Below are 71,565 nucleotides of genomic sequence, written 5' to 3' on the forward strand. Positions count from 1 at the left end.
GAGAGCACGTTTTAGATCTAATCCAAAAGTTCAAGTGCTAGATCTAAGACGAGTAAATCCTAGGGCATGGCAACAAACTCAACAACAAACCATCGGACCTATACTCCCCTCAAATATTTCCTTCATGCCATCCAAGAACTAGCCATAGGATCAACAATATGAATCCAATCCCCAATGCTCCTAACCCTAGAACATGAACAACAACCAAATAGAAGAAGGGAGGAGCTTTACCGGGATTCATGGCTCTTGGAGGAGGAAGGAGAGATGAAGCAACCCTTCCACACCAACGGGGAGAAGGAGCTCCACGAAGTGAGATCCAATCAGGGAGTTTTCGGGCTAGGGGAGGGAGGAGCCGCGAGGAAGAAGAAACAGATGAGAAAATCGGGCTCCCCCTCCCTTTATATAGCCCAAGGGGTACGGGCCAGCGGTAGTACCGCTGTGGAACTAGCGGTAGTACCGCTAGCTGGCGGTAGTACCGCCAGATGCAGCGGTAGTACCGCTGGGGTCCTGGCGGTAGTACCGCTCCCCCTTGAAACCCTAGAAATTTTCTAGCCGGTCGTGTTAGATTTTGAATCCTGGCGGTAGTACCGCCATACCTGGCGGTAGTACCGCTGGGGTCCTGGCGGTAGTACCGCTACCCTGGCGGTAGTACCGCTGTACATGTTTCAACACGGCTAAGGAAAAAGGGGTGAACTTGGGCACATGACAAGTGAGTAAAAAGAGATGGCATCCAAGAAAATGTACTAACTTGTCATTGTATATCCTCTCTTTTATACGCAAGAGAGGATGGAGGGGCGGTGGCCGAGGCCACCTATGTTTGAGACAATGGTATGACACCGCGTAGTATTATCCTTGGGTTCATGACCAATGCTCGTCTTTGAAGCACAAGTGCCATTTGACAATGGCTAAAGTGAAAGACTAGATTGATTTATGCATAATGGGGGGAGGGAGAGTTCATTGAGAGAACAACACTCCCCCTATGTTCATGCCTACATCTAGACCAAGATGGAATGTAAAGTGAGGTGCAATATGCCTAGTTTCAATCCACATTACTTGAATCAATGATATTTAGCTCATGCCTTAACTCCCGGAACCTTGCTTCATCTAGAGGCTTAGTGAAAATATCTACAAGTTGCTCTTCAGTGTGGATGAAGTGAACCTCAATATCACCTAGCTTGATATGTTCACGAATGAAGTGATGACGAATATCAATATGTTTGGTTTTGCTATGTTGCACTGGGTTGAGGGAAATCTTGATGGCGCTTTGATTGTCACATAGAAGAGGCACTTTGTCACAAGTGACACCATAATCCTTTAAAGTTTGCCTCATCCATAGCAATTGTGCACAACAACTTGCAGCTGCCACATACTCAGTTTCGGTGGATGATAAGGAGACGCAGTTCTGCTTCTTTGAAGACCAACTTACCAAAGAGCGACCAAGGAATTGGCATCCTCCAGACGTTGACTTCCTCTCCACACAATCTCCAGCCCAATCTGAGTCAGAATAGCCAACTAGATTGAAGTTTGCTCCTTTGGGATACCAGAGGCCAAAGTTTGGGGTATGAGTCAAATATCGAAAGATTCGTTTGACAGCCATGTAATGACCTTCTTTTGGTGCGGATTGAAACCGTGCACATATCCCTACACTCAACATAATATCCGGTCTAGATGCACAGAGGTAAAGGAGGGATCCAATCATGGAGCGGTATACCTTTTGATCCACTGCTTTACCATTGGGATCACTGTCAAGCTTGCATCTGGTTGGCATGGGGAACTTGACCGGTTTGACATCTTCGAGCTCGAACCGTTTGAGCATGTCTTGAGTGTACTTGGCTTGTTTGATGAATGTCCCTTCTAGACCTTGTTTAATCTCGAACCCGAGGAAAAACTTCAACTCTCCCATCATGGACATCTCAAACTTCTCAGTCATTAGTGCAACAAATTCTTCATTGAGTGAAATGTTAGGAGAGCCAAAGATAATATCATCAACATATAGTTGGCATATGAACAAATCCCCTTTAACCCTCTTAGTAAAAAGAGTGGGATCAATCTTCCCAATTTCAAACCCACGATCTTGTAACAACTCAGTAAGGTACTCATACCACGCGCGCGGGGCTTGTTTAAGGCCATAGAGTGCCTTATTGAGTTTGTACACATGATTGGGGAGCTTGGGATGTTCGAATCCCGGGGCTTGTTTGACATATACCAACTCATTCAAAGGACCATTAAGAAATGCACTTTTCACATCCATTTGCTGTAATTTGAAGTTATGATGAGAAGCAAATGCAAGTAACATGCGAATAGATTCTAGACGAGCAACAGGGGCAAAGGTTTCACCGTAGTCGATACCCTCGACTTGGGAGTAGCCTTGAGCCACCAATCTTGCCTTGTTTCGAATCACAATTCCATTTGCATCTTGCTTGTTCTTGAATATCCATTTGGTCCCGATGACATTATGTTCCTTCGTTGGCCGAGGCACTAAATCCCAGACTTGGTTGCGCTCGAAGTTGTTAAGTTCTTCGTGCATGGCCATAAGCCAATCCTCATCATCGAGCGCTTCCTGTACCTGTTGAGGTTCACAATACGAGACAAACGCGTGATGCTCACAATAATTCCAAAGCTGTTGACGGGTAGATACTCCCCTTTTTAAACTGCCAAGAACATTCTTCATAAGATGTGACTTGGCTTTCAGCTTGTTCGCATTCTTGGCTGCTCGACGCTCCAAGAGTTCTTCATTAGATAACGGAGGAGCATCGACTTGTTTCTTTTGTTTTCCCTTGCGTCTTGAGCCAGTTGTTGGAGCTCCAGACGGGAATTGTGAGACAGTCTCCTGATCATCTTGTCCTTCGACTTGAGCAGGTTCACTAGTTTGATCTTGTATTAGTGGTTGCTCTTGATCTTGATCTTGTGCTGGTTCCGGGTCTTGGAGTAGAGCTTGAATATCATGGGGCATATCACCATTGTTAGGCAATTGATCTTGACCGTGAGCTTGATCAGCTTGTTGAGAGTCTTCTCTTTGTTCATCGGAAGCGTGTGGGGCTTGTGGGGGTGATGGCTCCACTTGAGTAGAGCATTGTCCTTCTCCTTCGGCCACAAGGGGTTCCTCAATGGGGAGTATTTGACCAATCCCCATTCTTCTTATGGCTTCGGGAGGAATTTCATCACCTATATCACAAAGACCACTTCGCTCCACTTGGGAGCCATTATTTTCGTCAAACTCTACGTTACACGTCTCCTCAATTAGTCCGGTGGACTTGTTGAGGACACGGTAAGCATGAGAGTTTGTAGCATAACCAACAAAGATACCCTCATGTGCTCTAGAATCAAATTTAGCAAACCGAGCTCCCTTTTTGAGAATGAAACACTTACAACCGAATACCCGGAAGTACTTGAGATTGGGTTTGTTTCCAGTTAGAATCTCATACGGAGTCTTGTTCAAGCCTTTGCGGATGTAGAGCCGATTGGACGCATGACATGCTGTGTTGATGGCCTCTGCCCAGAAGTTGTATGGAGATTTGAATTCTGCCATCATTGTTCTTGCAGCGTCTATCAAGGTCCGATTCTTCCTTTCTGCCACGTCGTTTTGCTGAGGGGTATATGGTGCAGAATATTGGTGCTTTATTCCCTCATCACCTAGAAACTCATCGAGGGTGTAGTTCTTGAACTCGGTGCCGTTGTCACTCCTAATCATCAAGATCTTTGCTTCATGTTGACGTTGCGCTTCATTAGCAAAGTTGATGACCGTTTGTTGAGTTTCACTCTTCCTTTTGAAGAAATATACCCAGGTATATCTTGAGTAGTCGTCAACAATCACTAAGCAATATTTTCTGCCTCCAAGACTATCAAATGTTGGAGGACCAAACAGATCCATATGGAGAAGTTCCAATGGCCTCTTAGTGTAGATAAGAGTCGTTGGACGATGAGCAGTTTCATGAATCTTTCCTTCAATGCAAGCACTGCAAACACGATCTTTAGCAAAGCTCACATTTGTTAGTCCACGAACATGGTCCCCTGTCAGAAGACTTTGCAAAGATCTCATATTGACATGAGCTAAACGGCGATGCCAAAGCCAGCCCACGTCGACTTTAGCCATTAAACATGTCGCAGTCTTAGTAGGTCGCTTTGAGAAGTTCACCACATAGAGACCATTTTCGACATGTCCAACATAGGCTACTTTAAGAGTCTTGCTCCTTAGGAGGACCACAATGTCAATATTAAAGAATGTGGAAAAACCCATGATTGCAAGTTGACGAACCGAAAGTAAATTGTAGGCAAGTGACTCAACAAGCATGACCTTCTCAATAGATAAATCTTGAGAGACGACCACCTTACCAAATCCCAATACCTTTGACGAGGATGCATTGGCGAATTGGACATGGGTGGGCATAGATGGAGAAGGATGCACATCCACCACTAAGTCCTTGCTTCCGGTCATATGATTTGTTGCTCCACTATCGAGCAACCATGACACCCCACTGGAAGCAAACTCTTGCAATAGATCAAGGCTTGGTTTTAGGTACCCATGTTTTAATGGGTCCTTTCATGTTAGAGACAAGGGTCTTAGGAACCCAGATAGCCCATTCAATATCTTCATCGTAGGAACCAACAAATCTGGCATAAACATGCCCATCACTAGCACAACATAACACATAAGAGGAATTGAGTTTGCCGGCTGTGTTAGTAGGAGCGGTTTTGCCCTTCTTGGGGTTCCCATAGTCCACCTTGTTCCTGTTCACCTTCTGAGTCCCCTCACCCTCTTTGACAAAGATGTCCATGAGGGTGAGAGATCGTTTGTCCTTGTTCTTCCTTTTACCTTTTGACTTGGAGGTAATTCCAAGTCCTTCCTTTCCTACAACACCCTTTTGAGTGCTCAAGAGATCGTTGAGACTCTTCTCACCTTGTCTGCATGCCACAAGGCCCTTCTCAAGTTTCTCCTTTAACTTGGCATTTTCCTCCACAAGATGAACATGCTCACAACAGGGGTTAGTTGCACAAGTATTATCAATTAACACAAAGGGAGGACAAGTAGAGATCTCCTTGGTAAGCTTTGCTTGGAGTTGATCATGAGACTCTTTCAGAGAGAAATGAACACGTTTCAAGGCTTTGTGGGCCTTGTCAAGTACGTCAAACTCTTCTTTGAGTCTGTCACGGCCAACCTCAAGAGCATACTTTTCAGATTTCAGCATGCGAGTAAGAACAACATCATGATCTAGTTTCTTTTGCATTTTAGCGCAGTCATCGTTATATGACTCCTCAAGAGCCAAACGAAGAGTGCGCTCTTCTTCTAGAGCACTAGATAATTCGGCAATTTCATCGGCATAGTCATGGCTATGTCCCTGAAGCTCGGAGATGGTATCCTCATGAGACTCAATGAGGTCAGTGGCCTCACCCAGTTGTTCCAAGAGAGCAACAAAGTGCTTCTTGGGTTCTCCCTTAATAGTGCATAGAAACTTATCAAGATCATGCTCATTAAGTTCTCCAACATCACTATCTTCTACACAATTTAACAATGAAGGAGCAGAAGCAATGTTGGTCTTAATGATGGGAGTTACCTGATTGGTACCTTTTGCCATGAGGCACTTGGTGATGTGGTTCTCGTTGGGGGCGTTGAAGAGAGACACCTTCTGGGAAGAGGTAGTGGCAATAGCAACAGTTGCCGTTGCCACTGTATCATCATCATCACCATCATCATCAAAAGGATACTCCTCCAGGGCCACCATCCCTTTTGGGTGAGGTTTCTTCACAAAGTTGTTCTTGATTGGAAATGATGTGGTTTTGTCTTTGCGAATGAGCTTGCCTCCGTTGTCTTCCCTTTTCTCATAGGGACATTCTGCCACGAAGTGACTCACGTTGCCACAGTTATAACATGTCCTTACTCGTTGTTTGGGTTTGAATCCACTTGAGTTGTTCTTGGTGAAGGTGGGTCTTGAGTTCCTTTTATTTCCCCAGAATTGCCTTGATGTAAGAGCCATGTGCTCATGATAAGCATACTTTGTGTCTTCAGGGCAACTCTCTTCTTCCTCATCTTCTTCTTCTTCTTCAAGCACTGCTCTTGCTTTCAATGCAAGGTTGGGTGAAGTGGTTTTTGATAGGACACGAGCAAGTGCATTGTCGGCTATCTCGTTCATGATTGACATTGCAATGAACTCATCCAACACTTCACTGGAAGACAAGGAGTGGAAGTCTGGCCGCTGACGAATGACAGATGGCATGGCTTTATTGAAAGGCATGATGGCTTTGAGAAACTTGCGCTTGACCCATGTATCATCCACATCCTTACTCCCATGATCCTTTAGTGCCACAGCAATAGCAGTCACCCTCCGATAGAGATCACGAGGGTCCTCGTCTTCCTTCATCACAAACTCATCGGCCTTATCAAGTATCACTTCATAGTTGGATATTTGAATACTTGAGCTTCCCTTGTACAACACCATAATATGCTCCCAACAATCCTTGGCCAATGTGAAGGGACGTAAGCGGGGAAGATCTTCAGGTGGCACAGCAGACTGGAGAATAAACAACGCAGAGTGATTATATTGATTGTCTGCATCTTCTCTTGGAGTGAGGTTGCTTGGGTCATGGGGATAATATCCTTGCTCGATAATTTTCCACAAATTTGTTGAGCTGTGATTCAAATGGGACTTAATAGAAAATACCCAGTTAGCAAAGTCACCTTTCACAAGTTTAGGAGGAGGACCAACAGGATTAAGACGAGGTGCGAGAACGGGTCCTCCATAGGCCATGGGAGGTGGAACTGAGGCATATGTTCCAGTCCCATCCTTTTCGTGAGGTGAAGCCGGTCGCATACCTTTAGCCGCTTCCTTAGAGGAGTTGGCCTCCGAATCGGAAATGGTGGGTTTAACCACTAAAGCCGGTTCGGGTGAACTTTTTAGACCCTCAATTAATTCCTTAAGCATGTTTTTGACTTCGCTCGTCAAGGACGTCTTGAGGGCTGCCATAGTCGTATTCGAGTCGTCCCTTGTGACCGAAGTCAAGTCCATGTCCTCGGGTTGCCCATGGTTAACTTCCTCTCCGCCTTCCATACTCTTCGGGTGGTTAAACCCTTAATAAAGAGACGTGGCTCTGATACCAATTGAAAGGATCGATATGGTTGGCTAGAGGGGGGGGGGGTGAATAGACAACGACCACTTTTTAATTAATCTTAGCAAGTTAAGGTAAACACTATGCGGGTTCACAAATAATATGACAATGAGGTGAACCCTATAGATTCTAACAACGAGAGCTATTAAGACAACTAAGATATAGTCACAAGCAAGAGCAAATACAAAGTAAAGGATAGAGATAACCACAAGTGGAACCGATGGAGACGAGGATGTGTTACCGAAGTTCCTTCCCTTTGACAGGAAGTACGTCTCTGTTGGAGCGGTGTGGAGGCACAATGCTCCCCAAAAAGCCACTAAGGCCACCGTATTCTCCTCACGCCCTCGCACGATGCAAGGTACCGTGATTCCACTATAGGTGCCCTTGAAGGCGGCGACCGAACCTTTACAAACAAGGTTGGGGCAACTCCACACAAAGCTTGGAGGCTCCCAACTAAACCACGAAGCTTCACCACAATGGAATATGGCTTCGAGGTGACCTCAACCGTCTAGGATGCTCAAACACCCAAAAGTAACAAGATCCGCAAGGGATTGGTGGGGGAATCAACTTTTCTCTTGGTGGAAGTGTGGATCTAGACCTTCTCAACCAATCCCTAAAGAATCAACAAGTTTGATTGGCTAGGGAGAGAGATCGGGCACTTTTGAGCTTGTGGAGCAACAATGGAGCTTAGAGAGGTAAGAGATAGGGTTCCTCAGCTAGAAGAACCCTTTATATAGTGGGGGGAATTCAGACCGTTTTCCCACTCTCTGCCCGAGTTCCAGCGGTACTACCGCTGATCAGGAGCGGTACTACCGCTGGATGCAGCGGTACTACCACTGGGCCTCCAGTGGTACTACCGCTGACACCAGCGGTACTACCGCTGGCCCCTTGGTAGTGCACAAGCACTACTACCGCCGGGAAAGTCTTCGCAAAAGGGTCCATCCACGAACTACCACTAGGTAGGTGGAACAAAGCACCTGGAGCGGTACTACCGCCAGCTAGCGGTACTACCGCTGGCTGCAGCGGTACTACCGCCAGCAGTCCAGCGGTACTACCGCTGGGGACCATTTTGCAGAGATACTCAAAACGAATAGGCGAGGGCCGCTCCAAAGATAAGGAAAGGGAGAATGTGAAGTGTGCGTGTGTAAAGATAGATTCCACCCAAACCTTTCCACTACGAATCCCCTCTTAATGGTACGGCTTTCCTATGACTCAAATAAAGAGAATCGTAGAGAGCGTCGTGCTTCCGTTCCAGGAGAGAGGAGACGAGTCGTCTTGTGCCGTTGACGTGTGTTATCTGAAACTTTGACACACACGGTTAGTCCTGTACGGTACTGTCATCAATCACCAAAATTACTTAGGCATAAACTATGCCCCAACAGCCACGTTCAGGCCCTAGGCACAAAGCTGGAAATTTTTATCAAGTTTTTCTTTACCTTAACATCAAGCCCTCAGTTGGGTGTACCTCATACTCTATAGCAAGCAAATGATTCTGACTTCATGAAATGCCATGGATAGACCAACAGAATAATTATAAGAACCTCATGAGATTTTTCCTTTTGGAAAACCACTTCAATGAGCTTCATATTTTTTCGAAAAAATGCAAGAGATTTTGCGTTTCATTGTACTGAAAATAGAGAGAGTTGTTACAATCCTCCTAGGAGGCTATTACAGGTTCCGAAACATAAAATTCAATGAACATCCCATGTTTGGGGGATGGTGGCTCTAAGCCCTATAGCACGAGCGTGTGCCTAGTGAGAGGCTTCGTCTTTAATCTTTGTGAGCATGGTGTCCACCGATGGTTGTCCTCTCTGAAGGGGCGGGGGCTACCTGTGCCGGACTTGGGGGGGTCACACGATGTTGGAGTAGGACCACACGGACGCCTCTCCGTCGAAGTCGAGCCAGCAGTGTGAGCACATGGAGCCTAGGTCGAGGTCACCGGAGCTAGTTTGGATAGCTCTTGTCGTCCTGAATCCAGCAAGCTTGAGTTTGCTCAATCCGGAGCTCATATGCGAAAGTTATGGCGGTTATGGATTTTCTTGTTCTCTTTGTGACTGACCGGTTGTACGGCTGCCATGAGCGGTTGTACCGCTCAACCCTTGGGCAGTTTACCGGCCCAACACCGGTCACGACTGTGTTTAGCTGCGGTTGTACCGCTATATTAAATATAGTCGGTACTACCGGTGTTCCAAGCGGTTGTGGCCCGGTTGTACCGCTATATTAAATATAGTCGGTACTACCGGTGTTCCAATCGGTTGTACCGCTTGGGACTTAGCCACGCCTAGCGGCCAAGTTTCTGTTTTGGTGCGGTTCTTGGGCGGTGGTTGTGTGGTTGTACCGCTATATTACATAAACGTGTTGTATCGCCCACATCACCGGTTGTACCGCCCGTGTGTATTTCTGCACAAAACGAGCAGAATTGTGGGGACCTATTTAAGGGGGTCTTCTTTCCCAACAGTTCCTCATCTCTTGAGCTCGTTTTTGCCCCCCATTGGTGACCTTCTTAGAGATTGCTAACTCTCAATCCCTCCAATGATTCTTGCTCCTTTTTGAGAGAAAAGAGAGAGGAGATGTAGATCCACATTTCCAAAGTACACTACTTATGCTATGTTGGAAATATGCCCTAGAGGCAATAATAAATTAGTTATTATTATATTTCTTAGTTCATGATAATCGTTTATTATCCATGCTATAATTGTATTGATTGGAAACACAATACTTGTGTGGATACATAGAAAAAACACTGTCCCTAGTAAGCCTCTAGTTGACTGGCTCGTTGATCAAAGATGGCCAAGGTTTCCTGGCCATAGGCAAGTGTTGTTACTTGATAACGGGATCACATCATTAGGAGAATCATGTGATGGACTAGACCCAAACTAATAGACGTAGCATGTTGATCGTGTCATTTTGTTGCTACTGTTTTCTGCGTGTCAAGTATTTGTTCCTATGACCATGAGATCATATAACTCACTGACACCGGAGGAATGCTTTGTGTGTATCAAACGTCGCAACGTAACTGGGTGACTATAAAGATGCTCTACAGGTATCTCTGAAGGTGTTAGTTGAGTTAGTATGGATCGAGACTGGGATTTGTCACTCCGTGTGACGGAGAGGTATCTCGGGGCCCACTCGGTAATACAACATCACACACAAGCCTTGCAAGCAATGTGACTTAGTGTAAGTTGCGGGATCTTGTATTACGGAATGAGTAAAGAGACTTGCCGGTAAACGAGATTGAAATAGGTATGCGGATACTGACGATCGAATCTCGGGCAAGTAACATACCGAAGGACAAAGGGAATGACATACGGGATTAGATGAATCCTTGGCACTGAGGTTCAAACGATAAGATCTTCGTAGAATATGTAGGATCCAATATGGGCATCCAGGTCCCGCTATTGGATATTGACCGAGGAGTCTCTCGGGTCATGTCTACATAGTTGTCGAACCCGCAGGGTCTGCACACTTAAGGTTCGACGTTGTTTTATGCGTATTTGAGTTATATGGTTGGTTACCGAATGTTGTTCGGAGTCCCGGATGAGATCACGGACGTCACGAGGGTTTCCGGAATGGTCCGGAAACGAAGATTGATATATAGGATGACCTCATTTGATTACCGGAAGGTTTTCGGAGTTACCGGGAATGTACCGGGAATGACGAATGGGTTCCGGGAGTTCACCGGGGGGGGCAACCCACCCCGGGGAAGTCCATAGGCCTTGGGGGTGGCACACCAGCCCTTAGTGGGCTGGTTGGACAGCCCAAGAAGGCCCTATGCGCCATAGGAAGAAAAAAAAGGAGGAGGTGGGAAAGGGAAGAAGGACTCCACCTTCCAAACCAAGTAGGACTCGGTTTGGGAGGGGGAGACCTTCCCCCTTGGTTCGGCCGACCCCCTTGGGGCTCCTTGAGCCCCAAGGCAAGGCTCCCCCTCTCCCACCTATATATACGGAGGTTTTAGGGCTGATTTGAGACGACTTTTCCACGGCAGCCCGACCACATACCTCCATGGTTTTTCCTCTAGATCGCGTTTCTGCGGAGCTCGGGCGAAGCCCTGCTGAGACAAGATCATCATCAACCTCCGGAGCGCCGTCACGCTGCCGGAGAACTCTTCTACCTCTCCGTCTCTCTTGCTGGATCAAGAAGGCCGAGATCATCGTCGAGCTGTACGTGTGCTGAACGCGGAGGTGCCGTCCGTTCGGCACTAGATCGTGGGACTGATCGCGGGACTGTTCGCGGGGCGGATCGAGGGACGTGAGGACGTTCCACTACATCAACCGCGTTCACTAACGCTTCTGTTGTACGGTCTACAAGGGTACGTAGATCACACATCCCCTCTCGTAGATGGACATCACCATGATAGGTCTTCGTGCGCGTAGGAAATTTTTTGTTTCCCATGCGACGTTCCCCAACAGTGGCATCATGGGCTAGGTTCATGCGTAGATGTCTTCTCGAGTAGAACACAAAAGTTTTTGTGGGCGGTGATGTGCGTTTTGCTACCCTCCTTAGTCTTTTCTTGATTCCGCGGTATTGTTGGATTGAAGCGGCTTGGACCGACATTACTCGTACGCTTACGAGAGACTGGTTTCATCGCTACGAGTAACCCCGTTGCTCAAAGATGACTGGCAAGTGTCAGTTTCTCCAACTTTAGTTGAATCGGATTTGACCGAGGAGGTCCTTGGATGAGGTTAAATAGCAACTCATATATCTCCGCTGTGGTGTTTGCGTAAGTAAGATGCGATCCTACTAGATACCCATGGTCACCACGTAAAACATGCAACAACAAAATTAGAGGACGTCTAACTTGTTTTTGCAGGGTATGCTTGTGATGTGATATGGCCAACGATGTGATGTGATATATTGGATGTATGAGATGATCATGTTGTAATAGATAATATCGACTTGCACGTCGATGGTACGGCAACCGGCAGGAGCCATAGGGTTGTCTTTAAACTAACGTTTGTGCTTGCAGATGCGTTTACTATATTGCTAGGACGTAGCTTTAGTAGTAATAGCATGAGTAGCACGACAACCCCGATGGCGACACGTTGATGGAGATCATGGTGTGACGCCGGTGACAAGAAGATCGTGTCGGTGCTTTGGTGATGGAGATCAAGAAGCGCATGATGATGGCCATATCATGTCACTTATGAATTGCATGTGATGTTAATCCTTTTTGCACCTTATCTTGCTTAGAACGACGGTACATTATGAGGTGATCTCTCACTAAAATTTCAAGACAAAATTGTGTTCTCCCCGACTGTGCACCGTTGCGACAGTTCTTCGTTTCGAGACACCACGTGATGATCGGGTGTGATAGACTCAACGTTCACATACAACGGGTGCAAAACAGTTGCACACGCAGAACACTCGGGTTAAGCTTGACGAGCCTAGCATGTGCAGACATGGCCTCGGAACACATGAGACCGAAAGGTCGAGCATGAATCGTATAGTTGATATGATTAGCATAGAGATGCTTACCACTGAAACTATTCTCGACTCACGTGATGATCGGACTTGAGATAGTGGATTTGGATCATGTACCACTCAAATGACTAGAGAGATGTACTTTTTGAGTGGGAGTTCTTAAGTAATATGATTAATTGAACTAATTGTCATGAACATAGTCTAATGGTCTTTGTGAATTACGATGTAGCTTGCGCTATAGCTCTACTATTATTATATGTTCCTAGAGAAAATTTAGTTGAAAGTTGATAGTAGCAAACTTTGAAGAGGATTGTCCTCGTTGTTGTGCAGAAGGCTTATGTCCTTAATGCACCACTCGGTGTGCTGCACCTCGAGCGTCGTCTGTGGATGCTGTGAACATCCGACATACACGTTTCTGATGACTACACGATAGTTCAGTGCAAAATACTTAGAAGCAAGGCGCCGAAGACGTTTTGAAACGTCACGGAACATAAGTGATGTTCTAAAGAGATGAAATTGTGATTTCATGCTCGTAGAAAAAAAAGGAGGAGGTGGGAAAGGGAAGAAGGACTCCACCTTCCAAACCAAGTAGGACTCGGTATGGTAGGGGGAGACCTTCCCCCTTGGTTCGGCCGACCCCCTTGGGGCTCCTTGAGCCCCAAGGCAAGGCTCCCCCTCTCCCACCTATATATACGGAGGTTTTAGGGCTGATTTGAGACGACTTTTCCACGGCAGCCCGACCACATACCTCCACGGTTTTTCCTCTAGATCGCGTTTCTGCGGAGCTCGGGGCGGAGCCCTACTGAGACAAGATCATCACCAACCTCTGGAGCGCCGTCACGCTGCCGGAGTACTCTTCTACCTCTCCGTCTCTCTTGCTGGATCAAGAAGGCCGAGATCATCGTCGAGCTGTACGTGTGCTGAACGCGGAGGTGCCGTCCGTTCGGCACTAGATCGTGGGACTGATCGCGGGACTGTTCGCGGGGCGGATCGAGGGACGTGAGGACGTTCCACTACATCAACCGCGTTCACTAACGCTTCTGCTGTACGGTCTACAAGGGTACGTAGATCACACATCCCCTCTCGTAGATGGACATCACCATGATAGGTCTTCATGCGCGTAGGAAATTTTTTGTTTCCCATGCGACGTTCCCCAACATGCTAAGCAAGATAAACAACTAAGTGATAACAAGATATATAACATGAAACAATATGGCTATCACAAAGTAAAGTGCATAAGTAAAGGGCTCAGGTAAGTGATAACCGGGGCACGCGGAGACGATGATGTATCCCGAAGTTCACACCCTTGCGGATGCTAATCTTCGTTTGGAGCAGTATGGAGGCACAATGCTCCCCAAGAAGCCATTAGGGCCACCGTAATCTCCTCACGCCTCCGCACAATGCACGATGACATGATTCCACTAAGGGACCCTTGAGGGTGATCACCGAACCATACAAACAAGGTTGGGGCAATCTCCACAACTTAATTGGAGGCTCCCAACAACACCAAGAAGCTTCACCACAATGGATTATAGCTCCGAGGTGATCTCAAATGCTCGTGGCAATCTCCACAACCTAATTGGAGACGCCGACGCTTGCCCGGAGCTTTACACCACAATGATTGAGCTCCGAGGCACCATCATCCATCTAGGGCGCCAAAGCACCCAAGAGGGACAAGCTCTAGGGAACCAAGCACCAAAGAGTAATAAGCTTCTCAACTTTTCACTTCCATGTATCACCATGGAGAACTCAAACCGATGCAACTAATGCAATGGCAAGAACACACGAAGTGGTCGAATCCCTCACACTCAAATCCCTTGATAACAACAAAAGTTATGGAGGAATGTGAGAGAAAGAACAAGGAGCTCACAAAGAAATTCAAGATCTAGATCCAAGGGGATCCCCTCAGATATAAGAGAAAGTGATTGGTGGAAATGTGAATCTAGATCTCCTCTCTCTTTTCCCTCAAGAACTAGCAAGTATCATTGGAGGGATTGAGAGTTAGCAAGCTTGAAGAAGGTCAACAATGAGGGAAGAACACGAGCTCAAGAGTTGGGGACCAATGGGAAAGAAGACCCCCTTTCATAGGTCCCTACGAATCTGCATGTTTTGTGCACAAAAACATAGGAGCGATACAACCGCTATAAGTACCAGTACAACCGCCAGGACCGAACACGGGTGGTGGCTAAGTCCCGAGCGGTACAACCGCTCTGGACACTGGTACAACCACTCAAAATGAGTTGACCAGAACAACCGGGCCACCACCTCCCAAGTACCGCACCAAAACAGAGACTAGTCTGGTGGTGGGGCGGTACCGGGCCGGTACAACCGCCTGAAGCCGCCTCATAGGGGTTAGCCAGATTTTGGCGGTACAACCGTTGGCAACAACCTAAGAGCAGCAACCCGATGGTATCACTACTGGGGCGGTAGGTGCACCGTGCACCGGACGTACCGACCAAGCGGTACAACCACCCGGACAAGTGGTACAACCGCTCGCAAGAAAACAGGTAAGACCAAAAGTGCCATAACTTTTGCAAATGAGCACTGAATTGAGAAAACTCAATCTTGTTGGATTCAGGATGATAATAGCTATCCAACATCGACCTCTAGAACTCACAAAGAGAAACACCAAATAAGAACCAAGAAAGATGATGCAAGGATGCAAATGGTTTTAGCTCTCAGCGAATGATACGATCAAGCTATCCTATAACCCAGTCTCCCAACTACCACCATGAGACCGATAAAATAGAAAACCTATCAAGGGCAAACATATACCTTGCACATAGTCCACTTGAGCTAGATGATGACGATCTTGACTTCCTCAAGATGGACCACCTTTCTTGATTGCGTTGGCTCGATGAAGACTAGTTGGTTGCTCCCCATACTCATTATGGGCGATCCACTCTTCGACACATCTTCACAAGTCCATTGTCACCACAATGGACGCAAATATTCAAGCATGATCTCTTCATGATGCTCCACTTGAACTTGCACACCGCAATCTTACATGGGTTGAATGAGATCTCCCTCTTAACGCAAGCCCATGAAAACACACCTAACCCCATATAGAACTCTCGCGAAGATCATGGGTTAGTACACAAAGTGTAATGGACAATGCTTACCATACCATGAGATCACTTGATCCCTCTCGGTACATCTTGTATGCTTTTTGTGTTGATCAACTTGATTCACTATTTGATTTAGTCTTAATCAACCTTGTGTCTTTGTGACTAATATTTGGATAAAACCTTGAGTACCACCTTGGTCATCATATAAACTCCTTGAAACCAATAAATGAACTTCAATAAGTGCCTATAGACAATTCCTTCAAATATAACTCAAGACAACCATTAGTCCATAGGGATTGTCATCAATTACCAAAACCACGTATGGAGAAATATGCTCTAACAGAATCAACTAGTTCAAATTCGTGTTATGCAATGTAGTTTGAACTAATTGTGCTATCTATGGTTATATGTTTGTTATTTGATATAGTTCGAATCAAATTGGGCTATCAATGATCAAATACGTGCCATTTTTTTATGGAGTTAAATTGAGTTTGGCTAGTATCTGCTTTTTTAGAAGATCAAATACAAGAAGTTAAGGTATAAGAGGCCATATAAAGGCCTAAATTTTAAGGGATCGACTAGAGAAGCTCTAAAAAGTGACGACTATATGGCGCTTTAAGTGTCAATGGGGCATCCGGCAAATTTTTCCTGATAGAAAGGACACGTTGATCTAATAAGCTCAAAATCAATGACCGAGCACCATTTTGGAACCAGAGGTCATATGGTAAGTCTCGCGGAGACCAAGGATATCTTGGGAACAAACCAACTTCAGTCATCTCACTCAAAGTTGGATCAGGATTGATGTCGAAACCACGCAAAGAAGAAAGCGCGACACTTTGGTTCATCTAAACGATGAAATTTTTCTTTATATATAAAGTTGTCCCTGTCTTTCGATAAGATGGTGGATTCGTTTTGACGATCCGACTACGAACATGTGAGGGTGTCGCGCCTTAGCTATTGCTAAACCAACTCCGAAAGGTTATTGATCACGTCGGAGCACGATCAACCTGACCATGAAGGTCTGTTTCCTGCACGCAAACGAAGAACAAGCAAGAAACTAAGATTGCAATCAAGATATTGCGAATATAAGAGGAAAGCTTTATTGATGAATATAAGAGGAAATCCATCATATCCCGGTAGGGAGATCTGCTTATAATACTCTTACACCAGTCTTGTTTACGAACCTTCAAACTCAAGGGTATCTAAACTCGGAACATGTTTTGTGTTTCAGCAGTGGTGATTGTAAACTTGAAAGACACCGTGAATGAAGACTATGACGAATGTTTTCAAACTCAATGCTTCAAGATCATTTCAAAACATCTTAAATACTATATCAATCAATAGAACAAAGATGCTCTGCTTATTTTTGACCGCGTATCCTGATTTTGCACAAGGTGAGGAGAGCAATTTTCGACAGCGTATCTTGATTTTGCACAAGGTGAGGAGAGCAATTGCTCTGCCTTGCAAGCTCACAAGCAAAACTGCAATTGCACAATGAACAAACACATGGAAAAATCTTGTAAACGATGGCTTCCAATCCTCATCTACTAGGCTATGTGTGCTGTTTAATGTTTAGTCGCCCCAGCTTTAGAGAAAAAGTAGAGCTTAATACCGCGATGACCAAACATTGCATAATGCTAAAACTTGTATATTAAAAAAAGAACAGCCAGACTGTGAGTACAAATTTCTATACGGCAGAAAACACAATTAAGGGGAAAATACATGGAAGCGGAAACATTTCGGTACAAGCTTCTGAAGTCATTCCAAGACATAGATTGGGGCCATGCATCAAATGGCAAAATACAAATGCAATTCTGATGTTTAGTTTTTCACCACATTACAACCAGGCAACCAGCCATGTCGATGCATATGAAATGGCCTTGAACACCGTACCAGGTGAGGAAACCATTGCAGTTGCAGGAGCTGATCGCTAACTAATAAAGTTAAAACAGCAGAAACAGCCAGCGCTTGTGCAAGACTAGCCAAAACCCTTCAGCGACATCACAGGCTAGTACCATAGACTAAATTGGGGTACAGCCAGAGGCTAGCCAGATGACTGCAGCCAAACGGGATTGCAACACCATAATAAAGGCTGTGAACAACGTCTTTTCGCACTCGCTGGCCAACCTCAACAGCGGTCCAAGTTTCGTCGGGATCATCAGATAGCTTGGCAACATAAACACAGTTACTTTTTCCTCCCCATCTTTCAGGGCTCATGCAAGAAAATGCAGGATTCCTCCTATCAAGGCTAACAAACAGAGCTTGATTTTCCAGCTTCTCCTTCTTCACCCACTTGGCTGGCTCGACAGAAAAGTCAAGGTGAAAGACCTCAAAGAAGCGATAACACGAGCGATCCAACTCGTCGCACCCTATGCAGAGGTCAAGCATGAGAAGCATGTCACCAGAGGCCACCAACCATGGGCTAATAAAAAAGGACTTCGGGTCCGGTGCGATTTTTACTTTCTGCATGCTGAATTCAGGTGACAAGCGTATGGTGTGGAGCCTCACATTGACATCCATGACAAAGATGACACCTTTGAACAACACTATCTGACGGATGCGTTCTTCTTTAAGAGCAAGAGGGTGTTCTGACCACGAGTTTGTTCCAACTTGCCACTCAAACATGGAGGTTCTCAAGCACAGGAGGAGGCGTGAGTTGGGTGAAGTAAGTGGACCTGTAAGAATGCCTATGCCACAAAAGTACCCAAGGCGGTTGTTGGATGGAATTTTGGGGGGTTTCACCTTGGTACCATTGTGCACATCGACAAGGAGGCAGTGCTCCTCATAGGAGAAGATAAGATACCCATATGAGCAGCCCAAATAGTTCATCTGATTTGGAGTGTTTTGGGGCACAGAACAACAAAGGGATACGTTTTAGTCGCCCCAGCTTTAGAGAAAAAGTAGAGCTTAATACCGCGATGACCAAACATTGCATAATGCTAAAACTTGTATATTAAAAAAAGAACAGCCAGACTGTGAGTACAAATTTCTATACGGCAGAAAACACAATTAAGGGGAAAATACATGGAAGCGGAAACATTTCGGTACAAGCTTCTGAAGTCATTCCAAGACATAGATTGGGGCCATGCATCAAATGGCAAAATACAAATGCAATTCTGATGTTTAGTTTTTCACCACATTACAACCAGGCAACCAGCCATGTCGATGCATATGAAATGGCCTTGAACACCGTACCAGGTGAGGAAACCATTGCAGTTGCAGGAGCTGATCGCTAACTAATAAAGTTAAAACAGCAGAAACAGCCAGCGCTTGTGCAAGACTAGCCAAAACCCTTCAGCGACATCACAGGCTAGTACCATAGACTAAATTGGGGTACAGCCAGAGGCTAGCCAGATGACTGCAGCCAAACGGGATTGCAACACCATAATAAAGGCTGTGAACAACGTCTTTTCGCACTCGCTGGCCAACCTCAACAGCGGTCCAAGTTTCGTCGGGATCATCAGATAGCTTGGCAACATAAACACAGTTACTTTTTCCTCCCCATCTTTCAGGGCTCATGCAAGAAAATGCAGGATTCCTCCTATCAAGGCTAACAAACAGAGCTTGATTTTCCAGCTTCTCCTTCTTCACCCACTTGGCTGGCTCGACAGAAAAGTCAAGGTGAAAGACCTCAAAGAAGCGATAACACGAGCGATCCAACTCGTCGCACCCTATGCAGAGGTCAAGCATGAGAAGCATGTCACCAGAGGCCACCAACCATGGGCTAATAAAAAAGGACTTCGGGTCCGGTGCGATTTTTACTTTCTGCATGCTGAATTCAGGTGACAAGCGTATGGTGTGGAGCCTCACATTGACATCCATGACAAAGATGACACCTTTGAACAACACTATCTGACGGATGCGTTCTTCTTTAAGAGCAAGAGGGTGTTCTGACCACGAGTTTGTTCCAACTTGCCACTCAAACATGGAGGTTCTCAAGCACAGGAGGAGGCGTGAGTTGGGTGAAGTAAGTGGACCTGTAAGAATGCCTATGCCACAAAAGTACCCAAGGCGGTTGTTGGATGGAATTTTGGGGGGTTTCACCTTGGTACCATTGTGCACATCGACAAGGAGGCAGTGCTCCTCATAGGAGAAGATAAGATACCCATATGAGCAGCCCAAATAGTTCATCTGATTTGGAGTGTTTTGGGGCACAGAACAACAAAGGGATACGTTTTTCTGGGTAGGATCACTCAGCTTCCATTTGCAGTCAGATAAAAGGACAGGCTTAATACCAGCGCTATGCGGACGAGCATAAAGATTTGGTTTTAGGTGCAAAGGCGGAAAGTTGAAGGTATAAATAGACGGGAAGGAAGAAACTGCAATGCGCCAAGAGCGGCAGGTGCCTATAAAAGCAAGGAAGTCATGGAAGGAGTTAAAAAGAGCAATGATTTCATGAAGCAGGGTGTCCAGGAGATCTGCACAAACATGAGGTTCAGGCGAAGGCGAGGAGGTAGAGCCAGAGGTTCCTAGAACAGCAACTTCCCTGTCCAAGAAAAAAATCCAATTGATCAGAATAAAAAAGTGCAAAACATATTATAAAGATATACATATAACTAATAAACTGCCAGTAGGCTTTAACTTAACAGAAAGGCAAACAGAGAGTGTTTATTTAAGCTTGCTAAATTTCCACCAGTACAACATAAGCCGGAACCACCTACAGCTTGATTTTTTTTCCCACAATGGCATAACTATAATATTTTTCAGTGTGCCAACCAGATGTACAATTTATTATTTCAAATCATGGCAGAGTTTTTTTTTTTTTTTTTGCAGAGTATCCTCAAACAGGCAGTAGTACTATCAGTACTCACAACGGTGATACTCACCAGAGGCGTTTTTCCTTGATTTTACTTTGGATCCAACCGACCCGCCTAATAAACCAACTTACATCAAGAGATGAATATAACAATTTCCATTATATAAAGAGGGCGATAAGCATGTTGCATGTTTATGTGGACAACTTTGATTGTTTTTAGTTTATCCTTTGTCAATAATCGGCTTCACCATAAAAAATATCCAGAAAACCACATTTGACGTTACGTTCCAATTCGTCACTAGACCAAGTGACCATAGTTCAATGCAGGATTTAGAAGTGATCTGCAATTGACTTGTTCCATGTTAGACCATACACACTGCATCAGAGTATTCTTAAACTACACCTACACGCCTTACGGACCGCGTTACTCCAATTCAGAAATTCACCAAAATACCCTACATATCACTGCCACTGCCAGTTTATCTATCATCAATATCCCTACTAGTTAACCAAAATGCACCACAAAAATAACTACTAATTCACCAAAAGAATCTTGAAATTTCACTACTGATTCACTAAAGCGGCAGTGCTGATCGATTGATGCGTGACCGGTGTTGTTCACCCCCTTATTACCTCAACGTAAACAGATCATAATCAATAATGGTAATGGGTAGCGGAAAGAGAGTCAGGCAAGGTTAGGGTCTAAGGTGGAGGGTACTGACCTGGAGCTGAGAGTGGCGGGTTCCGGCGGTGAGGGTTCGGCGGCCAGCCGCAGAGCGCGATCTCTTCTACGCCGTCGAGAGCGGATGCCGGCCATCCGCGCGCCACGCCCCTCCGCGACGTCGTCGGCGAAGAGAAGGAGGCGGCGGAGCTCGTCGGTGCGGCAAAGAGGAACTCGCGTCTCCTTCACGAGAAGGCCTTTGAGGACGCGGGCTGTAGGCATGGGCTGGATCCACCAAATAGGCTGGCCCATTTCCCTTTTCGGTTTTCCCTTCCTCTCTGAAAACAAGGTTTATAGATTCTGTCTAAAGTTTGTTTGAAGTAATAAAAACGTTCAAAGTAGATACTTTTATTGTATGGGAGCAATTTTAACAAAAACAATCCGCGCAAAGGGAATTGTAAGGATATCATAAACGATTGATTTTGCAAGATGATAATGCCATCTTCTCCCCGTCGGCATGTTTGTTAGGCCTGGCGCGAATGACTTTCTAGTGTTGAGTGCCACTAGTAGAAAAGAAAAAAACAATCAAATGGAAAAGTAGGCATCAGCAGATTGCAGACAAGATGAGTAGATGTATCACAAGATTTATCTATCTAATTTTTTTCTTTGTCGAGGCGGATGGTCGAGGACAACATCGAACTATGCTCATTGCACGCTATCGATACAAACAAATCCTTACAAGGAAATAAAAAGTACATCCAACTTCTTAGGGGTACCAAGATCTTCGTCCTTCTGTATCCACGAGAAAAAAAGAATCATATGCCCTCCTCTATCTTTCCCTAATAATAAATCAGCTACTGCTTCTGTCGTACGTCGTGGTAATTTTACATAAAAGTCCTTGTAGTTTCTGGTAATAGAACCCACCGTCCCTCTTTAAGTGGCATCTGGAAAAGCGTTTCATTCTTGCAAATAGACCCTGCAGTTTTCGTGCCCCGCTAAAGCCGAGAGGCTGGAGAGAAAGCGAAGCGCGGCGCGGGGCGGACGGAGCGAGCCAGCGACCGCGTTAGTCATCGATCGCCTCCGCCCCCTCCCACTCCCCCGCACCCCACGAATCCTACCGGTGCGCCTTGGATCTACCGGAGATTGCGGAGGAGGACGCGGCGACTGCGGCTGCGGCTGGGGCGCAGGCGGTGCAGCTGATCGACGGTGAGGGCGAGTTCGTGGGCGACTCGGCGGAGCGGTTCATGACGGTCGCGGGCGTCGCCGGTTGCGGGCTCTCCTACGCCGTCGTCTCCATCATGGGCCCCCACAGCAGCGGTACCTACGGACGTACACTGCGCACGAATGCCCGTCGCGTCCGCTGGATCGTATGGCGTGCTCCCATCCAATGCGCGGCGCTGGCTACCTGTTTGATCAAATGCTCGTGAATTTCGCTGGGCATCCGCATTGCCGCCGGTTTGTTTCGTGCTGTTTCTGGAGCAGTAGTTGGTGCACGTGGTCGGGGACGCTGTGACATCCTCGACTTTTGCTACAGTGATGATTGTAATGAAGCGACAGTGATCCTACGCTAATGATGCCACGTCACCGTTAACTATATCAATGTTCTCGTGATGGTTGAAACCGAATCATAATTCGAAGCTTTGGGATTAAGTCAAACGTGAAAAGATTTTTATGTTGTTGAGATAACAACGTCGGGGAGTTATAAAGATTCCCTAGCAGATTATAATATCAAGTCGGGTACTTTTGGAATCATTGATGATCCCGATATATTAAGAAAGGAGCTTTAACAAAATAAGTAAAGAAATATAGTAAATGAAGATAAATAAACAAAAGAAAGGACTAAAAGTATAGATTATAAATTATAATAGAAAGTAAATAAGAATAGAATAATAAAAGGGATTAGAATAAATAATAATAATAAAAGATTAAAAAAAAAAGGGACCAACCCCTCCCTCCCTGGCTCAGCTGGGCGTGGTGGCCCAGCTGGCCACCACCGACCGGCCCAACTCGGGGGGGGGGGGGGGGGGCAAACCCTAGAGCCCCCCCTGGTTCCCCTCGGCTCCCCACTCCCTTTCCAGCGCCGCCACCAGGGGCAACCCGAGCCCCCACGACCTCCCTCTCTCTCTCGTGATTCTCTCCCTCCCCCCACGACCCTGCTCTCCCTCCCAACGCCCCCTCGGCAGAGCCCGTCGCCCCTCCCCTCGGAGCCCCACCCCACGCCAGATCCCCCACCTCTCTCATCCCGTCGCCCCTCTCCTGCCTCCTCCCTGGCCGGCGCGCCTTCCCCCCCGCCGACGAGCAGCCCCCCCCTCACGGCCTCCTCCTCCCCCGGCGGCCCCTCCCCTCTCCCGGCCGGCGAGCCCCCCACCCCCACCGCGCCGGCCAGCAGCACCACCTCGGCCCTCCAACCTCGCCGGCCTACCACCCGCCGCCCCCGTCGGCCTTCTCCCGCTCGGTCCAGGAGGGACCGGGCAGGGAGACATCTCCAACTCACCGGATCCGGCCGGCTCCCCCTCGCCGGCGCGTCACCACCATCATCACCGTCCCCTTCATCACCGGAACCGCGTCACCGTCGTCACCTTCACCTTCGTGCGAACTCCGGCTTCACCGGCCCCTCCCGCCAACGTCGGTGAGCCCCTCCTCGGGCTCCTCCCACCATGTCGTTCTCCTCGCCGTCCCGGTTCCGTTCCGGCAAACGGGACCTCGATCCGTCGACGGTAGACTCCGGTAGGAAGGATTGAATATTTGGTTCCTCTAGGTTGAGTTAGGAGAGAGTTGTTCTGTGTCTGTTAACAGAGAGAGAGAGATGAGTGTTGAGAGTTAAAAAAAAAGAAATAAAAACAAATGTTGTATTCCGTATGTATGTATGTATGTATTCGATACCCGTATTTATGTATGTATTTGCGTATATAGGCATGTGGAGAAATACGACATGTGTATGGTTATGTATTTGTGATTAATAAAATGCGTAAATGGCCTTGGGTCACTTACCGGTGGGGCCAACGCACCCGCTGTCTATGACAGGGAGACCCCACGCGATAGTTAAAATAAAAATAAAAATAATGTTTTTATTAAATAAATAAATAAATAGATATATTAGTTAAATTAATTAATTAGAATAATTAGAGTATGACACGTGGGTCCCCCACTAAATTAATTTGATTAATTAATATTTAATCTTAAATAAAACTTGTGCCTATGACGTTCGGGACCCGCTGGTCAGTTGACCAGTCAAATGTGATGTCAGCATGACATCGCGATGATGTCATAATGGGATTTTATTAAATCTTTTAAATCTGTTTTTAATTCCTAAATAATTAATAAAACTTTAAGAATTAATATTAAATAATCCGTAAGTCAGATCAAAATATTTTCAACATGAAAGTTGATCAGCAAAACGAGACGAACCCGGATACACAGTCCGTTCGTCTGTCACGCGTCCCTAGCATAGCAAACTTGGAACTTTTCCCATCGTTTCCAGTATAACCGGTAGTAGCCCGAGACCCGGAAAATATCGTCAGATATTCTTCCGACCCGTCTATGACGGATGTTGCTGCGTTAGCTCATGTCTAGCCTACATCTTTTCATGTCATGCTTTGTGTTGCATCGGTGCTATTATTTATTGTTTCTTCCCCCTCTTCTTACCGGTAGACCCCGAGACTGACGCTGCTGCCGGGTACATCTACGACCCTGCCGATCAGTCCTTTGCCGCAGAGCAGCAAGGCAAGCAAACTCCCCTTGATCATTCCTATATCGCCTATGTCTTTCTTCCTACTGCTTGCATTAGTATTTTGCTATTGTTGTAGTTAGCTCCTATATCTGATGCATAGCCTATTTTTAATGAACTGCTACTTTCAGTCCTGTAACTTTAATATGCTTAGTATAGGTGGAGCAGTCATCCCCTCTGACCCCGTAGTTCAGTTGCCCCGCTTGTTTTCGAATCTCGATCTCTGATGGACGAGTCAGACCCGACACAACACATACACCCCCCTTCGTTGTACGACGCTATAGGGATACTATCGGGTACCGAGGGTGACACCTCGCTAAGTACTCCTGATGATATCTCTGTAGTATAGCTAGTCGGTCGTGGTTATCGAGGGTGATTCCTCTTTCACCATTCCCGATGACGCCCCTGTCGTGCAACCCTTCAAGTGTGGGACCCCCGAGGATGATTCCTCTAAGCCCACCTTGACGGGTACGTTGTTCGGAATCCAACGAGGGTGATACCTCGGATTCCCCCGACGTTACAACCACACAGTTACTCGACCATGTTACTGGGATCATTGGTGATTAGTTGTAAGACGGGTGGATTCCCGTGAGATTGTGTTGATGGCCTAATTAAAATGCTAATGGATTTGGGTATTTGATCTGGGTTGGTTGGAGACCTTTTCGCACTAACCGGCTACGCGGGAAGAATTATGGGTACTCGGCGTCGTGGTATCAGCCGAAGCTTTTCAGATGCCAGCAATGTAGCGGCGCGCGCCCGAGTGGTCCCGAGATGCATCGCGCTTGTGATTAAGGGATGCTAGGACTGACGTCGGCCGCCCACGCCACGTGCAGGAGCGTGAAGGGGAACTGGGCCCACGAACCCTTTGTGCTTAGGATTTAGACCGGCGGGCTGGCCTCTCTGATTAGTCTTAGGTGGGGCTGCGACGTGTCGATATTCCGAGGCCGGGCAGGACCCAGAAAAGTATGTCCGACCAGAGTGTTATCGAGCGTGACGGGACATGTGGTGCACCCCTGCAGGGATGAAAATTAACTATTCGGATAGCCGTGTCCACGGTTACAAGACGACTTGGAGTTGTGCCCCGATCTTTTACAACTACAATTGTTACTTAACTGGAATTAGTTTGCCTCGGGATTGCTTCCTCGCAGAGAGTCGAGGGAGGATCTTTAGGCGTTGTGACATCCTCGACTTTTGCTACAGTAGTGATTGTAATTAAGCTACAGTGATCAACCGCTAATGATGCCACGTCATCGAATTTACATCTCAGACCCGCGTTGATTCGAGTTTGTCCGGATTCCAAATTTGAAAACAAAAGTAAAGTACTTTATAAGTTCATTACAAATTTTAAAAGATTATGTTTATGAAAGAAAGAATTTAAAAAGAAAAATCAGATAGTAAGATAAATAGGAAAGAAAGAAATAATAATAAGAAAAGGCAAAACAAAACAAAACAACAACAACAAAAAAACAAAAAAAGGCAACCCCACCCCCCTGGCCGAGCTGGGCCAAAAGGGCCCAACTGGCCAGGCCCCCGCGCCCTCTCCCTGGCTCAAACCCTAGCCCCCTGGCGAGGGAGCCGCCTCCCTCCCTCGCTACTCCCTCCTCCCACGCCGCCGCCAGCCTCCCCCTCGTGGGGGGCCCCACCCCCACGACAGCGCCACCTCCCCCCCTCTCTCGGTCCCCCCACCGAGACTCCCACGACGCCAGGCCCCTCCCCATCTCTCCCGTTACCCTCGCCCCCATCTCCCTCCCACGAGCCCTCTCTTCCCGTCGCCCCAGATCCCACCTCGGCCGGCGGCCTCCCCTGCCTCCCGCCGGCGAGCTCCCCCGCCGGCCTCCTCCCTCCACTGACCCTCCTCCCCCGGCGGCCCCCCACCTCACGGCCTCCTCCTCCCCCGGCGAGCCCCCTCCCCGGCCGGCGCGCCACCTCCTCCCGCCGGCGAGCCCCTCGGCCTCCTCCTTCCCGCGGCGAGCCCCGACCCCCCCCTCGGTCCTTCTTTCCACGGCGAGCCCCGGCCCCCGTCGGCCTTCTCCCGCTCGGTCCGGGAGGGACAGGGCAGGGAGACGTCATCACCTCACCGGATCCGGCCGGCTCCCCCTCGCCGGCGCGTCATCACCATCATCACCGTCCCCTCCACCACCGGAACCACGTCGTCTCCACCGTCACCTTCGTGCGAACTCCGGCTTCACCGGGCCGTCTCGTCACCGTCGGTGAGCCCCTCCTCGGGCTCCTCCCACCGTGTCGATCTCCTCACCGTCCCGGTTCCGTTCCGGCAAACGGGACCTCGATCCGTCGACGGTAGACTCCGGTAGGAGCATTTGAACTTTCGGTTCTTCTAGGTGGAGTTAGCAGAGAGTTCTGAGATGAGTGTTGTGAGAGAAAAGAAAAATGAATAAAAACAAATGATGTATTAAATGCGTATGTATGTATGTATGTATGAGATGTGATGTATGTATTTGCGTATATGGATATTTAGAGGAATACGGTATTTGCACGGTTAGGTATCTAATAATAAAAATGAGAAAATAACCTTAGGCCACTTACCGGTGGGGCCAATGCATCCGCTGTCTATGACAGGGAGGCCCCATGCGGTAGTTAATATAAATAATAAAAAAATAATGTTTTATTAAATAAATAAATAGATGTATTAGTTAAAATAATTAATTAACATAATTAGAGTATGACACGTGGGTCCCTCGTTGAATTAATCTGATTAATAACTAATTAATCTTAATAAAAACTTGTGTCTATGACGTTCGGGACCCGCAGGTCAGTTGACCGGTCAAATGTTGATGTCAGCATGACATCACGATGATGTCATAAATGGAATTTTATTAAATCTTTTAAATCTGTTTTTAATTCCTAAATAATTAATAAAACTTTGAAAATTAATATTAAATAATCCGTAAGTCAGATCAAAATAATTTCAACATGAAAGTTGATCAGCAAAGCGAGACGAACCCGGATACACGGCCCGTTCGTCTGTCACACGTCCCTAGCATAGCAAACATGAAACTTTTCCATCGTTTCCAGTATAACCGGTAGTAGCCCGAGACCCGGAAAATATCGTCAGATATTCTTCCGACCCGTCTATGACGGATGTTGCTGCGTTAGCTCATGTCTAGCCTGCATCTTTCCATGTCATGCTTTGTGTTGTATCGGTGCTATTATTTATTGTTTCTTCCCCCTCTTCTTACCGGTAGACCCCGAGACTGACGCTGCTGCCGGGTACATCTACGACCCTGCCGATCAGTCCTTTGCCGCAGAGCAGCAAGGCAAGCAAACTCCCCTTGATCATTCCTATATCGCCTATGTCTTTCTTCCTACTGCTTGCATTAGTATTTTGCTATTGTTGTAGTTAGCTCCTATATCTGATGCATAGCCTATTTTTGATGAACCGCTACTTTCAGTCCTGTACTTTTAATATGCTTAGTATAGGTGGAGCAGTCATCCCGTCTGATCCCGTAGTTCAGTTGCCCCGCTTGTTTTCAAATATCGATCTCTGATCGACGAGCCAGACCCGACACAACACATTCACCCCCCCTTCGTTGTACGACGCTACAGGGATACTATTGGGTACCGAGGGTGACACCTCGCTAAGTACTCGTGATGATATCTCTGTAGTATAGCTAGTCGGTCATGGTTATCGAGGGTGATTCCTCTTTCACCATTCCCGATGACGCCTCTGTCGTGTAACCCCGCGAGTGTGGGACCCCCGAGGGTGATTCCTCTAAGGCCACCTTGACGGGTACATCGTTCGGTGTCCAACGAGGGTGATACCTCGGACCCCCCCCCCCCCCCCCGATGTTACAGCCACACAGTTACTCGACCATGTTACTGGGATCATGGGTGATTAGTTGTAAGACGGGTGGATTCCCGTGAGACTGTGTTGATGGCCTAATTAAAATGCTAATGGATTTGGGTATTTGATCTGGGTTGGTCGGAGACCTTTTCGCACTAACCGGCTACGCGGGAAGAATTATGGGTACTCGGCGTCGCGGTATCAGCCGAAGCTTTTCAGATGCCAGCAATGTAGCGGCGCGCGCCCGAGTGGTCCCGAGATGCATCGCGCTTGTGATTAAGGGATGCTAGGACTGACGTCGGCCGCCCACGCCACGTGCAGGAGCGTGAAGGGGAACTGGGCCCACGAACCCTTTGTGCTTAGGATTTAGACCGGCGGGCTGGCCTCTCTGATTAGTCTTAGGTGGGGCTGCGACGTGTCGATATTCCGAGGCCGGGCAGGACCCAGAAAAGTATGTCCGACCAGAGTGTTATCGAGCGTGACGGGACATGTGGTGCACCCCTGCAGGGATGAAAATTAACTATTCGGATAGCCGTGTCCACGGTTACAGGACGACTTGGAGTTGTGCCCCGATCTTTTACAACTACAATGGTTACTTAACTGGATTTAGTTTGCCTCGGGATTGCTTCCTCGCAGGGAGTCGAGGGAGGATCTTTAGGCGTGACCTCACTTTAATATTGCTGCAACAATATGACTATTTTTGTGTTACCCCTGTTCTACTCTCGTCTATTGCTGCAAGACCCTGAAGATGCTAGTCTTCGATAGGACTAGGCCTTCTCTCTCTATTCTCGCATTGCTGCAGTCGGTCCACATATAACCCCCTTCTTTGATACTGATGCATAATTAGAATAGTTCTGATGTAAGACTTGCGAGTACTTTGGATGAGTACTCACCGCTGTTTTGCTCCCCCCTTGTTCCCTTGATCCGTTTGCTGCGACCAGATGATGGAAGCCAGGAGATGGAGGTCCCCGCCGCCGACGACTGCTACCCCGACGGTGCCTACTACTACGTGGAGGCCACTGATGATCAGGAGTAGTTAGGAGGTTCCCAGGCAGGAGGCCTCGCCTCGTTCGATCGTTGTATCTTTTGTGCTAGCCTTCTCTAAGGCACCCCATGTTTTATGTCTGTACTCAGATATTTGTTGCTTCCGCTGACTCGTGTGTTTATCGAGCTTTCGTATTCTAGCCCTCGAGGCCCCTGGCTTGTAATATGAAGCTGATGTTATTTTATTTGTGTCTAGAGTTGTGTTGTGATATCCTCCCGTAAGTCCTTGGGTTTGATCGTACGCATTTGCGTGTTTGGTTAGCGTACGATTAAATCGAGGGCGTCACAGGCGTGACCTCACTTTAATATTGCTGCAACAATATGATTATTTATGTTTTACCCCTGTTCTACTCTCGTCTATTGCTGCAAGACCCTGAAGATGCTAGTCTTCGATAGGACTAGGCCTTCTCTCTCTATTCTCGCATTGCTGCAGTCAGTCCACATATAACCCCCTTCTTTGATACTGATGCATAATTAGAATAGTTCTGATGTAAGACTTGCGAGTACTTTGGATGAGCACTCACCGCTGCTTTGCTCCCCCCTTGTTCCCTTGATCCGTTTGCTGCGACCAGATGATGGAGCCCAGGAGATGGAGGTCCCCGCCACCGACGGCTGCTACCCCGATGGTGCCTACTACTACGTGGAGGCCGCTAATGATCAGGAGTAGTTAGGAGGTTCCCAGGCAGGAGGCCTCGCCTCGTTCGATCGTTGTATCTTTTGTGCTAGCCTTATCTAAGGCACCCCCATGTTTTATGTCTGTACTCAGATATTTGTTGCTTCCGCTGACTCGTGTGTTTATCGAGCTTTCGTATTCTAGCCCTCGAGGCCCCTGGCTTGTAATATGAAGTTGATGTTATTTTATTTGTGTCTAGTGTTGTGCTGTGATATCTTCCCGTGAGTCCTTGGGTTTGATCGTACGCATTTGCCTGTATGGTTAGCGTACGATTAAGCCGAGGGCGTCACAGACGCCCATTTTGTCGATCAAATTGGCCAACCGCTATCCATGATGCGGTTTGTCCGATAGAACGAAGAACGCAAGCATGTTTCCTTGTTTCGGGGCGTGCCCTCTTCTTCTGATGGATTATTGACGCTCCACTGATTCCCAATGAATAATGATGGGGTTCAGTAAGTTTCAGTAGCAAAATAATAACATGCTATATTGTACATATCATCCCGACCTTACGCTGAGAGTATAAGCTTGCCAGCTTAGAGGGTAATTTCGTAGTGGTTGCATGGGGCCATGTGCATCATTTCTTGTTTGCTTTGGTGTATGTACATTGAGGGAAATCTGTTTGGAAACAAGGATGTATTGGGTGGTCTCCGACCGCCCAACGACAATACAGAGTCGTCGTAGTTGGGTTGTGCTCATGTAACACTGAAACTTGACATAATTATTCAGTTTATTTTATAAACATGTTGATTAGCCACTCTGGCAAAGAGGCATCTTTAATATTTAACTAATCTCTTTTTCAGAAACTTCAATTCTGCTCATAGGAATTGAGATGCCCAATATTCCTCAATTTGCTCACAAGGCTGTAATATATGTATGCTTTACACATGTCAACCCATTGGAAGAGTATTTTCAAGGATTTTGCTGCTTACTAATTGTTTACATCCATTGTATAAACTAAGCACTTGGGTGACTGTTCCCCATACAGATGAATACAACAAGAAGGGAGGCTGAGGAGGGGTAAATTCTTTTTATTGGCCAGGTTGTGGTGAGAACATAAGTGAGAGAATCGGGGTGTGGCTCATTGCTTCATATGCTGCTACCGATATATGTATGTTGCCGATTGCTTCATATGCTGCTACTAATATATGTATGCTGCTGATTGGTCCTGATATACACTCCCTATTGCTGCTATTGGTAATATTGCTACTCAATTTGATCGGTAGAGTGGTAATAGACAGTGAGAGTGGATAGTGCTCATATGCGAGTCGGACCATTGTCCTTTATGTGATGAATGAGAGAATATTTCGTATATGTTAATCAACTCCTCCTCCTTAGCCTTGCCGTGGTCTGAACTACAAAGTTTTCATCCATTCAATGTTGATTCAGTCGAAGATCTCTCAGAAGAAACTTATTTCAACAAGATTCACTCTACTGTGCTTATCGCGGTCCTTTGGAATATATGGAAGCGCAGGAACTCCAAGCTCTTCTGGGTTGTTTTTGAGGATTTGCACATTACTGTAGCAAGAGTTTTTATGATCTTATGTTGTGGCCCAACACGTATTCAAATGAAATTAAGAAAGGGCTCTTTATGGATTGCAGCACTATGTTGTATCACCTGTTTGTGAGATTGTAACTTTCCCTATTTTTCATGACATTAGTTTAAAAAAAATCATGGTTTTACACATGTTCACACAATTGTGTTTCAAAAAATATGTTTGCACTTGTTTTAAAATCATAAGAATTCTAAAGAATCCATTTTTACTAAAAATATATTTTAAAATGTACAAAAAAATAAAACATTCTTTAAAGAAAAAACATCTATTGAAGGATTTTTTTTAGAGAAATGTTCTGCTTTTCATAAACAATTAAGATTAATAACGAAGTGTCCCAATTTTGATGTAAACCTTAACTTCTATTAAAAATAAGGAAATTTCATGTTTACAAAAAAAACCATTGACAAACTATTCCATGCAAAACTTCTCTTCCATATGATGAAGAACGCTAAGTTGGCTTCTTCACGTCCAAACTTGATTCTACAAAAAGCAATAATCACTTTTACCTTATTACCGATGTCTATTAAACTTGGATATATAAAATGATGCAAAATGAAATATAAAGCTGGTTGTGCCTCTTTCTTCGTCCGGTGCAACGTATGGGCATTTGTACTAGTAGATCATCATCCATTGATGCCTCAAATAGAGATACACACTTTGTGTATAAATTCCACGCTTGGTTCTTCGCCACTAATACTATAATCAAATACCTCGTGTAGCAGATTGCATTGCGCTATCATCCCCTTATCGGAGAAGCCAACTAGGTTGGCCCATTTAGTGGTAACAAAGCCCTAGGTACAAACAATTTTCTTTAGTGATGTACAGACGACTTTGTTCAACCGATATTAGGAATTTTCTGAGACCTTCCTCCTGGTTTTGGGAAGGTTCTATAGAAAACAATTCATCAGTTTTTTATCAATGGGATTTCCACCTTTTCTTTATATCTTTTGTTTTTCTTTCTTATTCTTCTTTTTAATTTCATTTTTTAATTGACTTCCTTTTTAATCCGAGGATTTTTTTTCACTCGCAAATATTTTTCAACTTGTGAACATTTTTCTCATTTGCGAACTTTTTGAATTATGTAACATTTTTAATTTACTATTTTAATTAACAAACATCATAATTAGTGATATATTTACAGAAAATTTAACGATTTTAAAGTAATGATTTTTTATTTTGCAAATAAAATATGAATCTGTGAACATTATTTTAAATTAGCAAACCCTTTTTAAACTTCTACTTCCTCCATTCCTTAATATAAGAGCGTGTTTACTCTACACTAGTGTCAAAAACGTTCTTATAGTATTGGACGAAGGTAGTAGTTTTTTTAAAGTTTGCAAACAGTACTCAACTTTATGAACTTTTTTTCAAATTTGTGAAAACAAAATCTCGCCATTTTTCTCTAGTTTTGAATAGTTTTCAAATTGAAAATTATTTTCTAAACTTCAAGAACGTTTTTACAAATATATGAAGATTTTTTTTAATTCTTGAGCTTTTTTATCCCAAATACAAAAAAGAAAAACAAATATCCTTCTACCTGCCAATGTAACACTGCTTTTTTGACAACATGTATACACTGCATTTCTAAAAGGACCGCATACATAGCTAGGTATAGTGTGAAGAAAATAATGGAGAAGAAAGAAAAATGAGATAAGAAAAAATATCATGTGTTTTTTAGGGTATACACACTCGACTTTGTTACTCAGAAGATAGTTTTACATAGGCAATACCAGAATAACATGTGGGTTTAAGAACGAGACATGACGCCCCTATGAAAGAGTCAGAGCGTGTTTAGCTAAACAATGTGCATCTACATTCGGCGGCGCCCTTCATAGACGAAGGATCAAGAATGGAACACCAAAGCTCGCTGCTTGTTCTCCTTGATAATTACGAAGTCAGTGATTTGCACTATGTGGTCAACTTCAGATGAGAAAGATTGAGGTCAGCCGCCAACACTAAAACCCTTGAGCAAGCCATAGATCTTCTAGGCATTCCTTGAAAAAGCTAAACCGTATTTTATATGTAAGGCGCCACTTTCAACAGTCTTGGTAAAAGGCTAAATTCATGTCATCTTTTCCATAGTCGGTAAAAAAAATTGATCTCAAAATTTTGAACGGTATTATATATTATAAAAAAACCCGCCTGGTTTTGTACCTATAGCACTACGAGAGCAACAGCAGAAAAAAAGGGACAAAAAGAACCAGCGGGCGAATCTCGCGAGCGGCCGAGCTGGCGCGACACCTAGGCCCACCCGAGCGGGCGACACCGCCCCCAGTTTGCAGCTTCTAACGGGCCGGGCCTGGCCTGGCCTCACAAGGATTACCGTTCCGGCCTCTTATGCCCCCCCCCCCCCCCCCCAGGGTTCACGTCGAGCCGGCTACAAAAGGAAGGGAGCGGAAACCTAATCTGCAGGGTCACGCCCCCCTACTCCCTGTCTCCCCAGTCCGGCCGCCGCCGCCACCCACCTGCGCCTCCTGCAACCACGCCGCCGCCTCCCCGCCTGCACTCGCTCAGGTTCCCTCGTGCTCTAGTTCTCGCCCCCCGCGACGGGCCGGCGGCCACCCCTCAGGCGTTGTCGCCCACCGGATGCCCCGACACGGGTAGCCTTCCGACGGCGGAGAGTCGCACGGTCGCCTAACCTGTGGTAGCTGCCGCGGCGTATCCGCTTTCTCAGTCCAACCGAGGTCGGCGGTCCGGGCGGCGAGTTCCCACCGATCTGGGATTCGAAGCTCGTCTCAGCGAACCCTGGTCGATCTATACTTTTGAATTCATGCCATTGCTGTTGTTTTGCCGTGCATACTCACGCCTGCCAGTTTTCGTTACGTCGAGATCGGTTATATATTCGATTGACGGTCCCCGTGAAGATAAAATTCAGGTCCAAAGACGACTGATGACTGGTTTTAGCCTCAAGCCGTCTTATCTTGCAGTTTTGTTGAGCTGGTGGCTTGGCGCTAAAACCATTGTTAGGGTCGTCGGTGATGGCCATATTAGCTATGAGATCTGAGGGACGCCATCAATATGATCACGTAATCCGTCCTTCTCCTTTGATTTCTACTACGGTTAGCGTAATCCCTCCTTCTCCTTTGGTTTATACTACGATTAACCTAGTGTACCATTGTCCTGTTAAGTAGTTTTATTTGTATGTGGTATCTAGCTCAAGTAGCGGTATCCCAATGAAGAAAGAATTTAGTCCCAAAGATGAATGGTCGATTAGTTTTAGCTTCAAGCCATTTAGTGTATTCTTTGTACCCGTGGCTTGTGGCTAAAACTAGTGTGCTTTTAAGTTTGTCTGTGATGGCACATAGCTATGAGATCCGAGGGATGCGACCATGTGAGCCATTTAGCTTGTTTCAGCTTTGGTCATCCTTTTTTGCTCTGTTAGGTATTTCTGCTTTGGATGAATTTGATCTGCTCCAGTTTGACTTTCTGGTCTAATAGAACAGTTTCTTTTCTTGTTAGCAGAGCTTACACTCCTTTCTTCTAGTAAAACTTTTGAACCACAAGCAATTAGACCAGTTGCCGCCCATGGATTCTCTTGTTTCTGAGATTGCGTTCTGGATTTAGATGGAAGTGAGGATCCTTTCCCCAGCTGATCGACTATGATTATACTGTGCGCAAATGTAATCCTTTATCAGAGGATTCCAAGCCAGAAATCTGATCCATCTCTTTCAACAATCTCCATCCCCCTTTTCCCGTCTTGTATGTTACCTTTGTTTTGCTGCTTTGATTTGTGTATTGAATGGAAGTGAGGATCCTTTCCCCAACTGATCGACTATGATTATACTGTGCGCTACTGTAATCTTCTATCAGAGGATTCCAAGCCAGAACTCTGATCCATCATTGTTATCTTTGACACCTTAGTTTTTTTTAATTTATTTTGTTTTCACCACTCAGAAATTTAATCCTCTATTGGAGGATTCCAAACCAGACATCATCTCTTCTAACTTTCTGATTTTGATTGTTCTATTTTGAGTACTTGAATGGAAGTGAGGATCCTTTCCCCAAATGATCGACGGTGATTATACTGTGCGCAACTGTACTCCTTTATCAGAGGATTCCAAGCCAGAAATCTGATCCATGTCTCCAAATAATCTTGACGCACATTTTTCTGTTTGTATTGTTTGTGCTCTGATTTGTAAATGGAATGGAAATTAGGATCCTTTCCCCTTCCATCAGGATTCCTAGCCAGAAATCATGTTAGTTCCTTTTTGTGTTTGTTTTAAGCTTATCATGTGATTACTTTCGTTTTCATATTGTTGTTTTCCGTGATTTGCTCCGAAATCTTTCTCGGTGAAGCGAGTAAAAGCAGACGGGCGGTCTGAACTGATGCCATGTTGATATGTCTGCATCATCTGTGCTTACCCTTGTGGATAGCATCTGAGAGAAAACAAGATGTTTCTTTTCCAGCTGTATGTTTCTGTTTTCTTATTGTAAAATTTGTGTCTAAGCTCATATTCGTCCTCATAGATTGATGTGTTTCAGTTTATTACTTTGCCCCAATCCGAGGCCATTGCTCGTAGTCAAATGTATTGTCTCAGATTTCTGTTTCCGACAATCTGAAAATATCCTGCACTCTTAATGCAAAATTCCATGCACGGACTAATGAATCTCTGATTATTATCTGATGATGCCTTCCATTCACACTCTGCATTTGTCAGCTATTTTCCTTGCAATTTTATCAATCATGTATCTTAGGGTGGCAAATGAGGTGAAATATTGTATGCTAAACACTGAATCTTTGATATGTTTACAAAACTCCGCTTATTATCTGATGCCACCTCAGCATTCAAGTATCTTTTCATGTTCTCTTTTCTCCACTATTTCTTTATCATTTTTGTATTTCATTTGAATGATGGCTATGATTTAAATTTTACCCGCGCTTCTGATTAATCCATGAAGTACAAGGGAAAACATGGTTGAATTTCTTAATATGAGCCATTATTTAATCTTGGTTCTCTGTTTTAGATTTTGTGTATTTTTGTTTTACCATGGCAGTGATGATTAACACTTTCAGCAAACATGCCAGTTCTGCTTCTGAGAATTCATGACTGAAAAATCTGTTATATAATATCTGAGCTATTTTGCACTGTGTTGTACCGTTGTTGATACCTGTAAATTAATGATTGATTATCTTCACTTCCGTACATTTTCTATCTAAATATTTTGGCATGTAATTTGTTATGAAACACCATCTGAATTGCCAGTGATGCTACACCCTACATTTGGAGGTGCAGATGACTCCAGGATCCTGTTTACAGGATGAACCTACCTGGAGGCGCTGTGTCTGCATGACATTCATGGGCAAGTCTGAGGTTCTTGATGATCACAAGAAACTTATCTTAATGCTATCCAGTTAACCTCTGTTTTTTAATTGATAATTAAATGGCTGTGTATTTATCTCTTGAGTTTAACTATCCTCTTCACAAGTACCTCTTATATGTGGAAGAGGCTGAAAAACTCGCAGATTGTGTGTTGTCATCAGCTTCGTCTCTCTGCCCTACGAGATGGGAGTTAAATAACGACACCAGATTCACTCATATGTATTCCTGCTTGAATCATCTGTGTTGCAGAACCCATGGAAAGTTAACTGAAGGAATTAAGTCTTATTTTCTTAAGCAGAACTGGTGGAATAAAATTCTTTAAACATGAACAGATATATTAAAATGCTCATTGTATTATTGGCCTGTGTTGTTTGCTTTGTTTGTGGTATATCTTGCTGCATTGTCCTGATGAATAATAAAATTCCGTCTTTATTTCTTTTGATTTATTTCTTGGTCTTAATACTACTTCACTGTTAGTTTAATATGTGATGGCCAGTAGCTACGGATGTGTTTATCTGAGGCATGTTTTTTCCCCAGGAGTTGACTTGGCTCTGCAATACTTCTATTCCATTTTCATATGTAGGCAATATTTGGTGTTAACACATGGTTGCCTTTGAGAGATCCTGCTGGATTTTGTTTTGCCATGCTGGTTCCGTTGCGGGCGTACACTTATCTAGAGCCTCCACCGTGTCTCACCCTCCACATCTGTTGCTTGGTGTTGGATTGGTTCTTGAAAATTTCGAATCTAATCTTTGTTGTTCCATGGTTTATGTTTTTAATTTCTCTCTGGCCTTCATAATCCCGGATTAACTTGCTTAGCTGTTCTTCTGATTCATGGGAGGCCAAGACTGATGTCTGGGAGTTTCGCTGATAGCGCCTTCTTTCCTAGTGGAGGTGCTTCATTAGTAACTCGCCACACATATTCAGAACAATTTTGCTTCTGTTATGTTTGTATGATTTGGGAGCACTGTCCCAATGTCTGGCCGCCGTTCTCTGGTGGATCCGAGTTTACAAAGCTCCCGAAAGGTATTCAGGTGGCGCTTAGAGCACAAATCCGTCTAGATGGATCTTGGGTTACGCTCGCCCCCAAATTCCAGTTTAGTCTTTTTTTCGTGCTTTCTTTTGAATGGATGTATTAGGACTAAAAGTATGTACATACATTCATTTCTGTGACAAGTAATTTAGGAAAGAGGGAATATAATTCAAGTTCTTGTTGTATCACTGATTTAGCCACTTGAACCGTTGCTGGTGCAATGATTATATAACATTCCTCGTACTGAAGGGAGATCCCTCTGAACGACACCTATACACCCATAGAATCTGAGCACGAACAGACCATACTTATGGTTTCATTGACAATTTGCTTCTTCTTACCTTCCAAACTAAACTCCAATTTGAAGGTGGAGATGCAAAGGTGACATTACATGGCCCTGTTTTCAAGCTACAATGCAATTTGAAGCGGATGATGATTAGCTTTATGTTTGAATGACCGTCAGATTCCAAATGATGATATTTTTGCGGCTTTCTGAGGCTTAAAAAGGCTTAGCTCGTACTTTTTAAATTAGCTTTCTTCAGGATACATTATCAAAAGTGATTTTTTTCTGCATGATGATAACCCTGTATTGATATAATGATAAAGGAAAGCCCCAATGCTGATACATACTTGGACGAGCAATCTTGTGTCAGAGCAACGGATTCATGCTTATTTCCTCTGTTTCTATTTCAGATCTTAATGGTTTGGTGACAGTGATTAGAATCTTACCTGCGCTTCTGATTGACCCTTGAAATGGAAATACCAATTCGTGGGTGCATTTCTTGATATGAGCCATTGCAAATACAAGTTCCTTTTCTTTTGTCCTTGGTTTATTTATGTTATTATGTACTTCCACCGTTCCTAAATATAAGTCTTTCTAGAGATTTCACTAGTGAACTACGTACTCTCTTTTTGTTGACACTCACTTCCTACCAGAAGAGAGCGAACAGCAACAAGACAGAGAAGTGAAAGTGCACTTGTTGATAGTTGTTGCTATTGCCTCGTTGCCTGTCGTGGCCATGTAGTGGGCCTTCAGCTTCGGCCGTCGCCATGTAGTGGGGGGCCTCCAGCTTTGGTCGTAATGTCGCTGGATGCGGCCACCATGGTGTTGAGAGGGGCGTGCTTGGAGGTCACCACAGTGTTGGGAGGGTCGTGCCCTTATGCCGATGGGGTTTGACCCTTTGCTGATGGCAGTCCCGAGTATCCCTACGGTGCATGGTGCTGCTGTTGTGTTGAGGGGCGACAACCACCATTGTTTTCGGAGGGGTGCTAGTGGAGCGTTTCTTCTTATTTGAAGAAAATGTAAGAAGAAAATGAGATTCTTGATTCAATAATGACAGGGATCTGTCATTTTATACAACGGGAGGAGACGCGAACGCAAAGGGATGCGTCGGTTTTAGGAGAGACAGAGAGAGAACCGTTGTTGCGGGAGGAACCGCTTGATGGTTGGTCAAGGGGAGATTTCCCCTAATTACATAATTAGTTTTAACACCCCCTAATCTACAGGGGTTAAAACTAATTATGTAATTAAACCCCACCTTGAGATGTTATTTGAACAAGGATATCCCAAGAAGAAACTCCCCCTGTAGATAATAAGTCCCATTTGAAACCTCTAGACGACTTAGAGACTTGCAAGCAACAGGGGAGTCTTTCTGTACGTCTAGAGATCGAACCACCATAGGAGTTTTAGATGGATAGGATTTGTCACATTTGAATCCCACAGGGAAAACATTGGGAGGTGTAGGTATTGCTTCAGTGAATACCTTCCTTTTGTTAAGCGAGGCAATTTTTGCTTAATGGAATTGCATGACCCCAACTAGAAATTTTGACTGAAGCAAATTATGACTAATGGAATTGCTAGTAATTTTTCTCATCATCCCGGTTCTGGGATGGCCCAGGCGATCATGCCAGGTTTGGAATGCGTCAACATTCTGAAAAATTACTTTGTATGCAACATGTTTCATGGGTTTGATGTACGTATAGTATAAACCAGACGATAGAGAAGGAATTTTCTCATGTACATTTTTTCCATATCTGTGATCTTTAGTAAAGAGTAAATACTCCTCTTTGTTGTCTTCATGGGTTCCAATATGAAAACCATTCTTACGGATATCTCGATAACTGATCAGGGTACGTGATGAGTCAGGATACAATAAAGCATCCTCTATCGTCACTTGTACCACTTGGGAGTGTGAATATGGCACGTCCAGTACCAACAATCACCGTATCGCGTCCAGCGATAGTTAGAATATCTCCAGTCATCTTTTTCAGAGTTTGGAAATATTTTATCTCCCTCAGTATGGAGTTTGTGGTACCACTGTCCACAAGGCATAATTACTCTTCCATCGGATTGTCCTTGTAGAAAAACTATATAAAAACGAAAGAATTTTCAATAAGAAAACCTTATGTTAATACATAGAATACAATCTTTATTATATCAAATGTGCTGATATAATACAATATAAAGACAACAACAAACTTATGTTCTTATTACAATCATCACAAATGAACATAGTTAAATAGATCACTAAGGAGGTTGAATGACTAGTCAAAGTCACCAAACACATCGTTTGATTTGTACTCAAGTAACATGGCTTCCGTTTCAGCAGGGTCCTCAAGAGGATAAGGAATCTTGGCGTTGCTTGGTTCAGGAGGAATATCCTGTGAATCGCCAGCTCCATTTGCGCTATGCGAATGTAGGTTGAAGTTAGCTTCAAGCCTTTTCCCTTGAGGTGCTTTGCGTCCCTGAGATTGCTGGTACAACATGACCAGATGCTTGGGCATTGAGCACTTTTCAGTAGAATGCAAGTAGCATCCACACTTGTTGCAAAGTTTAGTTTTATCGAACTTTGGCTTTGCAGTACCTTTTCCCTTGCCCATGTTTCTGAATTTTGTGTTCCCATTGCGCTTGTGCATGTGCTTAGAATTGGAATGTTTACCTCGAAAGGTACCATTAAACTTCTGTCTATTCGTGACATTCAGATGAACTTCAGGTAAAGGTTGTGCCCCAACTGGGCGTTGAGAGCCATTCTTAGCGAGTAGCTCATCATGCTTTTCAGCCTGAAGTAACATGTGAATAAGTTCGGAATAGACAGTGTAGTTGCGAGCACGGTATTGCTGTTGGAGGATCCTATCAGAGTAGATAAAGTTTTCTCTATCATCTTCCCGTGAGTAGGTTCCTTATCACAAAAGCGCAGTTTGGAACATATCTTATGAACAACATGATTGTACTCACTAATGGACTTGAAATCCTGAAGGCGGAGATGAGTCCAATCATGGAGTGCTTCAGGCAGGACCACTGCCTTCTGCTGTTCATACCTCGTTTTGAGGGCCAGAAACAGAGTACTAGGAGATTCTTTCTGTAAATACTCAGACTTGAGATTTGGATGAATATGGTGCCTTATGATGTATAAGGCAACATAATTCTGTTGTTCTGTCAGCGGCGTGGCTCTAGCCGGGAGAGGAGTCTCCAGGGGCTGGATTGCACGCGCAATCCCACGGGACCGAAGACTGATCTTGATGTCGATGGCCCATGTAGGGTAATTGTGGCATTAAGGGCAAGCTCCTCAAATTCTTTGGAAGTCATCTTTGCCTACATGGAGAACCAGAGATAATTAATTTACGGGTGGTAAATTAAAAACCCTCATGGTTGTGTAATAAGAATGCAAAAATTTGATAGTCAAGTGTAAAAACTTGAAAAATTTCTCAACCTTAATTGTGTGAACATAACACATTGAAGATCACTTAGATCTCACAGTAATAGGCTGCATGGCCATTACCTTGTGTATGCTACAATTTAGATATAAGGAATACACGTTGAAGGTAATCGTTTGTCGAGATTGACAAAGCGTAGACCTCACAGTAAGACAGGATAGTCTGCACATGTGCAGTAGATCACAACTCATTACCTTGTGATTCCAAATAAGACGAGGGAGAAATATTCAAAAATTTGCAAGTTTGACACGCGAGAGAAGCGGATCTCAATCGCAAAAACATGTTCGAGAAAATGTGGTAAACACATGGAACATGTCATTTTTTTCAGATGAAATCCGGTACTTTATTTATATGCAATCCAACATACCTACTAATAATTACACAAGTCCTAACACAGAATAAATCTAAAACAGGACTAAAACGTAAGTAGTTGTCAAACTAAGTATTAAACAGTACTAGGCTTGGCCTAAAGCTACATTAGTACACAAACTAGTACTAATACTAACTAGTACTAAACAGAAAAGTAAGAAAAAGAAAGAAAGAAAAACACACACACACACACGGCCACAAGGGCTAGCCTGAGGCAACCCAGCCAATACGGCTTGGTTTTGCTCCACGTGAAACCAGCCCAGACGTGGGGCCTTGGCTGTAGCCAGCATAACGCATCACCATCACGAGATAAGAGAGGGAGAGGGAGAGGGATCGAGAGGATAAGGCAGCCTGGCAGCGACCAGAACCACACCACCGCTCGATCTCCACCTCCTGCACAACGCGGCCGACGGACCCCAAACCGCTGCACCTCCCAGCGCCTGCACGGCTTCACCGGCCTGTCACAGACGAAGTGGCCTCCTCCTCCGAAAAGACGACGACCACAGCAGCAGGAGCTCGGCGACCAGCCTGAGGCGGGGCGGCGGCGAGACCAAGGCTTGCCGGAGCCCATGAGCCGGGGCGGCGACCAGGACGGCGGTCGAGGCCGACCACGGCACGCCCGAAGAGGCAGCCGAAGCGTCGCTCCGCGATGCCGTTCGAGCCCGCGACCATGTCCTGCGGTGGCGGGGCTGAGGCGTCGGCACCTTCCATCCCTACACCGAGGTGGATGACGCCGGAGGCGTCGGTGGGCGCAGAGACAAAGTCGAGCGCGGCCTCCTTGTCCGCGAAGGCATGCATCGGGACGGGCACGTAGCCAGGAGGGCCACAACTCGGGCCGGCGGTCTCAGCGGCCGGCGTGGGCGTCGGCGGCGCCATCCAAGCCGTCGGTGGAGGAGGTGGTGGGGGCGGGGCAGGCGCGGCGGCAGCCCCGTGCACCGCGGGGGCGCTCGGGCCGGTCACCAGCCAGGGGTCGAGCCCCATCGGCGTAGTGCCACGGGCGCGAGGAGCGCCGCGGTGGGCGCATCCGGCGGCGCGGCGACCGCGTCCACGCGCACCCATCCCACCGCCTCTAGCAGCATCGCGGCCGAAGCGGCGGATGGCCTGCATCCTCTGGCGGAAGCGCCGGAGTCCCCCTACTCCGTGGCGGCGACGGTAGCGGCGACCGTCCTCGCGGATGAGGCGAAGGAAGAAGGCAACGAGGCCTGGCATCTTACCAGCGACAAGTTCTCTTTCGCTTTCTTCTTTCTGTTTCGGCAAGTGCTGATAACGTGTTTGAAGAAAATGAGATTCTTGATTCAATGATGACAGGGATCTGCCATTTTATACAACGGGAGGAGACGCAAACGCAAAGGGATGCGTCGGTTCCAGGAGAGACAGAGAGAGAACTGTCGTTGCGGGAGGAACCGCTTGACGGTTGGTCAAGGGGAGATTTTCCCCTAATTACATAATTAGTTTTAACACTTCTCATGCCCGTGCCTGCTCCACCAGCGGCTTGGCTTGTGCCGTGAATGCCCATGTTGGTAGTGGAGACTGTCGGCCTGAGCTTGTGCCATTTGGGCTACCTGCCTGTTCGATGTGCGCATTCGTGGATGGAAGTGTTCGATGTGCGCATTCGCCGACGCCAACGGCTTGCTACCACATTAGGGGAATGCAGGCTTGAACAACCGCGTAGAGCGGCGCTCTCGTCCATTGCTTTGGTTGTTGTGTCAGTTTTTGGGCTCTTAGACCCTCTCCCCGCCCTTGGCGTCGTCATCTCTTTGGAGGGGGAGGATGCTTTGTTGGAGGCTAGCCGATGAAGCTTGGGGTGCGGCGGCCAACGTCGGCGGCCCTTTCCTTACGTCGCTTTTTTTACCAGAGGTGGGAATCGAGTGGTGGACTGGAATGGATCTTGGCTTTGACCCTTATCCGTAACAACCCTCTCCCCTTTCCCTCTCTTATGCGGTGGAGGTTTGGATCGGTTGAAGGCCGTGGTGTCCGAGGCCTAGACGCCCGGTTGCCTGCTTCTGCTCGGTTGTTGGCCGGCTCAAGAGGGATTTGACTTTTCTTTATGTTTTTTTGTTAATAGTGTAGTTGAGTTCTAAGAGGGTGCTTGGATACGTTTTAGTCCCATGACTAAAAGTAGTGGGACTAAAACTTGCTAGCCTCACCCATGCTTGGATCCAAATACTAAAGAGACTAAAATCAAGTTAATGAACATTTATTATCCTTCAAACCCTCTAATCCAGAACTTGCATGAAGAGTTAAATGGGGAGAGAGAGGACTAATGCATATTTTAGTAGGGGTACCCCTGACTAAAAGATTTTAGTCTCAAGACTAGTTTTAGTCTCTCTTTAGTCAGGGGTGCTTGGAACTTTATAGCCTCTTAAAAAGACTAGTTTTAGTCAGACTAGTTTTAATCCCTTGGATTCAAGCACCCTCTAAATTTATTTAGGTTAGGACTTCTGTAATTAGTGTATTTTTATTATGCAATGGCTTGATAATATAATTATAGTATCGTGTTTCATTTGGGAGGAACGACATGTTCCATGTGTTTACCATGCGAGAAATGTGTTTACCACGGAGAAGATAGAAAAAATTATGTCTATGATGGCGGAATTCAAATCTCCGTATAACTTTTGTACTGAAGCCATCAACACAACATGTCATGCATCCAATCGGCTCTATGTCCTCAAATTCTTGAACAAGACCCCATATGAGATTCTTATCGGAAACAAACCCAATCTCAAATACTTTCGGGTATTTGGGTGTAAGTGTTTCATTGTCAAGAAAGGTGCACGTTTAGGTAAATTTGATTCTAAAGATTAAGAGGGCATTTTTGTTAGTTATGCCAGAAACTCTCATGCTTACCGTGTCCTCAACAAGTCCACGGGGCTCATTGAGGAAACGTGTAACGTGGAGTTTGATGAAAATAATGGCTCCCAAGTGGAGCAAAGTGATCTTTGTGATGTAGGTGATAAATTCCTTCCCAAGCCATAAGAAGATTGGTCAAATACTCTCCATTGAGGAACCCCTTGTGGCTGAAAGAGAAGAACAATGCTCTACTCGAGTGGAGCCATCATCCTCGCAAGCCCCACACACTTCTAATGAACAAAGAGAAAACCCTCAACCAGCTGAACAAGATCAAGTACAAGATCAATCTGTTAAAACTAATTATGTAATTAGGGGAAAATCTCTCCTTGCCCAACCGTCAAGCGGTTCCTCCCGCAACGACGGTTCTCTCTCTTTTCTTCCTCGGACCGACACATCCCTTTGGATGATCGCGTCTCCTCTCGTTGTATAAAATGACAGATCCCTGTCATCATTGAATCAAGAATCTCATTTTCTTCAAACACGTTATCAGCACTTGCGTTACCAGAGAGAGCGAAAGCAAACAGAGAAGGAGAGAAGGGAAGGGGAACTTGCCGCCGGTGAGATGCCAGGCCTCATCTCCTTTTTCCTTCGCCTCATCCGTGAGGATGGTCGCCGCTACCGCCTCATAACCCGTCGCCGCCATGGAGTAGGTGGACTTCGGCGCTTCCGTCGCAGGATGCAAGCCATCCGCCGCTTCGGTCGCGATGCCGCTGGACGCGGTTACCATGGCACTCGAAGGGATGCGAGTGGAGGTTACTACGCCTCTGGAAGCGGCCTCCACGCCGCCGGATGCGCCCACCGCGGTGCTCCTCGCGCCCATGGCCCGACGCCGATGGGGTTCGACCCCTCGCTAGTGGCCGGCCCGAGCGCCCCTGCGGTGCACGAGGATGCAGCCGCGCCTGCCCCGCCCCCCGGATCTCCGCCTCCACCACCTCCTCCACCGACGGCTTGGATGGCGCCGCCGACGCCCACGCCGGCCGCCGAGACCGCCGGCCCAAGCCGTGGCCCCCCTGGCTATGCGCCCGTCCCGATGCGGGTCATGGTGGACGAGGAGGCCGCACTCAGCTTCGTCTCTGCACCAACCGGCGCCTCTGGCGTCGTCCGCCTCGGAGTGGGGATGGATGGTGCGGATGCCAACGCCTGGCCACCGCGGGAAACGACCGCGGGCACGAGAAGCCGCGCGGAGCGGCGCTTCGGCCGCCTCTTTGGGCGCGCCGTCGCTGCCCTCGACCGCCAGCCCGGCCGCCGCGCCGGCTCGTGGGCTCCGGCGAGCCTTGGCCTCGGAGCAGCCTCCCATGCCCCCGTCGTCGTCCCCTCCTCTTCCGACGAGGAGGGGTCCTCCGTGAGGCGTTGGTGATCACCGGAGAGTACATCGGCCCTCACTCCCGTCGCCAGGTCTCCTCTGGCTGGGCGCTGGTGGTGGGTTGGCTCGCACAGGAGGTGGGGAGCGAGGGGATGCGGATGGATCTGATCCAAACCGACCCCACCTCCTCCTCTCTCTTATGTGCTAGTGTGTGGGGCACATGGTGCTAGTGTGTGGTTGTGTGGTGTCCAGCCTAGGCCACGTATTGGATATTTGATCATATCCATCCTAGGCCATGTAGTGGGATGGCTATCACGTGGTGCCGGGTGGCTGTTGTTTCAGTTTTTCTTTTTCTTTTTTATTTTTTTATTAGTCTAGCACTAATTACTGTATATAGTATAGTTTTAGACTATGTTTAGTACTATTTTAGTACTACTATTTATATTTAGTCCAGTTCTAGATTTATTCTAGTGTAAGATTTGTGTAATTACAAGTGTGTTTATATTATGTAATGACTTGATAATATAAATAAAGTACCGGATTTCATCCGGGAAGAATGGCATGTTCCATGTCTTTACCACATATTTTTGAACATGTTTCTTATTGCGATTGAGATTAGCTTCTCTCGCATCTCAAACTTGCAAATTTTTGAATATTTCTCCCTCGTCTTATTTGGAATCACAAGGTAATGAGTTGTGATCTACTGCAATTGTGCAGACTATCCTCTCTTACTGTGAGGTCTATGCTTTGTCAATCTTGACAAGCGATTACCTTCAACGTGTATTCCTTATATCTAAATTGTAGCATACACAAGGTAATGGACATGCAGCCTATTACTGTGAGATCTAAGTGATCTTCAATGTGTTATGTTGACACAATTAAGGTTGAGAATTTTTCAAGTTTTACACTTGACTATCAAATTTTTGCATTCTTATTACACAACCATGATGGTTTTTAATTTACCGCCCGTAAATTAATTATCTCTGGTTCCCATGTAGGCCAAGATGACTGCCAAAGAGTTTGAGGAGCTTTCCCTCAATGGCCACAACTATCCTACATGGGCCATGGACATCAAGATCAGTCTTGCGTCCCGTGGGATTGCGCGTGCAATCCAGCCCCCGGAGACTCCTCTCCCGGCTGGAGCCACGCCGCTGACAGAACAACAGAATTATGCTGCTTTATTCATCATAAGGCACCATATTCATCTAGATCTCAAGTCTGAGTATTTACAGGAGGAATCTCCTAGTACTCTGTTTCTGGCCCTCAAAACGAGTTATGAACAGCAGAAGGCAGTGGTCCTGCCTGAAGCACTCCATGATTGGACTCATCTCCGCCTTTACGATTTCAAGTCCATTGGTGAGTACAATCATGCTGTTCATAAGATATGTTCCAAACTGCGCTTTTGTGAGAAAGGAACCTACTCAGGGGGAGATGATAGAGAAAACTTTATCTACTATGCTCCCTTCTGATAGGATCCTCCAACAGCAATACCGTGCTCGCAACTACACTGTCTATTCCGAGCTTATTCACATCTTACTTCAGGCTAAAAAGCATGATGAGCTACTTGCTAAGAATGGCTCTCAGCGCCCAGTTGGGGCACAACCTTTACCTGAAGTCCATCTGAATGTCGCGAATAGACAGAAGTTTAATGGTACCTTTCGAGGTAAACATTCCAATTCTGAGCACAAGCACAAGCGCAATGGGAACAGAAAATTCAGAAACATGGGCAAGGGAAAAGGCACTGCAAAGCCAAAGTTCGATAAATCTAACCTTTGCAACAAGTGTGGATGCTACTCGCATTCTATTGAAAAGTGCTCCATGCCCAAGCATCTGGTCATGCTGTACCAGCAATCTCAGGGACGCAAAGCACCTCAAGGGAAAAGGCCTGAAGCTAACTTCAACCTACATCCGCATAGCGCAAATGGAGCTGGCGATTCACAGGATATTCCTCCTGGACCAAGCAACGCCAAGATTCCTTATCCACTTGAGGACCCTGCTGAAATGGAGGCCATGTTACTTGAGTACACCTCAAACGATGTGTTTGGTGACCTTAACTAGTCCCTCGACCTCCTTAGTGATCTATTTAACTATGTCCATTTGTGATGATTGTAATAAGAACATAAGTTTGTTGTTGTCTTTATATTGTATTGTATCAGCACATTTGATATAATAAAGATTGTATTCTATGTATTAACATAAGGTTTTTTTATTGAAAATTCTTTCGTTTTTATATAGTTTTTCTACGGGGACAATCCGATGGAAGAGGAATTACGCCTTATGGACAGTGGTACCACAAACTCCATACTGAGGGAGATAAAATATTTCCAAACTCTGAAAAAGATGAATGGAGATATTCTAACTATCGCTGGACGCGATACAGTGATTGTTGGTCCTGGACGTGCCTTATTCACACTCCCAAGTGGTACACAAGTGACGATAGAGGATGCTTTATTGTATCCTGACTCATCACGTACCCTGATCATTTATTGAGATATCCGTAAGAATGGTTTTCATATTGAAACCCATGAAGACAACAAAGAGGAGTATTTACTCTTTACTAAAGATCACGGATATGGCATAAAGGTACATGAGAAAATTCCTTCTCTATCGTCTGGTTTGTACTATACGTACATCAAACCCGTGGAACATGTTGCATACAAAGTAATTTTTCAGAATGTTGACGCATTCCAAACCTGGCATGATCGCCTGGGCCATCCCGAAATCGGGATGATGAGAAAAATTACTAGCAATTCCATTGGTCATAATTTGCTTGAGTCAAAATTTCCTCAATCTTCTGATTTTGTGTGCACATCTTGTGCCACGGGAAAGCTAATTTTGAGGCCCTTGCACCTTGTTTTGAATCAACGAATGATTGAGTGATTACATCGATGGTTACAGGGTGCAATATATATGACCCAGAGGAACACGACGGTTCAGAGAGGCGTCGGTTCTAGACAAGCGGGAGAAGCGTCGGTTGAGGAAGAGAACCGTCCGACGGCTTGGGAGAGGAGGAGATTCCCTAATACATTTATGTAATAAATCTTAACACTCCCCCTAATCTACGCTTGACCACATAGAATCATCTCACGATTGTCCGGGTAGTGCCATCATTCCAAACGACCAGTCTTCAGGAAATTCTTCATGAAAACTTTGATGAGAACCTGAAACATAAACTTCACAACAATAGCATAATGTGATGTTATTGAACAAGGACATCTCAAGAAGAGACTCCCCCTGTTGCCTGCAAGTCTCTAAGTCGTCGCATACCAATTCCGTGAACATATTTCTGGAATGTTGAGTTTGGTAAAGACTTAGTAAACAAATCAGCAAGGTTGTCACATGATTTGACTTGCAGAATGCTTATTTCCCCGCTTTTCTGAAGATTGTGGGGGAAAAACCATTTAGGAGAAATATGCTTAGTGATATTGCTCTTGATATATCCTGTCTGCATCTGTGCAACGCATGCCGCATTATCCTTATAGATAATGGTGGGTGATTCAATAGAACCAATTCCACATGACTGTTGTATGTGGTTTATCATTCTGCGAAGCCATACACATTCACATGACGCTTCAAATAATGAAATTATTTTAGAATGATTGGTAGATGTAGCCACTAGAGTCTGTTTGGAAGTCTTCCATGATATAGCTGTACCACCATGTAGGAACACAAAACCGGTCTGAGATCTGGCATTATGGGGATCACACAAATAACCGGCATCTGCATACCCAATCATATCAGCGTCCAGATTTTGCTGGAACTGAAAAATAGGCCAAGATCCTTTGTGCCTTGGAGATATCGAAAGATATTCTTTACTCCAGACCAATGTCGTTTGGTGGGAGCTGCGCTGTGTCTAGCAAGTAGATTCACTGCAAATGCAATATCAGGTCTTGTGCAATTTGCAAGATACATAAGCGCTCCAACTGCACTGAGATATGGAACTTCAGGTCCCAACACCTCTTCTCCATCATCCCTCGGTCTGAACGGGTCTTTCTCTACGTCTAGAGATCGAACCACCATAGGAGTTTTAGATGGATAGGATTTGTTCATATTGAATTTCTCCAATATTTTCTCGATATAGGCAGCTTGGTGTACCATGATTCATAAGGGAAGGTGCTCAAGTTGAATACCTAAGCAAAATTTGGTTTTACCCAAATCCTTCATCTCAAATTCCATCTTTAGGTGATTGCGTGCTTCATCTATGTCTGGTGCACTGCCAATGATGTTGAGATCATCAACATACACAGAAATGATGCAAAATCCTGTAGAGGACTTCTTGATGAAGACACATGGGCAATCATCACTATTGGAGTAACCTTTGTGAAGAAGGAACTCACTTAGTCGGTTGTACCACATCCGCCCCGACTGTTTTAAGCCATACAATGACTTATTCAGCTTTACACAATACATGTTGTGTTTTGCATTGTTATTCGGGATGGAGATTCCGTCAGGAACCTTCATATGTATGTCCGAATCTAGTGACCCGTAAAGATATGCGGTCACGATGTCCATCAACTGCATGGATAGACGATTTTGTACTGCCATAGATATAAGATATCGGAAAGTGGTTCCACTCATTACTGGAGAGTATGTTTCATTGAAATCAATGCCGGGTTTCTGCGTAAAACCTTGTGCTACGAGCCTTGCTTTATATCTCACCACCTCATTGTTCTCATTCCGTTTCCGGAGGAAAACCCATTTGAATCCCACGGGTAAAACATTGGGAGGTGTAGGTATTGCTTCAGTGAATACCTTCCTTTTGTTAAGCGAGGCAATTTCTGCTTGGATTGCATCCTTCCATTTAGGCCAGTCGGAGCGCCTTTGGCACTCGACGATAGACCTTGGATCATGATCAGTGAGAAGGGTATCTGCAATCTTTTCAGCAAAATATATGTCGACAGTCGTAGTCTTACGGTCAAATGATTCTCCAGAATCAACATAGTTGATGGAAATTTCCTGCACCCCTAGAGACTCTTCGTGATTTCCCAATACGGTTGAGTCTGGGTGTTCCGATGTTCCAGCTAGTTTGTGCACACTGGAGCTGGGTTGTGAAGGTTGCCCTTCCACTGGGTGTGAACTACCCATCAGGTGTTTGTCAACGTTGAGTTGACCTGCATTTACTGACTCCGAGGATTTTTTTTCTTGATTTCCTTTGCTGCTTGCTAGAAGCTAGCTCCAGGTCAGAAGCCATACCACTCCCCCTCTTTTTAGGAACAGGGAGTTGAGTGGTTTTTATTGGTACCTCCACTCTTTCGGGCGCGTTTCTGGCCGGATTTAAGAATTTTGTAACACCTTTTATATTAGTAAATGAATCTGGCAGATTATTTGCAAGATGTTGCAAATTAATGATCTTCTGAACTTGAAGTTCGTTCTCATGGGTACGTGGATCAGAGGATGAAATTGCATGAGCATTCCAATCGATTTCCGGGCATTCTTTCTGGTACTTGAAATCTCCCCCTAATGCCGGGAAATGTTCCTCATTAAATATGCAATCACCGTGACGGGCTGTGAACAGATCCCCAGTTAGGGGTTCCAGGTACTTGATAATCGACGGCGATTTGTACCCCACATAGATCCCCAACTTTGTGTGTGGGCCCATGGATGTCCGCTGTGGTGGTGAGATCGGGATGTATGCAGCACATCCGAACTTACGCAGATGGGAAATGCTAGGAGGATTTCCACGTACCAATTCCAGAGGGGAAGAACTGTGATATGCAGTTGGCCTCAATTGTATCAAGTCAGCAGCGTGTAAAACTGCATGACCCCAACAAGAGGTTGGCAAGTTGCAATTCATCAACAAAGGTCTTGCAATGAGTTTAATCGTCTTAATCAATGCTTCAGCCAAACCATTTTGTGTATGGACATATGGAACAGAGTGCTGAACTTCAATCCCCAAAGCCATGCAATAATCATTGAAGGCACGTGAGGAGAATTCTGCAGCGTTGTCCATTCGAATTGTCTTAATTCGACTTTCAGGATAATGGGCTTGCAACTTAATGACTTGCCTCATTATTTTGGCAAATGCATGGTTTCGTGTGGACAGAAGACACACATGTGACCATCGTGCAGATGCGTCAATCAGAACCATGAAATACCAGAAAGGTCCAGATAATGGCTGAATGGGACCACAAATGTCTCCTTGAATACGTTCAAGGAATTGAAGTGGTTCAGCTTGTATTGTATCCTGGCGATTCAAGTGAAGATAGAGGATGCTTTATTGTATCTTGACTCATCACGTACCCTGATCAGTTATCGAGATATCCGTAAGAATTGTTTTCATATTGAAACCCATGAAGACAACAAAGAGGATTATTTACTCTTTACTAAAGATCACGGATATGGCAAAAAGGTACATGAGAAAATTCCTTCTCTGTCATGTGGTTTGTACTATACGTACATCAAACCCGTGGAACATGTTGGATACAAAGTAATTTTTCAGAATGTTGACGCATTCCAGACCTGGCATGATCTCCTAGGCCATCCTGGAATAGGGATGATGAGAAAAATTACTAGCAATTCCATTGGTCATAATTTGCTTGAGTCAAAATTTCCTCAATCTTCTGATTTTGTGTGCACATCTTGTGCCACGGGAAAGCTAATTTTGAGGCCCTCGCACCTCAAAATACAAGCTGAACCACTTCAATTCCTTGAACGTATTCAAGGAGACATTTGTGGTCCCATTCAGCCATTATCTGGACCTTTCCGGTATTTCATGGTTCTGATTGACGCATCTACACGATGGTCACATGTGTGTCTTCTATCGACACGAAACCATGCATTTGCCAAAATAATGAGGCAAGTCATTAAGTTGCAAGCCCATTATCCTGAAAGTCGAATTAAGACAATTCGAATGGACAACGCTGCAGAATTCTCCTCACGTGCCTTCAATGATTATTGCATGGCTTTGAGGATTGAAGTTCAGCACTCTGTTCCATATGTCCATACACAAAATGGTTTGGCTGAAGCATTGATTAAGAGGATTAAACTCATTGCAAGACCTTTGTTGATGAATTGCAACTTGCCAACCTCTTGTTGGGGTCATGCAGTTTTACACGCTGCTGACTTGATACAATTGAGGCCAACTGCATATCACAGTTCTTCCCCTCTGGAATTGGTACGTGGAAATCCTCCTAGCATTTCTCATCTGCGTAAGTTCGGATGTGCTGCATACATCCCGATCTCACCACCACAGCGGACATCCATGGGCCCACACACAAAGTTGGGGATCTATGTGGGGTACAAATCGCCGTCGATTATCAAGTACCTGGAACCCCTAACTGGGGATCTGTTCACAGCCCGTCACGCTGATTGCATTTTAATGAGGAACATTTCCCGGCATTAGGGGGAGATTTCAAGTACCAGAAAGAATGCCCGAAAATCAATTGGAATGCTCATGCAATTTCATCCTCTGATCCACGTACCCATGAGACCGAACTTCAAGTTCGGAAGATCATTAATTTGCAACATCTTGCAAATAATCTGCCAGATTCATTTACTGATCTAAAAGGTGTTACAAAATCCTTAAATCCGGCCAGAAACGCGCCAGAAAGAGTGGAGGTACCAATAAAAACCACTCAACTCCCTGTTCCTAAAAAGAGGGGGAGTAGTATGGCTTCTGACCTGGAGCTAGCTTCTAGCAAGCAGCAAAGGAAATCGAGAAAAAAATCCTCGGAGTCAGTAAATGCAGGTCAACTCAACGTTGACAAACACCTGATGGGTAGTTCACACCCAGTGGAAGGGCAACCTTCACAACCCAGCTCCAGTGTGCACAAACGAGCTGGAACATCGGAACACCCAGACTCAACCGTATTGGGAAATCACGAAGAGTCTCTAGGGGTGCAGGAAATTTCCATCAACTATGTTGATTCTGGAGAATCATTTGACCGTAAGACTACGACTGTCGACATATATTTTGCTGAAAAGATTGCAGATACCCTTCTCACTGATCATGATCCAAGGTCTATCGTCGAGTGCCAAAGGCGCTCCGACTGGCCTAAATGGAAGGATGCAATCCAAGCAGAAATTGCCTCGCTTAACAAAAGGAAGGTATTCGCTGAAGCAATACCTACACCTCCCAATGTTTTACCCGTGGGATTCAAATGGTTTTTCCTCCGGAAACGGAATGAGAACAATGAGGTGGTGAGATATAAAGCAAGGCTCGTAGCACAAGGTTTTACGCAGAAACCCGGCATTGATTTCAATGAAACATACTCTCCAGTAATGAGTGGAACCACTTTCCGATATCTTATATCTATGGCAGTACAAAATCGTCTATCCATGCAGTTGATGGACGTCATGACCACATATCTTTACGGGTCACTAGATTCGGACATATATATGAAGGTTCTTGACGGAATCTCCGTCCCGAATAACAGTGCAAAATGCAACATGTATTGTGTAAAGCTGAATAAGTTATTGTATGGCTTAAAACAGTCGGGACGGATGTGGTACAACCGACTAAGTGAGTTCCTTCTTCAGAAAGGTTACTCCAATAGTGATGATTGCCCATGTGTCTTCATCAAGAAGTCCTCTACAGGATTTTGCATCATTTCTGTGTATGTTGATGATCTCAACATCATTGGCAGTGCACCAGACATTGATGAAGCACACAATCACCTAAAGATGGTATTTGAGATGAAGGATTTGAGTAAAACCAAATTTTGCTTAGGTATTCAACTTGAGCACCTTCCCTTAGGAATCATGGTACACCAAGCTGCCTATATCGAGAAAATATTGGAGAAATTGAATATGAACAAATCCTATCCATCTAAAACTCCTATGGTGGTTCGATCTCTAGACGTAGAGAAAGACCCGTTCAGACCGAGGGATGATGGAGAAGAGGTGTTGGGACTTGAAGTTCCATATCTCAGTGCAGTTGGAGCGCTTATGTATCTTGCAAATTGCACAAGACCTGATATTGCATTTGCAGTGAATCTACTTGCTAGACATAACGCAGCTCCCACCAAACGACATTGGTCTGGAGTAAAGAATATCTTTCGATATCTCCAAGGCACAAAGGATCTTGGCCTATTTTTTCAGTTCCAGCAAAATCTGGACTCTGATATGATTGGGTATGCAGATGCCGGTTATTTGTCTGATCCCCATAATGCCAGATCTCAGACCGGTTTTGTGTTCCTACATGGTGGTACAACTATATCATGGAAGTCTTCCAAACAGACTCTAGTGGCTACATCTACCAATCATTCTGAAATAATTTCATTATTTGAAGCATCATATGAATGTGTATGGCTTCGCAGAATGATAAAACACATACAACAGTCATGTGGAATTGGTTCTATTGAATCACCCACCATTATCTATGAGGATAATGCGGCATGTGTTGCACAAATGCGGACAGGATATATCAAGAGCAATATCACTAAGCATATTTCTCCTAAATGGTTTCCCCCCCACAATCTTCAGAAAAGCGGGGAAATAAGCATTCTGCAAGTCAAATCATGTGACAACCTTGCTGATTTGTTTACTAAGTCTCTACCAAACTCAACATTCCAGAAATATGTTCACGGAATTGGTATGCGACGACTTAGAGACTTGCAGGCAACAGGGGGAGTTTCTTCTTGAGATATCCTTGTTCAAATAACATCACATTGTGCTATCTCTTTGTGAGTTTACATTTCAGGTTCACATCAAAGTCTTTATGAAGAACTTTTGAAGAAGAGTTTTTGAGATGATAAAGCTTCCCGGACAATCATGAAGATAACTCCACATGGTCAAGTGTAGATTAGGGGGAGTGTTAAAACTAATTATGTAATTAGGGGAAAATCTCTCCTTGCCCAACCGTCAAGCGGTTCCTCCCGCAACGACGGTTCTCTCTCTTTTCTTCCTGGAACCGACACATCCCTTTGGATGATCGCGTCTCCTCCCGTTGTATAAAATGACAGATCTCTGTCATCATTGAATCAAGAATCTCATTTTCTTCAAACACAATCATTCGAAGATGGTGATGCACCTCATGATGTCCAAGTGCTCACATAAGGTCTCGAATCTGTTCAAGATCAAGATCAAGTGCAGCTACAATATCAAGTGGAGGCACAAGATCAATATCAAGAGCAGCCACAAGATCAAGAACAAACAATTGAGCCTGTTCGAGACAAAAATCAAGTTGATCAGGATGCTTCTTCTCAGTTTCCCTCATCAACACCTAAGAGGGGTCGTGGTGCCAAGGAAGGATCAAAACTCAAGGCCAAGCAACGTGGTCAAGTTGATGCTCCCTAGTTATCAAGTGCGGAACTCTTGGAGCGTCGCACAACCAAGATTGCATCCAAGCTGAGAGTCAAGTCACATCTTATGAAGAACATGCTTGAAAGTTTAAAAAGGGGAATATCCACTCGTCAACAAATTTTAAATTATTGTGAGCATCACGCGTTTGTTTCGTATTGTGAACCTCAACAGTTACAGAAAGTGCTCGATGATGAGGATTGGCTTATGGCCATGCATGAAGAACTCAACAACTTCAAGCGTAATCAAGTCTGGAAATTAGTGCCAAGACCAAAGGAGGAACATAATGTCATCGGGATCAAATGGATCTTAAAAAACTAGCAAGATGTCAATGGGATTGTGGTTTGAAACAAGGCAAGATTGATGGCTCAAGGCTACTCCCAAGTCGAGGGTATCGACTACGGTGAAATCTTTGCCCGTGTTGCTCGTCTAGAATCTATTCGCATGTTGCTTGCATTTGCATCTCATCATGATTTCAAACTACAAAAAATGGATGTGAAAAGTGTTATTCTTAATGATCCTTTAAATGAGTTGGTTTATGTCAAACAACCTCCGGGATCCGAACATCCCAAGCTCCCCAATCATGTATATAAACTTAATAAGACACTCTATGGCCTTAAACAAGCCTCACGAGCGTGGTATGAGTACCTTACTGAGTTATTACAAGATCGTGGGTTTGAAGTTGGAAAGATTGATCCCACTCTTTTTACCAAGAAGGTCAAAAGGGATTTGTTCATATGCCAACTATATGTTGATGATATCATTTTTGGTTCTCCTAACGAATCATTCAATGAAGAATTTGTTGCACTAATGACCGAGAAATTTGAGATGTCAATGATGGGTGAGTTGAAGTTTTTCCTCGGGTTTGAGATTAAACAAGGTTTAGAAGGGACCTTCATCAAACGAGCCAAGTACACCCAAGACATGCTCAACAGGTTCGAGCTAGAGGACGTCAAGCCGGTCAAGTTTCCCATCCCAACCAGATGCAAACTTGACAGTGATCCCAATGGTAAAGCGGTCGATCAAAAGGTATATCGCTCCATGATTGGATCCCTTCTTTAACTTTGTGCATCTAGACTGGATATCATGTTGAGTGTAGGGATTTGTGCACAATTTCAAACTGCACCAAAGGAGATCCATTATATGGTTGTTAAATGAATCTTTCGATATTTGGCTCATACCCCCAAACTTTGGCCTATGGTATCCCAAAGGGAAAACTTCAACCTAGCGTGTCATTCTGACTCAGATTGGGCGGGAGACTGTGTGAAGAGGAAGTCAACTTCTGAAGGATGTCAATTTCTCGGTCGTTCATTGGTAAGTTGGTTTTCAAAGAAGCAAAATTGTGTCTCACTGTCTTCCACCGAAGTTGAGTATGTTGCAGCTACGAGTTGTTGTGCACAATTCCTATGGATGAGGCAAACTTTAAAGGATTACGATATCACTTGTGACGAAGTGCCTATTCTATGTGACAATTGTTGAGATTTAATTAACCCACGTGTTAATTAAGGAGAATCTCCACTATCCCTAACCGCCATGCACAAAGGACGCGACTATTCGCTCGTGTCTCTTCAGACCATCGCGTCTATTGGATGCATCCCCTCAGGGGCTATATATACTTGTACTCAATCATCAATAAAGATACCGATTCTTTTCGATTCCACTTGCAATACATTATGAGCACTGCTCTACCAGAGCGATTCCGACGAAATCTATTCCGGGAGATCGACACGTAAAAGGTGAGGAAAATGCCTCGCTTCATGCCTTCGTACCGTCGCCGACTGCAGCAGAACGACGACCGTCGTCGCCGCCTCGCTGCACTCCACCGCAGGTACAGGTTTGTAGAGAGCCGCCGCTTCGACGGTCGGCACTACGGGGTGGGCCAATACATCGGCCGCCGCCACAGCGCCGGTGGCTACCGTGCGCGCCGCCACGGTGTGCACCGTTTCCACGGCCAGGGAAACCGCTCCCTGAGTGGTGCTGGTCCGACAGACGGCGCCACGCCCCTCGCCCCGCTCGCGCTGGAAGTTCTTGACTGGCTTCTCGCTAGTCCAGCCCCGCCAATGCTCGGGGCCGACGTGAACACCGACGTGGCACAAGGGGCAGCGCCGCCGGGATTTTGGTGCCGTGCGCACGGGTGGGTCATCTGTGTTGGGGAACGTCGCATGGGAAACAAAAATTTTCATACGCGCACGAAGACCTATCATGGTGATGTCCATCTACGAGAGGGGATGTGTGATCTACGTACCCTTGTAGACCGTACAGCAGAAGCGTTAGTGAACGCGGTTGATGTAGTGGAACGTCTTCACGTCCCTCGATCCGCCCCGCGAACTGTCCCGCGATCAGTCCCACGATCTAGTGCCGAACGGACGACACCTCCGCGTTCAGCACACGTACAGCTCGACGATGATCTCGGCCTTCTTGATCCAGCAAGAGAGACGGAGAGGTAGAAGAGTTCTCCGGCAACATGACGGCGCTCCGGAGGTTGGTGGTGATCTTATCTCAGCAGGGCTTCGCCCGAGCTCCGCAGAAACGCGATCTAGAGGAAAAACCGTGGAGGTATGTGGTCGGGCTGTCGTGGAAAAGTCGTCTCAAATCAGCCCTAAAACCTCCGTATATATAGGGGGAAGAGGGGGAGCCTTGCCTTGGGGTCCAAGGACCCCTAAGGGTTTCGGCCGAGCCAAGGGGGGCAGCCCTCCCCTTCCAAACCGAGTCCAACTAGGTTTGGAAGGAGGAGTCCTTCCCCCTTTTCCCACCTCCTTTTTTTTTATCTTTGATTTTCTTCCTATGGCGCATAGGGCCTTCTTGGGCTGTCCCACCAGCCCACTAAGGGCTGGTGTGCCACCCCCAAGGCCTATGGGCTTCCCCGGGGTGGGTTGCCCCCCCGGTGAACTCCCGGAACCCATTCGTCATTCCCGGTAACTCCGAAAACCTTCCGGTAATCAAATGAGGTCATCCTATATATCAATCTTCGTTTCCGGACCATTCCGAAAACCCTCGTGACGTCCGTGATCTCATCCAGGACTCCGAACAACATTCGGTAACCAACCATATAACTCAAATACGCATAAAACAACGTCGAACCTTAAGTGTGCAGACCCTGCGGGTTCGAGAACTATGTAGACATGACCCGAGAGACTCCTCGGTCAATATCCAATAGCGGGACCTGGATGCCCATATTGTATCCTACATATTCTACGAAGATCTTATCGTTTGAACCTCAGTGCCAAGGATTCATATAATCCCGTATGTCATTCCCTTTGTCCTTCGGTATGTTACTTGCCCGAGATTCGATCGTCAGTATCCGTATACCTATTTCAATCTCGTTTACCGGCAAGTCTCTTTACTCGTTCCGTAATACAAGATCCCGCAACTTACACTAAGTCACATTGCTTGCAAGGCTTGTGTATGATGTTGTATTACCGAGTGGGCCTCGAGATACCTCTCCGTCACACGGAGTGACAAATCCCAGTCTCGATCCATACTAACTCAACGAACACCTTCGGAGATACCTGTAGAGCATCTTTATAGTCACCCAGTTACGTTGCGATGTTTGATACACACAAAGTATTCCTCCGGTGTCAGTGAGTTATATGATCTCATGGTCATAGGAACAAATACTTGACACGCAGAAAACAGTAGCAACAAAATGACACGATCAACATGCTATGTCTATTAGTTTGGGTCTAGTCCATCACGTGATTCTCCTAATGACGTGATCCAGTTATCAAGCAACAACACCTTGTTTATAATCAGAAGACACCGACTATCTTTGATCAACTGGCTAGCCAACTAGAGGCTTGCTAGGGACAGTGTTTTGTCTATGTATCCACACATGTATATAAGTCTTCATTCAATACAATTATAGCATGGATAATAAACGATTATCTTGATACAGGAATTATAATAATAACTATATTATTATTGCTTCTAGGGCATAATTCCAACAGTCTCCCACTTGCACTAGAGTCAATAATCTAGCCCTCACAGCATCATGCGAATTACATTGTAATAAATCTAACACCCATACAGTTCTGGTGTTGATCATGCTTTGCCCGTGGAAGAGGTTTAGTCAGCGGGTCTGCTACATTCAGATCCGTGTGCACTTTGCATATATTCACGTCCTCCCCTTCGACGTAGTCGCGGATGAGGTTGAAGCGTCGTTTGATGTGTCTGGACTTCTTATGAAACCGTGGTTCCTTTGCTAAGGCAATGGCACCCGTGTTGTCACAGAACAAGGTTATTGGATTCAGTGCACTTGGCACCACTCCAAGATCCGTCATGAACTGCTTCATCCAGACACCCTCCTTAGCTGCCTCCGAGGCAGCCATGTACTCCGCTTCACATGTAGAATCTGCTACGGCGCTTTGCTTGGAACTGCACCAGCTTACCGCACCCCCATTAAGAATAAATACGTATCCGGTCTGCGACTTAGAGTCGTCCGGATCTGTGTCGAAGCTTGCATCGACGTAACCTTTTACGGCGAGCTCTTCGTCACCTCCATACACGAGAAACATCTCCTTAGTCCTTTTCAGGTACTTCAGGATATTCTTGACCGCCGTCCAGTGATCCACTCCTAGATTACTCTGGAACCTACCTGCCATACTTATGGCCCGGCTAACGTCCGGTCTAGTGCACAGCATTGCATACATGATAGAACCTATGGCTGAAGCATAGGGGACGGTGCTCATATGCTCTCTATCCTCATCAGTTGCTGGGCACTGAGTCTTACTCAATCTCGTACCTTGTAAAACTGGCAAGAACCCTTTCTTGGACTGTTCCATTTTGAACCTCTTCAAAACTTTATCAAGGTATGTGCTTTGTGAAAGTCCTATCAGGCGTTTTGATCTATCCGTGTAGATCTTAATGCCTAGAATGTAAGCAGCTTCTCCTAGGTCCTTCATAGAGAAACTTTTATTCAAGTAATCCTTTATGCTCTCCAAAAACTCTACGTTGTTTCCAATCAGCAATATGTCATCCACATATAATATTAGAAACGCCACAGAGCTCCCACTCACTTTCTTGTAAATACAAGATTCTCCAACCACTTGTATAAACCCAAATGCTTTGATCACCTCATCAAAGCGTTTGTTCCAACTCCGAGATGCTTGCACCAGTCCATAAATGGATCGCTGGAGCTTGCACACCTTGTTAGCATTCTTAGGATCGACAAAACCTTCGGGTTGCATCATATACAACTCTTCCTTAGGGAAACCGTTAAGGAACGCCGTTTTGACATCCATCTGCCAGATTTCATAATCGAAAAATGCAGCTATTTCTAACATGATTCTGACGGACTTAAGCATCGCTACGGGTGAGAATGTCTCATCGTAGTCAACTCCTTGAACTTGTGAAAAACCCTTTGCCACAAGTCGAGCTTTATAAACGGTCACATTGCCGTCAGCGTCCGTCTTCCTCTTAAAGATCCATTTGTTCTGAATAGCCTTACGGCCCTCACGCAGTACTTCCAAAGTCCACACTTTGTTCTCATACATGGATCCTATCTCGGACTTCATGGCTTCTAGCCATTTGTTGGAATCTGGGCCCACCATTGCTTCTTCATAATTTGCAGGTTCATTGTTGTCTAACAACATGATTGACAAGACGGGATTACCGTACCACTCTGGAGCAGCACGTGGTCTCGTCGACCTGCGTGGTTCGACAGAAACTTGAACCGGAGTTTCATGATCATCAACATTAACTTCCTCCTCAACCGGCGTCGCAACGACAGAGGTTTCCCCTTGCCCTGCGCCACCATCCAGAGGGATGAGAGGTTCGACAACCTCATCAAGTTCTATCTTCCTCCCACTCAATTCTCTCGAGAGAAACTCCTTCTCGAGAAAAGCTCCGTTTTTAGCAACAAACACTTTGCCCTCGGATTTGATATAGAAGGTGTACCCAACTGTCTCTTTTGGGTAACCTATGAAGATGCACTTTTCCGCTTTGGGTTCCAGCTTTTCAGGCTGAAGCTTTTTGACATAAGCATCACATCCCCAAACTTTAAGAAACGACAACTTTGGCCTTTTGCCATACCACAGTTCGTATGGTGTCGTCTCAACGGATTTTGATGGTGCCCTATTTAAAGTGAATGCAGTTGTTTCTAATGCATAACCCCAAAACGATAACGACAAATCGGTAAGAGACATCATAGATCGCACCATCTCTAATAAAGTACGATTACGACGTTCGGACACACCATTACGCTGTGGTGTTCTAGGCGGTGTCAACTGTGAAACAATTCCACATTGTCTTAAGTGAGCACCAAACTTGAAACTCAGATATTCACCCCCACGATCAGACCGTAGGAACTTGATCTTCTTGTTACGATGATTTTCAACTTCACTCTGAAATTGCTTGAACTTTTCAAATGTTTCAGACTTGTGCTTCATTAAGTAGACATAACCATATCTACTCAAATCGTCAGTGAAGGTGAGAAAATAAAGATATCCGCCGCGTGCCTCTATGCTCATCGGACCACACACATCGGTATGTATGATTTCCAACAAGTCACTTGCACGCTCCATTGTTCCGGCGAACGGAGTTTTAGTCATCTTGCCCATGAGGCATGGTTCGCACGTGTCAAGTGAATCAAAGTCAAGTGACTCCAAAAGTCCATCGGCATGGAGTTTCTTCATGCGCTTTACACCAATATGACCTAAGCGGCAGTGCCACAAAAATATGGCGCTATCATTGTTAACTCTAACTCTTTTGGTCTCAATGTTATGTATGTGTGTATCGCTATCAAGATTCAATATGAACAATCCTCTCACATTGGGTGCATGACCATAAAAGATGTTACTCATAGAAATAGAACAATCATTATTCTCTGACTTAAAAGAGTAACCATCTCACAATAAACAAGATCCAGATATAATGTTCATGCTCAACGCAGGCACTAAATAACAATGATTCAAGTTTATAACTAATCCTGATGGTAACTGAAGTGAAACTGTGCCGACGGCGATTGCATCAACCTTGGAACCATTTCCTACGCGCATCGTCACTTCATCTTTCGCCATCCTTCATCTATTCCGCAGTTCCTGTTTTGAGTTGCAAATATGAGCAACAGAACCGGTATCGAATACCCAGGCACTACTACGAGAGCCGGTTAAGTACACATCAATAACATGTATATCAAATATACCTGATTTTTCTTTGGCCGCCTTCTTATCAGCCACATACTTGGGGCAATTGCGCTTCCAGTGACCCATACCCTTGCAATAGTAACACTCTGTTTCAGGCTTAGGTCCAGCTTTGGGTTTCTTCGTTGGATTGGCAACAGGCTTGCCGATCTTCTTTGATTTATCCTTCTTGCCTTTGCCATTTCTCTTGAAACTAGTGGTATTATTCACCATCAACACTTGATGTTCTTTACGGAGTTCAGACTCTGCGATTTTTAGCATCGCAAACAACTCGTCGGGTGACTTGTTCATCCCTTGCATGTTGTAGTTCAACACAAAGCCTTTATAGCTTGGCGGCAGTGATTGAAGGATTCTGTCAGTGATAGCCTCTTGCGGGAGTTCAATCCCCAGCTCAGCTAGACGGTTTGAGTACCGAGACATTTTGAGCACATGTTCACTGACAGACGAGTTCTCCTCCATCTTGCAAGCATAGAATTTCTTGGAGGTCTCATACCTCTCGACCCGGGCGTTCTTCTGAAAGATAAACTTCAACTCTTGGAACATCTCAAATGCTCCATGACGCTCAAAGCGACGTTGAAGTCCCGGTTCTAAGCCATACAAGACTGCACATTGAACTACTGAGTAGTCCTCCTTACGTGCTAACCAAGCGTTCTTAACATCCTGATCAGCCGTAGCGGGTGGTTCATCTCCTAGCGCAGCATTAAGGGCATAATCCTTCTTCCCAGCTTGTAAGATTAGCTTAAGATTACGAGCCTAGTCTACAAAGTTGCTCCCATCATCTTTCAACTTAGCTTTCTCTAGGAACGTATTAAAATTCAGGGTGACTGTCGCGTGAGCCATGATCTACAAGACAAATATATTCAAAGTGGACTTAGACTATGTTCAAGATAATTAGAGTTTAACTTAATCAAATTAATCGCTAAACTCCCACTCAAAAAGTACACCTCTCTAGTCATTTGAGTGGTTCATGATCCACTTACACTAGCTCAAGTCCGATCATCACGTGAGTTGAGCATAGTTTCAGTGGTAAGCATCCCCATGCTAATCATATCATCTATATGATTCATGATCGACCTTTCGGTCTCATGTGTTCCGAGGCCATGTCTGCACATGCTAGGCTCGTCAAGCTTAACCCGAGTGTTCCGCGTGCGCAACTGTTTTGCACCCGTTGTATGTGAACGTTGAGTCTATCACACCCGATCATCACGTGGTGTCTCGAAACGACGAACTGTAGCAACGGTGCACAGTCGGGGAGAACACAATTTCGTCTTGAAATTTTAGTGAGAGATCACCTCATAATGCTATCGTCGTTCTAGGCAAAATAAGGTGCATAAAAGGATTAACATCACATGCAATTCATAAGTGACATGAGATGGCCATCATCACGTGCTCCTTGATCTCCATCACCAAGCACCGGCACGATCTTCTTGTCACCGGCGCCACACCATGATCTCCATCAACGTGTCGCCATCGGGGTTGTCGTGCTACTCATGCTATTACTACTAAAGCTACATCCTAGCAAAATAGTAAACACATCTGCAAGCACAAACGTTAGTATAAAGACAACCCTATGGCTCCTGCCGGTTGCCGTACCATCGACGTGCAAGTCGATATTATCTATTACAACATGATCATCTCATACATCCAATATATCACATCACATCGTTGGCCATATCACATCACAAGCATACCCTGCAAAAACAAGTTAGACGTCCTCTAATTTTGTTGTTGCATGTTTTACGTGGTGACCATGGGTATCTAGTAGGATCGCATCTTACTTACGCAAACACCACAACGGAGATATATGAGTTGCTATTTAACCTCATCCAAGGACCTCCTCGGTCAAATCCGATTCAACTAAAGTTGGAGAAACTGACACCCGCCAGTCATCTTTGAGCAACGGAGTTACTCGTAGCGATGAAACCAGTCTCTCGTAAGCGTACGAGTAATGTCGGTCCGAGCCGCTTCGATCCAACAATACCGCGGAATCAAGAAAAGACTAAGGAGGGCAGCCAAACGCACATCACCGCCCACAAAAACTTTTGTGTTCTACTCGAGATGACATCTATGCATGAACCTAGCTCATGATGCCACTGTTGGGGAACGTCACATGGGAAACAAAAAATTTCTTACGCGCACGAAGACCTATCATGGTGATGTCCATCTACGAGAGGGGATGTGTGATCTACGTACCCTTGTAGACCGTACATCAGAAGCGTTAGTGAACACGGTTGATGTAGTGGAATGTCCTCACGTCCCTCGATCCGCCCCGCGAACCGTCCCGCGATCAGTCCCACGATCTAGTGCCGAACGGACGACACCTCCGCGTTCAGCACACGTACAGCTCGACGATGATCTCGGCCTTCTTGATCCAGCAAGAGAGACGGAGAGGTAGAAGAGTTCTCCGGCAGAGTGACGGCGCTCCGGAGGTTGGTGGTGATCTTATCTCAGCAGGGCTCCGCCCGAGCTCCGCAGAAACGCGATCTAGAGGAAAAACCGTGGAGGTATGTGGTCGGGCTGCCGTGGAAAAGTCGTCTCAAATCAGCCCCAAAACCTCCATATATAGGGGGAAGAGGGGGAGCCTTGCCTTGGGGTCCAAGGACCCCTAAGGGTTTCGGCCGAGCCAAGGGGGGCAGCCCTCCCCTTCCAAACCGAGTCCAACTAGGTTTGGAAGGAGGAGTCCTTCCCCCTTTTCCCAAGTCCTTTTTTTTATCTTTGATTTTCTTCCTATGGCGCATAGGGCCTTCTTGGGCTGTCCCACCAGCCCACTAAGGGCTGGTGTGCCACCCCCAAGGCCTATGGGCTTCCCCGGGGTGGGTTGCCCCCCCGGTGAACTCCCGGAACCCATTCGTCATTCCCGGTAACTCCGAAAACCTTCCGGTAATCAAATGAGGTCATCCTATATATCAATCTTCGTTTCCGGACCATTCCGAAAACCCTCGTGACGTCCGTGATCTCATCCGGGACTCCGAACAACATTCGGTAACCAACCATATAACTCAAATACGCATAAAACAACGTCGAACCTTAAGTGTGCAGACCCTGCGGGTTCGAGAACTATGTAGACATGACCCGAGAGACTCCTCGGTCAATATCCAATAGCGGGACCTGGATGCCCATATTGTATCCTACATATTCTACGAAGATCTTATCGTTTGAACCTCAGTGCCAAGGATTCATATAATCCCGTATGTCATTCCCTTTGTCCTTCGGTATGTTTCTTGCCCGAGATTCGATCGTCAGTATCCGTATACCTATTTCAATCTCCTTTACCGGCAAGTCTCTTTACTCGTTCCGTAATACAAGATCACGCAACTTACACTAAGTCACATTGCTTGCAAGGCTTGTGTATGATGTTGTATTACCGAGTGGGCCTCGAGATACCTCTCCGTCACACGGAGTGACAAATCCCAGTCTCGATCCATACTAACTCAACGAACACCTTCGGAGATACCTGTAGAGCATCTTTATAGTCACCCAGTTACGTTGCGATGTTTGATACACACAAAGTATTCCTCCGGTGTCAGTGAGTTATATGATCTCATGGTCATAGGAACAAATACTTGACACGCAGAAAACAGTAGCAACAAAATGACACGATCAACATGCTATGTCTATTAGTTTGGGTCTAGTCCATCACGTGATTCTCCTAATGACGTGATCCAGTTATCAAGCAACAACACCTTGTTTATAATCAGAAGACACCGACTATCTTTGATCAACTGGCTAGCCAACTAGAGGCTTGCTAGGGACAGTGTTTTGTCTATGTATCCACACATGTATATAAGTCTTCATTCAATACAATTATAGCATGGATAATAAACGATTATCTTGATACAGGAATTATAATAATAACTATATTATTATTGCTTCTAGGGCATAATTCCAACAGTCTCCCACTTGCACTAGAGTCAATAATCTAGCCCTCACAGCATCATGCGAATTACATTGTAATAAATCTAACACCCATACAGTTCTGGTGTTGATCATGCTTTGCCCGTGGAAGAGGTTTAGTCAGCGGGTCTGCTACATTCAGATCCGTGTGCACTTTGCATATATTCACGTCCTCCCCTTCGACGTAGTCGCGGATGAGGTTGAAGCGTCGTTTGATGTGTCTGGACTTCTTATGAAACCGTGGTTCCTTTGCTAAGGCAATGGCACCCGTGTTGTCACAGAACAAGGTTATTGGATTCAGTGCACTTGGCACCACTCCAAGATCCGTCATGAACTGCTTCATCCAGACACCCTCCTTAGCTGCCTCCGAGGCAGCCATGTACTCCGCTTCACATGTAGAATCTGCTACGGCGCTTTGCTTGGAACTGCACCAGCTTACCGCACCCCCATTAAGAATAAATATGTATCCGGTCTGCGACTTAGAGTCGTCCGGATCTGTGTCGAAGCTTGCATCGACGTAACCTTTTACGGCGAGCTCTTCGTCACCTCCATACACGAGAAACATCTCCTTAGTCCTTTTCAGGTACTTCAGGATATTCTTGACCGCCGTCCAGTGATCCACTCCTAGATTACTCTGGAACCTACCTGCCATACTTATGGCCCGGCTAACGTCCGGTCTAGTGCACAGCATTGCATACATGATAGAACCTATGGCTGAAGCATAGGGGACGGTGCTCATATGCTCTCTATCCTCATCAGTTGCTGGGCACTGAGTCTTACTCAATCTCGTACCTTGTAAAACCGGCAAGAACCCTTTCTTGGACTGTTCCATTTTGAACCTCTTCAAAACTTTATCAAGCGCCGGCCACCGCGTACGTGTCCGCGCCTCCACGTACGTGTCCGCGCCGACCGGGGCCTCCATCTTCGTCTTCGGCTCTGGCGTCCGCAGCTTCTCGAGCGCGGCGACCATCGATGCCATCGCGCCTGCGACGCCGGCCACGCCCCCGCGCCTGCCATCTCCAACGTCTGCCACGCCTCCTCCTCGCCTCCGGCTGATGCCCTTCGGCTTCACGGCGTTGAGCCCTCCGTCGAGCAGCCGCGCCACGCGCGCAGGGACATGGAGCTCGGCCGCCCTTGGGCTCGCGAACGGTGTCTCCAACGGCATCGCGTCGGGAACCTTGCTCCCAGGCGGGTCTTCAGACGAGGACGTGGACGAGCGCGGCGGGGGCACCTTCGCCCGTGTCCGGTGAGCGCTGCGCGGCTGCACGCGCGGAACTTTGCCTGATTCGCCGCCGCCCTTGTTTCTATCACGTTGATGGGGATTTGATTTGGTTGAGGCTTCCGCCTGGGTCCTTATCCTCCCATGAATAGACTGTGAATAAATGACTGTGTCCTGCTGTGTTGACCAAAGTGGCCTAGGCACATGCGGTCTAGCATCAGCAGTCCAGCAGGTTTTAGTAGTATTTCTAGTACTATTTGATTAGTTTGCTAAATTTGCTCCTATGATTTAGCATAGCATGTTAGTCTTTTAACAGTAGCTCTAGCAGTAGATTAATCTCTGTTTTAGATCCTGTTAAATTCAATGTGTTTTTTTAGTACTGTTTTTAGAGTACTTTGTATTCTAGAACATATGTGATGTAATATATATTTCCATGTTTGCTACATGTTGAGATTTATTACCTCTATTATTTGCAATTGAGAATTTTAATTTCTTGCAAATAAAAATCAATTCATCATCTTAATTGAGCCTTTGGTTTGATACAAGCAAGAATTGATATGCAAAATTCCAAGTGTTGTTTTTCAAATTGATGGTTGGGATCACAAGGTAGTCACTTGGATCTACTGGCTACGCAGATTATCAAGGACTACTGATAAAGCCTACATTTTGTCGTTTCGACATTACGGTTGCTTTACAAAGTGATCTTCCACACATTTTTCTAAAGTCATGACATAAGGAACTACGAGAGAGTATCTAGTGATTTCATCAGATTATACTCCCTAGTGTTGCGAGATCTACTCCATTTTGGAGATTATCTTCAAGGTGTCATACTTAACAATTTGAGATTCACATTAATGGTTTCAAGATAACTTCTTGGAATACCCATTGATTTTGCTAAGTGCATTACAACATCAACCATGTGGTATTTAATTTACTAACCGTAAATTGATTATCTCAGGGTTATCCATAGCGGTAAAATATGGCTATAGAATTTGAGGCACTCACCCTCAATGGCCACCACTGCCCTATCTGGACCATGGACATCATGATCGCTCTTGTCTCATGGGATAAAGTGTGCAATCCAGGATTCACTTCTGGTCAGGAGCACACTGCTAATAGAAAAATAGTGTCTTATATATCATAAGGCATTAGATTCAGATCTTAGCATTTGATTATTGTGTATTAGCAATTCCTGGGATACAATGAACTCAAGGGCAAAGGTTTGAAGCTCACTTCAACATTCATCCCGACACCACAGTGATGACGGGAACCCATGGACACGAAGAACGTGATAGTTGAATATGCCTCAACCGACATGTTTGGAGACTATGAATAGTCTCTCAATCTCTTGAGTGATCAATATTTATTTATGTCTATTTATGATGTTGTATCAACAACATAAGTATTTTTTTCATCATATATTGTATATCACAATATATTGTATCGTCATCTTGGTACAAATACATTTATATGTGTTATATATATCTGACAGTGATTTTCATATTGAGAATCTTCATGTCTATATATAGATTTCTACAGGAGTTAATCCAATGAAAGATGATATGTGCCTTCTGGACATATGCACCATAAACTCTATACTTGGGGAAGTCCAATGTTTCCACTCTCGTTGAGAGAAAGGAGATATTTTAAAATCGCTAGACGCGATGAGGTATTTGTTGGCTCATCTCGAGTCATATTTACTATCCCTCTGGGTACTCGAGTAATATCAGGATGCTTTATTTCTCGTGATTTAACTCATACCCTACTAAACTATAGAGGTGTTTGTCAAAATAGTTTCCATAGCGAAACTTATGATGACAACAAAGAGGACTAACTTCTCTTTACCATATGCAAAAGATATAGCAAGCACATTCTCTATGTATCATTTGGATTGTACTACACATACTACAAACCTGTAGCACATGTTGCGTACGAGATAGTGTTCCAGAGTGTCTTGTACATGACAAACTTGGCATACTCGCCTTGATCATCGAGACATTGGGTTGAAACCGAAACTATCAGCAATTCCAATAGTTTATGATTATTTTGATGCTAAATTCTAACAATATTTGGATTTTGTGTGCACTACATGTGACACAGGGAAGCTAATTTTAAGGCCCGCACCTTAAAGTCTATGCTGAACCACTCAGACTCCTTGAATGCACCAAGTCGAGGTAAGTGGCTCTTCCCATCCATTGACTAGACTATTCACGTATTCCATGGCTCTCAAAGACATATCTACATGATGGTCTTGAGTGTGTGCTTTATTCACACGAAACCATTGGCTCATTATTCTGACATCGATTTTAAGCAAATCAAATGGATAACATTGTCGAATTCTCCTTGAGTGCCTTCTATATGACGCTTGGATTGAAGTTTAGCAATTTGTCCTAATGTCTAGACCCAAAATGGATTGGTAGAATCCTTTATCCAAAGAGTTAAGCTGATTGCATTGTCTTTACTTTGGAATTGCAACTTACCAACTTTACGTTGGAGTCATGCAATTTTACACGCTCATGACAGAACTGCATAATATTATTCCCCTCTATCTTTGATACGTGGAAATCTACCAAGTATTTCCCATCTGCGGTAAATCGGTTGCATACCGATATCACCACCTGACATACATCATTGGCCCCTCAACATATAGTTGGGATCTATGTGAGGAATAACTGTAT

At 45.4% G+C, this 71,565-nt stretch overlaps 2 protein-coding genes, 12 non-coding genes and 2 pseudogenes across 14 annotated transcripts; 13 read left to right on the top strand and 3 right to left on the bottom strand.

The window, feature by feature from the left end:
• Positions 1-17,280: 17,280 nt before the first annotated feature.
• Positions 17,281-18,461, bottom strand: LOC123409364 (the record flags this gene model as incomplete). Its single annotated transcript, XM_045102290.1, has 1 exon — positions 17,281-18,461. A coding segment is annotated over one exon (870 nt), but the record flags the coding sequence as incomplete, so codon positions are not given.
• Positions 18,462-18,582: 121 nt separating this feature from the next.
• On the bottom strand, positions 18,583-21,319 carry LOC123409365. The gene is made up of 2 exons (XM_045102291.1): positions 21,069-21,319; positions 18,583-20,076 (listed from the first exon to the last, which is right to left on the bottom strand). Exons 1-2 carry the CDS (start codon positions 21,317-21,319, stop codon positions 18,894-18,896), a joined length of 1,434 nt encoding a protein of 477 aa, XP_044958226.1. The 3' UTR covers positions 18,583-18,893.
• Positions 21,320-35,370: 14,051 nt separating this feature from the next.
• On the top strand, positions 35,371-35,469 carry LOC123414390. The gene has a single exon (XR_006614364.1). It is a non-coding gene; the product is annotated as a small nucleolar RNA Z103 (small nucleolar RNA).
• Positions 35,470-35,545: 76 nt separating this feature from the next.
• On the top strand, positions 35,546-35,644 carry LOC123414392. Its single transcript, XR_006614366.1, has one exon. It is a non-coding gene; the product is annotated as a small nucleolar RNA Z103 (small nucleolar RNA).
• A 142-nt stretch (positions 35,645-35,786) lies between these two features.
• LOC123414391 lies at positions 35,787-35,885 on the top strand. The gene has a single exon (XR_006614365.1). It is a non-coding gene; the product is annotated as a small nucleolar RNA Z103 (small nucleolar RNA).
• A 616-nt stretch (positions 35,886-36,501) lies between these two features.
• On the top strand, positions 36,502-36,585 carry LOC123414405. The gene has a single exon (XR_006614376.1). It is a non-coding gene; the product is annotated as a small nucleolar RNA R16 (small nucleolar RNA).
• A 74-nt stretch (positions 36,586-36,659) lies between these two features.
• On the top strand, positions 36,660-36,744 carry LOC123414543. Its single transcript, XR_006614479.1, has one exon. It is a non-coding gene; the product is annotated as a small nucleolar RNA U36a (small nucleolar RNA).
• Positions 36,745-36,792: 48 nt separating this feature from the next.
• Positions 36,793-36,888, top strand: LOC123414388. Its single transcript, XR_006614362.1, has one exon. It is a non-coding gene; the product is annotated as a small nucleolar RNA Z223 (small nucleolar RNA).
• Positions 36,889-37,005: 117 nt separating this feature from the next.
• LOC123414401 lies at positions 37,006-37,120 on the top strand. The gene has a single exon (XR_006614372.1). It is a non-coding gene; the product is annotated as a small nucleolar RNA Z278 (small nucleolar RNA).
• Positions 37,121-37,236: 116 nt separating this feature from the next.
• Positions 37,237-37,338, top strand: LOC123414528. The gene has a single exon (XR_006614465.1). It is a non-coding gene; the product is annotated as a small nucleolar RNA snoR97 (small nucleolar RNA).
• Positions 37,339-37,925: 587 nt separating this feature from the next.
• On the top strand, positions 37,926-38,050 carry LOC123414534. Its single transcript, XR_006614471.1, has one exon. It is a non-coding gene; the product is annotated as a small nucleolar RNA snoR83 (small nucleolar RNA).
• Positions 38,051-38,371: 321 nt separating this feature from the next.
• LOC123414539 lies at positions 38,372-38,456 on the top strand. The gene has a single exon (XR_006614475.1). It is a non-coding gene; the product is annotated as a small nucleolar RNA snoR8a (small nucleolar RNA).
• Positions 38,457-38,583: 127 nt separating this feature from the next.
• On the top strand, positions 38,584-38,664 carry LOC123414522. Its single transcript, XR_006614459.1, has one exon. It is a non-coding gene; the product is annotated as a small nucleolar RNA snoR77Y (small nucleolar RNA).
• A 204-nt stretch (positions 38,665-38,868) lies between these two features.
• Positions 38,869-38,955, top strand: LOC123414546. Its single transcript, XR_006614482.1, has one exon. It is a non-coding gene; the product is annotated as a small nucleolar RNA U36a (small nucleolar RNA).
• Positions 38,956-42,913: 3,958 nt separating this feature from the next.
• On the top strand, positions 42,914-43,545 carry LOC123409366 (annotated as a pseudogene).
• Positions 43,546-45,541: 1,996 nt separating this feature from the next.
• On the bottom strand, positions 45,542-46,390 carry LOC123409367 (annotated as a pseudogene).
• Between the last annotated feature and the right edge of the window lie 25,175 nt (positions 46,391-71,565).

This window comes from Hordeum vulgare, chromosome 7H (genome assembly GCF_904849725.1).
Source record: "Hordeum vulgare subsp. vulgare chromosome 7H, MorexV3_pseudomolecules_assembly, whole genome shotgun sequence".
In the NCBI taxonomy this organism is placed as follows: Eukaryota; Viridiplantae; Streptophyta; class Magnoliopsida; order Poales; family Poaceae; genus Hordeum; species Hordeum vulgare.

Excerpts from the sequence above, each read along its gene's own strand:
- LOC123409365 (XM_045102291.1), bottom strand. The coding sequence starts at position 21,319 with ATGGGCCAGCCTATTTGGTGGATCCAGCCCATGCCTACAGCCCGCGTC. Across the intron at positions 20,077-21,068 it reads CCCGCCACTCTCAGCTCCAG|GGAAGTTGCTGTTCTAGGAA; the intron begins GTCAGTACCCTC and ends TTTCTTGGACAG.